Raw genomic sequence first — 72,089 nt, 5'->3', positions numbered from 1 at the left:
TAAATTAGAATTGATTACGAGGAGATAAAAAAGTTAAATAAATGTGATTGTGGTGTTGTCATTTATTCTGAATGGCAAGGGAAGTGATTGCATGTATTTTGCAGTATTAGGCTAAACACGTATTTATATCGATTTCATCAGGCTCCGAAAATTCCTCGAAAAGAACACAAAGAATGGCCTTCTCGGCTGCCATAGTTACAACTCTTGTGTCAACAGAACAGGGTGTTCAACGCAGCACCGTTTCCGTTTAAAAAACGTTTTGCAACGTTTTGTAGGGGCTGAATGCAGCCCTGGTGACAATGCATGTGTAAAGGTGGGCGTTGGCTGTGACTCTGAGACAGTTGTTTACATTAAGATGCTCGACTGATTTGCCTTTTCATAAAGGATACAGTATAAAGTCTTATATTAAAGGGAATTTCCACTTTTTGTGTAAATTATTAAATTAAATTGTCAACAGAAGCCTTCAAATAGTAATGCTGTAAAGTACAGTTTTAAATGTTAGTTTTGTTACTGAGTGATTTTAAATAACTCTTACACAAACATCAAATCTTTTGACAATGTAAATAATACTAAACGTTCTAACACAGATTTTTTCATATGATTTTAAATATAGAAAAATTATAATCCAAGAGCACTTATGGTTCTCCAGAAAAAGAAAAAAAAGATTGGTACCTTGAGTGCCTGGATGTGTAATTTTATATCTTCTGATGCAATAGGCTCCACCTACAATTGTTTGCATTTTGTTCCCCTTCTGAGGTAGATACCCATCAATTTTGTTGTCTTTATTATTTTTGTTCTTTTTTTGGAGTACCATATGTGCTCTTGGATTATATTTTTATAGTTCTGCAAATAAAGGTGTATGAAAGTTCAATGAAGATGAAGAAGGACAAGGAAGTCAGAGGTGACGAGTAAGCCATGTATTACTCATTACTGTGAGTATTCTTTTCCTTAGGATGTCCTATACCCTTAACATTCCATGGAATTAATTTTTAATGATTTATCCATAGTAGTCTTTTAAAGAAAGAAAATATTCTTGCAACTCCTCAGGCTAGCATAACAGGTAGGATTTATAAAATATAAATACTACATTTAACACATATAAATCCCACACACTCACACAAATAAGCTAACAAAAAAGTTCCATCTGCACCACCTCATTGCTGGGTGATATATTTTGGTGACCGTTGTTTAGTCTAAGAGTTAGGGTAAATGTAACCAAGTTTGTTTAGGCTACTTACCCTGAAGCAGCTTATGGAGCTTGTGCCCAAACTAAGGTGACCAGATTTCTGAAATGGAAACCGGGGACATTTCCTATTTGAGTGGTCAAAATATCATCAAAATCGAATTTGTTATTATCCTTTAATTAATAAACAGGGACAATACATTTTTAAATGTTTTTGTTGTTGCTGTTGCTATGGGCTCCCTATATTATTATTAACATTAATAATTAGTATGATTTAGTTTGATTATTGGGATGATTGGTCAGGATTTATGCCGTCTTCACGTGCTATCGGAAATTTGATAATTCCGACTTCTGAAGTCGTGATTACGAGCTCATCGTATTTAAGTTTCAAAATGTGAGGGCATTCATGTACAATTTTTACCTGGGAAACTCGTATTTATGATAATTCCGAGAGCACGTGAAGGCAGCATTAATACAATTCAACGCACCCGCAAAAAAAACAAAAAAAAACAATGAACAGTGGTAACCATTAAATAACAAGCAGTTCAAAACAATATTATAACATGACTTAACAAAAACACTTTACAAAAATAAAACAACATAAATATGATAAATAAAACTATTTAACAAATAGTTTAACATTTCATAATTGTATTTAATATTAACATTTTCACAAGTTTATACTATATAAATTATTTATTTTTTAACGTCAAATGTTTTGTTACGTTTGTGCTTGAAAATACCTCTTTCTATCCTTAATTGGTCTTGTTGTTTTGCATTTTAGGCTTTTTGATAGTTAAGATGTGTGGTAATCACTGCTTTGTGACTGCGGGACACAACAATCCTGCACCTGTTGAGTTGTTTGTTGACATACAAATAGTATTACTTTAATTTAACATGAATAGTTAGTATGTTAATACCTTGAAAGCGATAACAATATTTCTTTTGATATTTGACGATAATGGCGTTCTGCTCTTGGTTACGTTCTTTATGATGTAGTAGCGGTGCGGACCAAGTAGAGTCAGCGTATCTCACAGTGCCATCTGCTGGTGAAAATAATCACTACACGATTGCTCCTATAACCAGCAGCTGCTGTATGTCGGTTGGGCGCTTTTTTTTGCAATATATCTGCGGGTTGTTTTGAACGAGCTGTAAAACGCGGACATTTCCGGGGACAGCTCCAGTCGGGGACAGAACACCAAAAACCCGGGACTGTCACCGGAAAACGGGGACATCTGGTCACCCTAGCCCAAACCCCCTCTTGTAATACTTTCTACAATAACCAAACAATCGCTTCAGAACCAAAACAACATTATGACTGAGTATCCGAGGGAGCTATAATCAACTATTAGTCTTTTAACTCAAACAGTATCCCAATGAGCTAGTTGCTTCACTTGAAATCTTGTTTCTTGTTTTTATCCCAGATCCCAGCAGAAATAAGATTATTTTGCTCACCCGATTGGCAGATAATTTTGCACTTCAATATGCACCTTATGTATCCTCGTTTGTTTTGTCTCTTAAAAGGAGAAATATAAACAAGGAAAGTAACAAAAAATAAAGTTCAAAGGCTTCATTGGTATTCTTATGTAAATAAGTAGGCTAACTTATCAATGTCTAAGCCATTATGTTTTCTAGTCATACTTCCAGTGTGAGTTCACTGATCAGCATGGATTCTCATCATCAGCTTATGATGTATAATCCTTTTACTTCTAGTTTTTGTATTGCTGGAGTTGGGAAGATTGTTTCATCATTGAAAACGTTTAGTTTTAGCGGGAGCCAGAATGTGCGTCCTGGGTCTTTAGCTATACTCTGATGGGCTTGTACAGGGATCTTTGTTGTCTCACCATGAAGGTAGAGTCGTGATCAAAGTAAATCAGGCGTGCTGTTTGCATCTCCAACAGTTTGTTTGTTTGTTTGCAGTTTTCTTCTTTGGCTGATACTTATTAAACTCCATATGCGTTCTGGAGCGAAGGTTCATAACTCGTGCTGAAAATAGGCTGCCAGGCATATTTCCTCTTTAAATGTAGGATAGACAAAGTACAGAGTTAAAGGGTTACTTCAGTGATTTAGCATTAAGCTTTGTATCAGTAGAAACCCGGTAGTAAATTCGAATTATGGTACTTTCCCCCATCATATACCCCTGAGACAGAGAATTATGAGAATTATGCATTTTATTTCTGAAAAAATCCTCAGATGACGCAAATATCGTCATTTTGCGTCATCTGAGGATTTTTGGCCAGAGGCTAGAGACTACAGGAGCTAGTTCTGCATGTTCTACATTCTCACTCACAGAATGTGAATGCACACGCCCGCTGCCGCTCGGCTCGGACATTCATAACGGAGCGGTACGGAGCAAAGTGAGTGTTTCAACTTTTCAATGAATTCCAATGAAAGTTTAGCTTCCTTATGCAATCTGATAACGCGCCAGACTGGACACGCGCCGAGAATGACAGCCCTGCTTACCTCAGCTCTGCTCAGCTCTTCTCTCGTGATGAATGAAATCTGACTCCTGCTGTGACGTTACTTTCGTTCGGCTCACTCACACTTTATTGAAAAGACACATTCAGTGTTTAATTGTAGTGTCTATTCTCTAACTCAGTGGTTCTCAAACCTGTCCTGGGGACCCCTCACCAGTGCACATTTTGTATGTCTCCCTCATCTAACACACCCAATTCAAGTCTTGCAGTCTCTACTAATGAGCTGATTATTTGAATCAGGTGTGTTAGATGAGGAAGACATGCAAAATGTGCTCTGGTGAGGGGTCCCTAGGACAGGTTTGAGAACCACTGCTCTGCTCTAACTGAACGAAATTATTTTATTACTATGAATATCAAAACGACATTGGGGGCAGTGCCGCGGTGGGCAAGTGATAATAGCCGTGGCTTTGGGAGTGGCCTCGTAGAGCAGCGAAACAAGTGCATTCTGGGAGTTGTTGTCTTTCATCCACATGAGACAAAAATACATTTTCTGTCTAGAAGGCACCAAATTCAAAAATAATTTCACATTTCTACTACATAAATGACACAGTTTAAATACACATTCATCTTCCCAGCGCTAAAGTGCTCCTTTAATTTTCGGGGGAGGTATGAGCTAACTCAATCAAGCTGCTGGAACCCCTCAATCAAGCATAATCAAGCATAAAGGCATTTATACTATATTTATTTTATTCCCATACTTTAGAAAGCAGGGGCTGATACATATAATTTTGATCATTTTTGCCCAATTTCTAATTTACCATTTATCTCTAAGGTAGTGGAAAAGTGTATTTCAATAAAAATTCATGAACATCTGTCTAATAATAATTTGTTTGAACAATTTCAATCTGGTTTTTGTCCTCACCATAGCACTGCGACTGCTCTTGTCAGAATAACTATAATGATCCGCTGCTGGCAGCTGACTTTGGGCTTTTAACCATACTCGTCCTTCTTGACTTGAACGCTGCCTTTGATACTATTTCACACAAGATACTTCTCAACAGGTTAGCTTCTGTTGGGATTACTGGCACTGCTCTGTCTTGGTTTAGGTCTCTTCTTATTTAGAATTTTTTTCTTGTTTCCTGTCCAGATATCTAAAGTTTCTTAAATCAAGATGCATTTACTATATAAGTAAAATTATATAAGATTTTTTTTCTTTTTTTCTGGGAAAAATCTAAATGAAGTGAGTTTTTGCTTAAAACAAGCAAAATTATCTGCCAATGGGGTGAGCAAAATAATTTTATTTTTGTTGGGATAGAAACAAGAAACAAGATTTCAATCAGAAACAAAATAATTTTTCTCATCCCATTGGCAGATCATTTTGCTTGTTTTAAGCAAAAACAAGACACGCGTGTACTAGGAGCACTCTTGCCTTTGATTAGCCTAATTTTGATGTTAGTAAAGACAAGAACAGCTCAATAAAAATAAAAAAATATTGTATTCATAACTGCCAACTCTTACGCATTCACAGTGGGACACACGCAATTGACACTTTTCACGCTCTCACGCCACACATACATTTTCTCACGCACAGAAAAATCGCGAAGCAAAGAGGACACGGAGACCGACAGACTAGACAGAGCAGGTTAGGCTACTTAAGATATAAAAAAAAATCTCAGCTCTCAGATTAAAAAATAACAAATACAATAGGATTAAGTAGTCTAAACATAACTGGTGTGTGCATGTGATAAATCTTTCTGATTTTATGTTTGTTATATAGGCTACTTATTAGCTACATGGCCCTACAGTGTAATGTAATACAAGGTGTAGTAAAGGTTGTTTGTACGGGAAGAAGGAGGCGGGAACCGGCGGACATTCAAAATAACTTTTACTTAAACAAACACAAACTAAAATGGCGGCGACAGCTCCTCGCGGACGACTGTCGCCTACATACAAATAAACACAAAATGAAAATAATAAGCTGCAGCCCCTCACGGTCGACTGCAGCAACACATAACAAAACATAAATAAAATACAACATAAAATCCAGGCCTGGTCCTCTCTCGTCCCTCACTGTCGTCACTCCTCCTTTATACTCCCTCACTCCTCCGCAAGGGCCGAGATCGCTGCGGCTCGCAGCTGGCGCTCATCCTCTCTGATGAGCGCCGCCTCGTCCTGCCCTCACGGTCCCTCTGCCTCGCTGCTCGCCACATACCCCCAACGCCCTTCGCAGGCCGGGGGGCACTCCCGAGTCTGCGCTCTACTCCCCCCCCCCCCTCCCCGGGGGGGCCGATCACGGCCGCGGGACCTGGGGGTAAGAACAGCGAGGTGAGAGAACGGAGCGGGGAGCATGAGGAGCGACAGAGACGAGAGAGTGGAGAGAGGAGAAAAAAAAAAAAAAAAAAATTCTGGTCCGGTTCCCAGACACACTGCCGCTCGGTCCTCAGCCAGCCGAGAGGCTCTTCTTCGCGGTGCCATGCGGTGGCACTGGACGCTCGGTGGACGGCCCGAGCCTCCTCCGCCCCCTGGCGGCCGGCGGTGGCTCCTCCTTCTGAGGGCGGCCGGAAGCGAGTCCCCATCCCGCGCTCCCTGCTCCTCCCCTATGCCGCGGACGACAGCAGGCTCCGGCTCCAGGCAAGCGCTGGGGACTCCTTCGCCCCCTCGCGGACGGCAGCCACCCCACCTCGACCCAGGGGCGCGGCAGCGAGCTCTCCGTCCCACCGATCTTCATCCGCTCTAGCACCACCGCTTCGGGCAGCCGCTCGCGGACTTCTCTCCTCCGCGCTGCCCGAACTCCGCGGCACCGCGATCCCCCTCAGCTGCGAGGGCTCTTCGACAGCGTGTCCCTCCTTCCTCCCGGGTTTCGGCACCACTGTAGTACAGGTTGTTTGTACGGGAAGAAGGAGGCGGGAACCGGCGGACATTCAAAATAACTTTTACTTAAACAAACACAAACTAAAATGGCAGCGACAGCCCCTCGCGGACGACTGTCGCCTACATACAAATAAACACAAAATGAAAATAATAAGCTGCAGCCCCTCACGGTCGACTGCAGCAACACATAACAAAACATAAATAAAATACAACATAAAATCCAGGCCTGGTCCTCTCTCGTCCCTCACTGTCGTCACTCCTCCTTTATACTCCCTCACTACTCCGCAAGGGCCGAGATCGCTGCGGCTCGCAGCTGGCGCTCATCCTCTCTGATGAACGCCGCCTCGTCCCGCCCTCACGGTCCCTCGGCCTCGCTGCTCGCCACACAAGGATAACCAGAGGTTTTCACATAATGACTTTTGCAGGCAAGAGTAGTTGAAGAAAGTAGCTGAAGTATAGAATAGTATACTGTTTTGTTTTGTTTGAACACTGGGCTTATTCCTGTTGTGAATTAAAAACCTTTGTACTGTGTAAGGGCATGATTAACCCTTAATCGTCCCTTGGGGTCCAGCTGACCCCACTGGACTTTTCCTCCATTTTTTAAAAGTGTTCCCTTCATCTCAGGGCCATGAGACTCTGTGACTTTTCCTAAATAATCTATCTAAACATGCACAAAAAATCTGGGCTTGATTTGGTTGTTCTAAAGGTGTGTAAAAAAAATTTAGCGTTTAAGTCCCTCGGGGTCAGATTCACCCCACATTGAAAATGAATGGGAAAGTGTAAAAAATAAAAAAAATTCACATTTTTTGTCAAAAAAAAATTAACTAAATCCAGTATATATCTGAAAATGTCCACATTTATATCAAGGTCTGGTCCTAGAGCATAAACACAAAGTAGAACGAACTTTCTATCTCATACACACACACGTACACACACACACAAACACACACATGTGTGTGACTGCAACAGAGAGTATTTTTATTGAAATTGGCAAATAAAATCAACAAAACTGGCATAAATCTGAAAGATTTTCATACATAAATGAAGTACTAATACTAGAGCACAAATGCAATATGGAACAAGCATGTTCACTCACACACACACACACACACACACACACACACAAACACAAACACAAACACAAACACAGGTGTCTGGAGCATTTTTTTGGATTTTGGCAATGAATGGGAAAATGTAAAGAATGCTTTTTTTTCAATTTGTTTGTAAAAAAAATCAACTAAATCCAGTATAAATCTAAAAATGTCTACATTTATATCAAGATCTGGTCCTAGAGCATAAACACAAAGTGGAACGAACTTTCTGTCTCATACACACACGCACACACACACACACACACACACAAACACACGTGTGTGACTGCAACAGAGAACATTTTTATAGAAACTGGCAAATAAAATCAACAAAACTGGCATAAATCTGAAAAAATTCCATACATAAATGAAGGACAAATACTAGAGCAGAAATGCAACATGGAACAATCATGAGAAAGAGAGGGAAAAGGGCAAATAAAAGAAAGATGAAAGGCAGCTTAACTTTTGCATAACTTCCCTATGGACCTCTAGTGGATAATGTGGTCATTGCACTCTCTTTCTCTTTAACTATAATTCCTAAAGTTTTTCCACAAACCTACAGATGGCGGTATTCTATCCCTAACACATAGAGCAATGTCCAAAAACTATTTATATTTATTTAAGATCATCATTCAAGTGATTTTTTAATAAAAAAATAATTTTTAATGAGCCAATTTATGACATAGTTAAGTATTTGTGCAGTAAATAGGTAAAAAACTACCAAATACCCACAAAAACACAGCATAAATGTATAGTTGAGAAGTAAAGAAAAAAAATGATATATAGTTTTCCATGTAAAAAAATTATATTTCCCTATGCAATCGCTCTGTAAAAGTTTGGGGTCTATCTGACCCCGAGGGACTCAAACGTAAACCCTACTTGAGGGACGATTGAGGGTTAAACAATAAGTACTGTAGTTTAAAAGTGGTTTTTTGTTTGTTTTGTTAAAGCAATTCACATATAGGGATTTCCATACAGTCTACCCCTGCCACCCTGCCAAGACCTCTTGCCACCCCCCCCCCCTCTCCCTCCCATGTAAAATTTTCTAGATCCGCCACTGAATGTGTCTCTAGATGTTTTTTGAAAATGCCTACAGACTCAACCGCACAAATTGAGATAGGCAGGTCATTCCACCAAGTGGGGGCGGTCCAGGAAAAGGTCCGTGAGAGTGATTTCATGCCTCTCTGGTATGGCACCACAAGGCGTCGTTCACTGGCAGAACGTAAGTTCCTGGAGGGTGAGTAAGTCTGTACAAGTGAGTTTAGGTATATTGGTGCAGAGCCAGTGGTTGCTTTGAAGGCGAGCACCAGTGCCTTGAATTTGATGCGAGCGGCTATTGGTATACAGTGCAGACTGATGAAGAGAGGCATGACGTGCGCTCTTTTCAGCTCATTAAGACCACCCTCGCCACTGCATTCTGGATCAGTTGCAAGGGTTTGATAGTGCATGCCGGAAGGCCCGCTAGAAGAGCATTACAGTAGTCCAGTCTGGAGAGAACAAGAGCTTGTACCAGTAGTTGTGTGGCATGCTCTGATAGGAAGGGTCTACAGTGCAAATCTGCAGGACCGGGTTGTTGCAGTAATGTCGTCAGTGAATTTTAGCTGATCATCAATCACAACCCCAAGGTTCCTGGCTGTCCTGGACGGAGTTATGGTTGATGAACCTAGCTGAATGGAGAGATTGTGATGAAGTGCTGGGTTGACTGAGACCACAAGCAGTTCTGTCTTTGCAAGGTTGAGTTGCAGGTGATGTTCCTTCATGTTCCCCAGCTAAATGTCTAAATGTCTGTTAGGTAAGCAGCGATACGAACACCAACTGTGGGATCATCTGGTTGAAATGAGAAGTAGAGTTGAGTGTCGTCGGCATAGCAGTGATAGGAAAAGCCATGTTTCTGAATGACAGATCCCAGTGATGATATGTAGATGGAGTAGAGAACTGGTCCAAGCACTGAGCCCTGGGGAACGCCAGTGGCTAGATGATGTGACTTAGACACTTCACCACTCCATGACACCCTGAAGGACCTACCCGAGAGGTAAGATTCGAACCACTGGAGAGCAGTTCCTGAGATGCCCATTTTCATGAGAGTTGACAGGAGGATCTGGTTATTAACTGTGTCAAAAGCAGCAGACAAATCCAGTAAGATAAGTACTGTGGATTTGGAAGCTGCTCTTGCCTGTCTCAGTGCCTCCATAACCGAGAGCAGGGCAGTCTCAGTTGAGTGGCCCCTTTTGAAGCCGTATTGGTTGATGTCCAGGAGGTTGTTCTGTTCAAGAAACGTAGAGAGCTGGTTAAACACAACTCACTCAAGTGTCTTTGGGTCTGTAGTTTTCTAAAAGTGCTGGGTTTAGAGTGGATTTCTTAAGCAGTGGGGTTACCCGAGCCAGCTTAAATGCTGTGGGGAAGGTCCCAGTGTGAAGAGAGGTGTTGACAATGTGAGTGAGTGCAGGAGTAACAGAAGAATAAATGGCCTGAAGGAGGTGGGTGGGGATAGGATCAAACGGACAGGTAGTGGGATGATTGGAACGGACGAGTTTGGAGACATCTGCTTCGGAGAGCAGAGAGAAGGAGGGGAGAGTGTGTGTGATGGCTGTTGAGAGGTGTGTGTTGGTTTGTGGTGTGGAGAATTGGCTGCTGATGGAGGAGGTTTTGTTTGTGAAAAATGATGCAAAGTCATCAGCTGTAAGAGTTGACGAAGGAGGGGAGGGAGGAGGACAACGGAGCGAAGAGAATGTTTTGAAAAGTGCACGAGAGTCAGAGCAGTTGTTGATTTTGTTGTGGTAGTGTGTAGTTTTAGCAGTGGAGACATTAGTAGAGAAAGAAGCGAGAAGAGACTGATACAGGGTTAGGTCAGTAGCGTTTTTAGTTTTGCGCCACTTCCTCTCTGCCGCCGAGAGTCCAGAGCGATGTTCGCGGAGAACACCAGACAGCCAGGGGGCAGAGGGGGTGGTGCGGGCTGGCCTGGATGAAAAGGGACAGAAGTTGTCCAAGCAAGATGTTAGAGTGGAGCAAAGAGTGTCAGTAGCACTGTTAGTGCCTAGTGCTGAAAACTGAGCAGCTGGAGGGAGTGAGGATGAAACCATAGTGGATAGACGGGAGGGATGGAGCGAGCATAGATTACGCCGAAAGGTGATCTGTGGAGGAGTGCGTGTTGTGTCCGGAGTCAGTAGGAGGTTAAGAGTGATGAGAAAGTGATCTGAAGTATGCAGTGGAGTAACTAAAGTGTTGTCTGTGGAGCAGTAGCGTGTGTAGATAAGGTCCAGATGGTTACCTGATTTGTGAGTAGCTGTAGTAGATACTCGCTTAAGGTCAAATGAGGTCAGAAGAGTGGTGAAGTCTGCGGCCTGGGGTTTATCAAGGTGGATGTTGAAGTCACCAAGCAGTACCAGAGGAGTGCCATCCTCAGGGAAGTGAGAGAGTAAAATATCCAATTCCTCCAAGAAGTTACCCAGTTGACCTTGAGGGTGATATTACATGGATTTTAGCCAGGTGAGTGATAGTGATTGAGTGTGATTCAAATGAGCAGTTGCCAGATAGAGAAGGAATGGGCTCAAATTTCCAATCATTTGAGATGAGCAAACCAGTACCTCCACCCCTCCAAATCCGGCGAGGGGTGTGTGAAAAAGTGAAATTATTTGAGAGAGCTGCAGGAGTGGCAGTGTCTTCTGGTTTGATCCAGGTTTCAATTAGAGCCATGAGACTGAGATGTGAATAAGTGGAAATAGATGGAATAAAGTCTGCTTTGTTTACAGCAGACTGGCAATTCCACAGACCAATTGGAATGGACATTAAAGTAGCAGAGGAAATAGGTACACTATGCAGATTATTAGGATTACGGCGCCTAGAATGTACTGAGCGTGACTTACGGGTGTATGTGGTAATAGTAGAGATTTGGAAGCACATAGTGAATACGGGTCAGAGAAATAAACAGATGAAAACAAGCAAAACACAAAAGTGGACAAAGTAAAAGAAAAGCTATACTCAAGTGCCATGTCGGTGTCCTCGCTCGAGAGGAGTCGCGCAGAGTAGAGTCGAATGGTCTTTACACTCTTCAGGCTTCACACCATGAGGCTGAACGCTCCCGCTGACGCTTCCGCAACAGCGTTAACGAGCGTATTAAATAGATGCTAATCACTACATTCAGAACAGGTGAGGACGCTTTTGTAATTCGCCCAAACAATCAAGGGAACAGCCTGTCAATGGCTCAGCTCAAAAGCGAAACTATGATTCACTAGGAGTGCGAATATCCAGCGATAACAGTTGAGTGCGGGCGGGCGGGCGACAAAAACAGCCCTGGTTATAATTCAAATACAATTATCTTAACCACTAAAATTGTCAATAGAAAAATAACTACAGAATCGAAATGTATCCACTTGTTAGCGTGTAATACGCTGAGCAAATCCAGAAAACTGAGTAATTCGAAAAAACACTTACACACGGCTTCAATGCGCTCCTTCACTCTCTGCGCGCTTCTCCTAGCAACTAACTGACTGACCTGAGCTTATATACATGTTCTGTCCACCTTTGTAATTCGCCCAAACAATCAAGGGAACAGCCTGTCAATGTCTCAGCTTAAAAGCAAAACTATGACTCACTAGGAGTGCGAATATCCAGCAATAACAATTGAGTGCGGGCGGGCGGGCGGCAAAAACAGCCCTGGTTATAATTCAAATACAATTATCTTAACCAGTAAAATTATACATAGAAAAAAAACTACAGAATCGAAATGTATCCACTTGTTAGCGTGTAATACGCTGAGCAAATCAAGCAAACTGAGTAATTAGAAAAAACACTTACATACAGCTTCAATGCGCTCCTTCACTCTCGGCGCGCTTCTCCTGTCCTCTGTCCTCTGCCAGAGCCTCAAATGAAACACTAGGTCCCCTTGTTTTTTAAAAGGACCAGCAATCCCATCTGTAAACTACCAGCAGGCATGTGAGACACTGAACGTGGCCGTCAAACTCGACGGCACGCGGCGCGCTGAACGCTCAAGCCCTATGAAAAAGGCAAGACGAACAACGCACCGACGTGGTCATGTTCTCATGAGAGAACATGAACCATCAACAAACACCGTATCAGCATGCTTGCGATGCGATAGAGGAGTGGGGGCCCACAGAGATGTACCCGGCGGGGAAGCACCACTGTAATCCTCAGGTCACCAAGGCTTATTAGCCGAAGTAGCCCTTTTCTGGTGCAATAAAAGAAACTAGATCGGGGAATAGGCAAAGGGACTCAACCCCCTTTGAGGTTTCATAGTCTCGACTGCGTATCTAAAGCTCAGAGTGACGCGATGGGTCGCTGTGACAACCCCCGCTGTCAGCCGGCGCTCAACGACACACGGCGCGCTGAGCGCTTAAGCCCTCACGAGAAAGGTGAGACGAACAACGCACCGACGTGATCACGTTCTCCTGAGAGAACATGGATCACCCACGAACGCAATCTCACATGTTTATATGTGAGAGAGATCGTGGCCGTCAAATGAGGACAGGAAACAACCGCATCCAGAAACACACGGTTTGAATGACATCTTGAAAAAGACGCAGGGTCAAACCATGTTGCTCTTTTAGAAAAGGAAAACTGCTCTTTTAGTTGTGAAGCACTCAGGGATATGGCCGTGGCTCACGCAGCCTGAGTGAGCACTCAGAAACGGAAACGCCCAGCCAACAAACAGAACCACATCTTTTTCTCCTCTGAAGCGGCCACCCGCTGAAACCCGCCATCACACCCGCACTGGAACAGCAGTCCTTCTCACGAGACTCGAATAACACTCTTTGTAGAAACAGCGAAATGATGCACTGTTTGGCTCCGAAGTAGAAAGCAATCACTGCATGAAAAGTGGGATTTTCGACCCCGTAAACGCCTGTAGACTCCCGGAAATCTCCCTAATTTTCGGCAGTTTTCGACAATTTAGAGGCAGTGAACGTCGCGTTCGTCTGTGCCACAAATTGTCGTAAACGAACCATGACGTAGGTGGAGAGCCCCCCGCGGAGAGACCGCGCGGAGGTGCGACGCCTCTAATTAGCATATGAATAGCAGCGAAACCAGAGAGTCAACGGCCAGACTTGAATTTACTCACTCAGTATTGGCTGAGGCCACTACTTTTAAACAAGAAAAATCCCTTGTGATTGGTTGGCAGATCACTGCAAACCAATCATTATTGGTCCCCCTGGCTCATTATAAATGTAAACCCCAATAATAATAATAATAATAATAATAATAATAATAAATATAAATATATAATTTATGTTGTAATAATTTATGTTTTATATTAATGTTATTGTGCTATGAAGTACACTATTCATACCATCAAGGAATATATGGGAAAATTATACGGACCGTGCCGTTTATTCAAAGAAAGAGCTTCATTTATAAACACACAGCTGTTCATTCAAAGAAAGAGCTTTATAGTCAAACACAACTATGTACAGTGCAGCAGTAATGTATCTTATGTTGTCCTCCAAAAACGTCAAAGAGAAGCGCCCAACACATTCGGGGAACACAGGAGTATATGGTGAGTTGCCCTGTACTTCGGTGTCGCCTCTAATCTGGATTGCAAAGTGGCACAGAGTTCGGTGAGCTCCAGGCTGCGAGAGGGCAGTGGCCGCACAATCCATCCAGACACCCTGTCAACAATGCCGTCTTCCTCATCAGATATGAGTTCAATGGTCGCGGACTTCCAAATGTCCATCTCATCCTCAGCCAGCACACTTCGTCTCGCTTTCAGCAACTGTAATATAATCAATAAAGACAATAAGCAACCTGAAAAATACTCAAATTGACAAAAAACTGATCTAATATAATAAATCTTACCCTTTTTCTTCTTGATCGACTCCGAGCTAAACTTCGCAGTTTCCGCCTGCGATGTAAGTTCAGGTTGTTTGTATCTGAAGCTCCGGCATGTCGATTCATAATACGTCTTACAGGCAGCTGGAAAACAATTACATGAGACTGGTATTAATAAAAACAGTCACGGTAAAATTAAACAAGGAATGAGAAAAACATTAGAAGTTATACTTACACACAATGTCGTCATGTTCAGCGGTTAAATCTGGACTCGCGAAAATCGCTCCAAGCAGATAAGAGGTCACAGCTTCGTTATGAGGCGAGGATAGTCTGTGTAAACAAAATGTGCAGTTTTAAGCTCGGATCTATTAACGCATCCATTTCCTTAGACAGCTGAATAAAAGCATATTCTTTAAATCGTAACGTTACATTACCCATGCTCTGGTTCATAGCGCCTGCAGTTTGCCTCAGAGTTGTGAAGACGCCTGAAAGATTAGTCGAAAAAGTTGAAGGGGAGCTGAAGGCGAGATGGCGTCCTGTCATTGTTGATCACGAAAAAGCAAAGCAGCAAAAACACAGGAAATGTATAAAAAAAAGAGAGTCCAAAACACGTCTGTTTAAAACTCGTCTTCAAGTTTTGTACGCGTCATGGCCATGACCTCGCACGTGATTGGACGAGGGCGAGAAGCTCGTCGGGCTCCTCCAATCACATGCGAGGTCATTGTTATAAGGATGTTTTCCAGAATTCATGAAAAAACTCTGTATTAATAAATTTTCCTGGACAGAATGGAAAATGTATTTAGTACCACATGCATGTACAGACTACAGTTCTCGCTCACAAATTTGATGGGATTAGGATTGATTGTCTTGATATAGTCAGTTTATGACAGTTTACAAAGAAGGGAGTCTAACAACAAACTGATTTTAAGAAATGTATTAAATTAACAAGAAAATGAAACTAAAGAATGTTAAGAGGTGAATAAAATAAAAAAATGTTGATGTATTTTGGCGCTGTGTGTGTGTGTGTGTGTGTGTGTGTGTGTGTGTGTGTGTGTGTGTGTGTGTGTGTGTGTGTGTGTGTGTGTGTGTGTGTGTGTGTGTGTGTGTGTGTGTGTGTGTGTGCGTGTGTGTGTGTGTGTGTGTGAGAGAGAGATAGAGAATCACAAGAGTCCGGAAATCAGTCCACAGAGGGGCTTAATTTATCCCTATATTCTTCAACCTCATTGAGGTTTCAGACCACCAGCTCCAGAAAAACCTATTATATTTATTTTCACTTTATTTAAGTTAATGGGTGTGGCAAAAGTGCTTAAATTACATATAGGCATAACACCGTAAATGGAAGCTTTAGCATAAGTTCTGCCGGGAAGACTTAATTGTCATGTCACTTTAAATATATCTATCCAATCACATTCTAATACTGGGTATAAAAGATCGGTACTTACGCTCGTCTGAGTTCGCAGATGCTGACACTCCAATTCAGTTGACGAACCGGATGTTCCGTAGTGGTCGATCGCTGGTCTATGATAACTAATAATGTGCATACAGTGGCGTTCTAAGTCCACGTCAGCCTATCATTCTGTTCTATGGGTTACCGCGGTAACAGACGCGAGTACTTCACTAACAAGAGCAAGTCTCACGTCAGACTCAGATCAATCGCTTTCATGGAGGACTATCTGGGCAAGTTATCAAAGACACGGCTGTGGTTTTCATCACCATTCTGGCGACATCACTACATCAGCATTTATCACAGCGATATGCATATGGTTATGCATTCTGAAGCCGATTGGTTGTAGTATCTTACTCTTTTTCAACTTTGTCGAAGCATGTCTGTAGAGCACACACAGACGCGCACAGGCGTTTGCCGGTCTGCTTGTGCAACGTGATCGCTCGTTGTGACTCGCTTGTGTCCATAGTGCTCGTAAATGATTCGCATGACACCGGTTACCGTTATAGATAGTATTTTGTTAGAAAACTGAAACAGAACAGATATGCACAGCATATTTAGACTCTATCATTCTCCCTATGAATGCAAGGAAAACAAAACGGGTTTTAAAGCAACATGCACCCATTTATCGGGGCTTCATTATGAACTGAGTTAAGTTGAAATCGCGATTGGGTTCAGTGCTATCAGATCGCTAAAATTCAATTTAAAATCTGTGCTGAGCAAATTTGCATATGTAGGTACAGCACCGACATCCGTGCTTTGATCCGTTCTGATTCAATGGCGTTAGATACATCTTTCAAGTGCTGTGAGTTCGTCACATATGCAATTTAACTGACATAACATAGTTTCAAGCTTAGAAGTGTTTTTGGCTGTCATCCAGCAGAGTACATATTTTGCTCAAACATATGGGGCACCAAGTGTTGGAATGGCTTCCTTTCGTGATTCGATATGGCTTCCTTCCCTATGAGGAAGAACTGTAGTGTTCTGGCTCATATAAAGGTGCTTTGCTCATTGCATTATAAAATGCGCTACATATTAGTTAATCAAAACGTATATATATATATTAGTAATTGTGTGCTTTTGTCTTCGCTTTACTCCAGTTAATTTGACTCTTCATATTTTATTCAGCTACTGATTTCTGGATACTTCTTTTTATTTTTAGAAATTAGAATTTGGTGTTACATCTCACTTGGTCCTTCCGTGCTAGGACGCCATGGCTACATCTATGAATAAAACACATTTGTATCTCGCTTGTACTCTCAGCACCATACGTCGGGTAAGGTTTGCATACAAAACAAGGTTTGACTTGATATTCGATAGCAGCAATAATTTAATTCCGTACTCAATCCGACCCGTATACATAAAGATTGGATCGTTCAGCATCTAAATCGCAGCACGGGAATACAATTATTCAAATCTTTTATGAATACAGTGAGCAGAGTGCACTCCCTTTATAAACGCATTAAACTGTCAATGCTTCATTTCAGATAAAATCCAGTGGAAACTGCTGTGGTCAATCTGACTGCACCGGATCATGATCTATTGCATATTCTACTATTCGTTGGTCAAACGTATGCACTAGAAGGCAGAATTGGCAGTAACGCTTTTGGCAGTAGACGCTTTTGTCTAGGGCACCTTGAGTTGCATTCGGGGTGCACATTTGGCATTTTTCGGGTCTTGCTTTCCCTGGGAATCGAACCTGTGGCTTGGCGTTGCTGGTGCCACGCTCTACTGTTTGAGCTACAGAAAAGGCATGTCTGTGACCGGTTACACTCGCATTGAATTCTATCGCGACTAACACAATATACAGGGGGATAAATATAACTTTGACTGTTGACACAGTCTGCATATGCGTATTGATGCCTGGCTGCACCGCAAACTGAGAGGTCTCTCGCAGTAAGTTTTTTTTTTTTTTCTCTTCACTAAAGCTGGCACACACGGTGCGCTTAGACATTGTGATTTGTTGCTTTTCAGACTGCGATCCCGATGCCACCCTGTGGGATCTCAGGGCATTTACGGCAGGCTGTATGTTAATCAGATGCACGAGGACTTGTCTGGAGTTTTACATCAACCCATTCACTTAGCGAAATCATTCAGGCCAAAACTTTTATCATGGTGTTGGTGAACATGTCAACTAACTATTAAAGAAATCAGATTTTATTCTAGGGTCAAAGGAATTTTTAGGATTGCGATATTGTTCATACTGCCAAACGTGGCAAAAATCACAGTATTATCCTGGCTTGGGTTATCAAATTATGAATCTCGCTTTGATCTCTTTCATAGGTTCGGTAGCTGTGTCGGGTCCTATATAGCTAGTTATGGTTTTATTAGCTAGTAAAGCTAAACCATATAACACTTATTTTCCTTTTGCAAGGGCATCGTCCGGTGTTCTCAACCACATGCGCATGTTATGTATTTGTCATGCTGTTCTGGTTAATTTTCTTTTGGGGGTTCTCTCAGCAGGTTGACGGTTAGATGGTGTTCTATTAAGATGTGAGCGGGAGCCACGCCCAGGGGTTTAGAATCCTCCTAACTGCAGATGGAAAGAAATGCGAACTCCAACTCACCTGTGCATGGGCCATTCTTTCAGATTGGAGTTGCTACGAACATAGCTCAACCCGCGGAGTTGGCATCCTTTACCAAGGTCTTCCCTATCAAGAAGCATCTGAATGCGGGATTCCATAATGGTCAAGATGGTTTTCTTCAGCAATGCTCAAACCATCAGGCATGTTCAGTAAACTCTCCCATAATTCCAAAGGTAAAACGTCTCGGTTACGGATGTAACCCTCGTTCCCTGAGGAGGGAACGGAGACGTAACGTTAGTGACTAACGAATGGGGGTTTCGCTTAGAAGCCTATCAACTTCGAGTTTTGAGAAAACGCCCAACGGCGTGCCAATGCCATGGGCATGCGGAATTTGCATACGTAACTCCGCCTCACTGCGTGAGTATATAAGGAAGTACGAGGCAATATCGCATTATGTTACCTGCTTGAGGAGCCAAGACTGAACTTCTGCGTTCCAGGTAGCACAGCTGATGTGGCAAGGGGACGTTACATCTCCGTTCCCTCCTCAGGGAACGAGGGTTACATCCGTAACCGAGACGTTCCCTTTCGTTCAGTCACTACGACGTAACGTTAGTGACTAACGAATGGGGGTCCCAATATAATCCCGCCACTCAGCTGTCTTCCAGCGCCCTGCGTAAGTGTGAGTACCCTGTCGTAAGACTAGTACGGACGAAGGACTCCCACTTAACACAGGAATACCAAGGTACACTGGGAAGCATATCCCAGTGAGGGAATGACAAAAATGCCTACCCTTGGGGAGGACTTAAGAGACACATATGACCCGCTGAGGGTTGCATATGGAAGATCTCTAGGGTACCAGCCGAAGGTGGATTTTTAACCCTAGGGGTGGCGGGGACACGCCAAGGGAAGAAACCCGCTCACTGCGGAGACTTACGGTGAAATACACATGTGGGGGTCGCCGGAGGGAACCATGCACATGGGGCACCTGGCCGGACATGAGGGTCTGGGCTCGAAAGGGCAGACTGAACTGATGTCGGCGTCGACAGTGCTGGAGGAGATCAGGGCTCTCGGGGAGCTCACCTGAGGAAATATCGCACGTATCCAGTCCGTGGAGTGGAGTGGCGAGCAAGCGAAGACACCTGAGCCTGGCCCATCACCGGCCCCTCGGGGGGGCGAGTACATAGTCGGACACTGGCTCCACTCGGAGATTGTAGAATCTGGCGAATGTGTTGGGTGTCGCCCAGCCTGCAGCTCTGCAGATGTCTGCTAGCGAGGCGCCATGCGCTAGAGCCCAAGAGGAGGCCACACTCCGGGTGGAGTGTGCCTTCACACCAAGGGGACATGGTCGGCCTTGCTGCTGGTAAGCCAAAGCAATGGTGTCCACTATCCAGTGAGACAGCCTTTGCTTTGAGAGAGCACTTCCCTTCCGCTCTCCACCATAACAGATAAAGAGCTGGTCTGAGGTCCTGAAACACTGCGTCATGTCTACCTAGGCGCGGAGGGCGCGTACTGGACAGAGCAATGCCAAGGCTGGGTCTGCCTCCTCCAAAGGCAGCGCTTGCAGGTTCACCACCTGGTCCTTAAACAGAGTGGTGGGAACCTTGGGCACATATCCAAGCCGGGGTCTCAGGATCACGTGAGAGTTAGCCGGCCCGAATTCCAGGCACGCTTCGTCAACCGAAAATGCCTGCAGGTCCCCGACCCTCTTGACTGAGGCCAATGCGGTCAGCACAGCCGTCTTCATAGACAGAAACTTAATATCAACCGACCGCAAAGGCTCAAAGGGAGGTCTCTGCAGAGCAGTTAACACTACTGCGAGGTCCCAAGAGGGTACGAGAGGAGAGCGAGGAGGATTCAGTCTCCTGGCTCCCCTCAGAAACCTGATGACCAGGTCGTGCTGACTTACCTTCTTGTTCTCCAAGAGATCGTGGTGGGCAGATATTGCGGCCACATATACTTTGAGGGTGGAGGGAGACAGCCTTCGCTCCAGCCCCTCTTGGAGAAACTCAAGCACGGACCCGATCGGGCATTTCCAGGGGTCTTCTTGGCGGGAAGAGCACCAGGTGACGAAGAGGTTCCACTTCAACGCATAGGCATGCCGAGTGAACTCTGCCCTAGCGGAAGTGATGGTGGCGACCACCGTAGGTGGTAGGCCACTCAAACCTGCCGCGTCCCGTCTAGGAGCCACACGTGGAGGCTCCAGAGGTCGGGACGCGGGTGCCAAAGGGTGCCCCGTCTCTGAGTAAGGAGGTCCGGTCTCAGAGGAATAGGCCAGGGAGGGGCTGTCGCAAGGAGTATGAGTTCGGGGAACCAGGTCCGGCCGTGCCAGTACGGGGCGACCAAAAGGACCTGCTCCTTGTCCTCCCTGATCTTGCACAGGAGCTGTGCGAGTAGGCTCACTGGGGGGAACGCATATTTGCGTAGGCCCCGCGGCCAGCTGTGCGCCAGTGCATCCGTGCCGAGCGTGCCCTCGGTCAGGGAATAATACAGGCTGCAGTGGGAAGAGTCGTGGGAGGCAAACAGTTCTACCTGTACGTCGCCGAACTGTTCCCAAATCAGCTGAACCGTCCGGGGATGGAGTCTCCATTCTCCCGGGAGAGGCTGAAACCGCGAGAGCTCGTCGGCTGCGTGGTTCAGGACTCCCGGAATATGGACAGCACGAAGGGACCTCAGGCGCTTCTGACTCCATAGGATGAGATGGCGGGCGAGTTGAGACATACGGCGGGAGCGTAGACCGCCCTGGTGGTCGATGTACGCTGCTACGGCCGTGTTGTCTGTCCGGACAAGCACATGTTGACCCTTCAGCAGCGCTCGGAAGCGGTGCAGGGCGAACCGTACTGCCAGCAACTCGAGGCAATTGACATGCAGGAGGCGCTGGGGTCCTGTCCAGGAGCCCGCAGCTGCTTGTCCATTGCACATGGCACCCCAGCCCGTGGCAGAGGCATCCGTCGATACGACAACATGCCTGGAAACTCGTTCTAAGGGCACACCGGCCCGTAGAAAACTGAGGTTCGACCACGGGGTGAGCGTCTGTAAGCAGGCCCGAGTCACTTGGACCCCGAGCGTGCCAGACTGCCATGCCCATCTCGGGACTCGATCGCGAAGCCAGTGCTGAAGCGGTCTCATATGAAGCAATCCGAGCGGCGTTACCGCGGCTGCAGATGCCATATGCCCCAGGAGCCTCTGAAATAGTTTCAGTGGAACCGCACTCTTGCTCTCGATTTGTCGGAGGCAAGTCAGCAGAGACTGCGCGCGCTCGCTCGAAAGCTGCGCGTACATGGCGACCGAGTCGATCTCCATACCGAGAAAAGAGATCCTCTGCACGGGGCAAAGTTTGCTCTTCTCCCAGTTGACCCGAAGGCCCAGACGGGCTAAGTGGTGGAGAACCAGATCTCTGTGTCCGCAAACCTGCTCTCGAGAGTGGCCTAGTATGAGCCAGTCGTCGAGGTAGTTCAGGATGCGGACCCCGTGCTGCCGAAGGGGCGCAAGGGCTGCCTCGGCGATCTTCGTTAAGACGCGAGGGGACAGAGATAACCCGAATGGGAGAACCGCGTACTGGTATGCCCGCCCCTCGAAAGCAAACCGTAGGAACGGTCTGTGTCGAGGAAGGATGGAGACATGGAAGTAGGCGTCCTTCAGGTCGATCGCTGCAAACCAATCGTACGGACGAACGCATTCGAAAAGGCGTTTCGCAGTCAACATCTTAAACGGAAGCCGGTGAAGGGATCGGTTCAAGATGCGAAGGTCCAGGATTGGTCGTAACCCACCGGTTTTCTTGGGTACAATGAAGTAGGGGCTGTAGAACCCCGACCTCATTTCGGGTGGAGGGATAGGCTCGATCGCACCCTTCGCCAGTAGAGTGGCAATCTCCGCACGCATGATGGGGGCATGGGCCCCGGTCACAGTATAGCGGACTCCCCTGTAACGGGGAGGAGCCTGCGCGAACTGAATCGCGTAGCCGAGCCTGACGGTCCGGGCAACCCAGCGGGACAGCCCCGGAAGCTGAAGCCAGGCTTCCAGAGACTGCACCAACGGGGTCATACGGACGACAGACGTACCCTGGGTGGGGCAGTGAGGCAGCGTTACCGGCGCGGACAAGGGAGGCTGTTGGGCGTCCCGGGGTCGGAGCACGGTTAACGGCTGCGCCCTGACAGAGGAGACCAGGGAAGGACTCGCGTTCCACTGGGGTCTGCTCTGCCAGGGGGCTGGCGACAGAGAGGGACGAGAGTGGCGAGACCCGAGGGTGGCGCGCACTGCCGTCACCGATCTCTGGGGGCTCAGGGATGGGGTTGTCAGTTCTTTCTTTAACCACATTAGGGTGCTGCTGACCCGGGGGCCAGCAGCTGAAATAAAGATTCTCCCCCGGCCCTCCACCGGGGGAAGGAGCGGCCCTGCCGCCGTCTCCTGGAAAGAACTGCCCATCCCTGAGCCGTCCGCATCAGGTGCGCCGCTTAGCCTGGCGTTTCTTCGCGGGCTGCGGGGCTGGAGCGGACTGGGACGCCTTCCTGCGGCTGCCTCTGCGCGGCCCGGGTGGAGGCTGCTGCTTGGGTGGCGCAGAGGTAGAGGGGGCCGCAGGAGGGCGTCCTCGGCGGCGAGCAGGCTGAGGCACCTGCGCGGGCGGTGGGGTGGAGGCAGCAGCTGACCGCCGGGGCAGGATGTTTTTTATCGCCTCAGTCTGCTTCTGAGCGGCCGAGAACTGTTGGGCGAAGCTCTCGACCGCTCCGCCGAATAGCCCATCCTGTGATATGGGGGCGTTGAGGAAACGGGTTCGCTCAGCGTCACGCATATCAGACAGGTTGAGCCATAGGTGTCTCTCCTGGACCACATTTGTGGACATCACCTGACCCAGGGAGCGTGCGGTCACCTTCGTCGCCCGGAGAGCGAGGTCGGTGGCGGCACGCAACTCATTGCTGAGTCCTGGATCAGCCCCTCTCTCGTGCATATCACACAGCAACTTGGCTTGGTAAGCCTGAAGAGTTGCCATGGTATGCAAAGAAGCGGCGGCCTGCCCCGCAGCTCTATAGGACTTCGCCACCAGGGATGACGAAAACCTACAGGCCTTGGAGGGGTTCTTTGGGTCACCACGCCAGGACGAAGCGCTCTGTGGACACAGTTGCATCGCAACAGAACGTTCGACTGGGGGGACCCCAGTGTACCCATGAGCCGCGGCTCCATCGAGGGAGGTGAAGGCGGAAGAGGTCGCCAAACGTTCACGGGAAGACAACGGGGACTTCCAGGAACGTGCGACCTCTTCATGTACCTCGGGGAAGAAAGGTATTGGAGGAGCGAAAACCCCCAAAAACCAATCATCCAACCGCGAACGCTCGGGCTGAGGCGGAGGGTTCCACTCCAGTCCAAGCGCTGCGGCGGCCCGAGACAGCATGGCTGTCAATTCTGGGTCCGACTCGGGCAATGCTGGCGCACCCGAAGGTGGCAGCACAGCCGAATCATCATCCCCAGATGACTCCAGCCCACCTTGTGATGTGGCGATAGACATCACTTCCTCTTCCGCCGCGCCAAACGCCACAGTCGGGACAGCAGGAGCCGGCCCCGATGTAGACGCCTGAGCGCGGACCGGGTCAAGTGCATGAGAGGGGGTTGTGGGCCGAGGAACTAGCGTCGGAGCTTTGTTCCACACCGTCACCCTCAGATCACCCTGGTCACCAGCCAAAGTGCCGCCTCCAGAGGAGACCGCAGATTGGGGGGTGGCGGAGGGGACTCTCGTTCCGGCATCAGCACGGAATTCACGGAGTCTCGATCGAAGCACTGAGATGGCCAGGTTCCCGCAGAGGGAACATGAGTCATCCACAAGCGCTGCCTGAGCGTGCTGAAAGCCCAAACACGTCACGCAGCGCTCGTGCCCGTCAAAAGAAAAAAGCGATCTACCGCACCCAGAAGTGCACGGACGAAACATCCTGAAAAGGACGTGTCACGTGCAAGCTCTTTTATGAGAGGAAACTTTGCAGTCGATGCCGAAGCGCCCAGGGAAACACACACCAGCTGTCAGGCGGACCACTGCACAGATCAGCAGGCAGGAAGTATGCGATCACTGGAATGCGCCGTCACACCCACACCGACTGGAAAGCTGCTCGTCTCGAAGAAGCTGACAGAGTCTCAGAAGGCTGTAGGAGTGAAGAGGTAGGTACTCTTGGCTCCGAAAGCAGAAACATAATGCGATATTGCCTCGTACTTCCTTATATACTCACGCAGTGAGGCGGAGTTACGTATGCAAATTCCGCATGCCCATGGCATTGGCACGCCATTGGGCGTTTTCTCAAAACTCGAAGTTGATAGGCTTCTAAGCGAAACCCCCATTCGTTAGTCACTAACGTTACGTCGTAGTGACTGAACGAAAGGGAACTAAGATTACCTACTTGTCTTAACAAACATCTGGAAAGTTCAAAGCTTTTAATTTAACTCCTAACACTTAAATCGTAAAGGTCGCTCTTCCACTTACACCGATATTTTATCTAATGGAGCACCTCTCTCTAAGGCCTGGTTTCCGACCCACTTTTACACTGACCTTAAAAGCTGCAGTTTACCTCCTTCTCTTCGTATCAGACTTTCCTACAGCTACGACCGCAGAAATTCCAGGCCAGCATTTAGCTACTGGGGAGATGGTGTTTTTCTGCATTCAAGTCTTATACAAGACCGATTCTAAAATCATCTTGAAGCTCAGCAAGCTCTCCAGTAATGGTTCAGGTAAATCCCTATGCAACTACTGGTGGTGGTGTTCCGGCCAATTCGGCTCGGTACGTTATGATTGCATGGTCTTTCTACTATATCAAAAGATGGCTGTGGCCCATATATCTGTACGTCATGGTAGCTGTGAATCTCGCGTCAGGAACTACGATGGCCGGTGGGTTCGCATCTTAACCCAAATCGTACATGGTCTAAAATCTAAGTAAATCCCTATGCAACTACTGGTGGTGGTGTATGTGGCCCTGCGGCCTTGTCTATGTGGTCTAACAGACCGTGTGGCCCTGCGGCCTTGTCTATGTGGTCTAACAGACCGTGTGGCCATGCGGCCTTGTCTATGTGGTCTAACAGACCGTGTGGCCCTGCGGCCTTGTCTATGTGGTCTAACAGACCGTGTGGCCCTGCGGCCTTGTATATGTGGTTTAGCAGACCGTGTGGCCCTGCGGCCTTGTCTTGTCTCTGTGGTCTAGCAGACCGCGCGGCCCTGCGGCCTTGTCTCTGTGGTCTAGCAGACCGCGCGGCCCTGCGGCCTTGTCTCTGTGGTCTAGCAGTCCGTGCGGCCCTGCGGCCTTGTCTTGTCTCTGTGGTCTAGCAGACCGTGTGGCCCTGCGGCCTTGTCTTGTCTCTGTGGTCTAGCAGACCGCGCGGCCCTGCGGCCTTGTCTCTGTGGTCTAGCAGACCGTGTGGCCCTGCGGCCTTGTCTTGTCTCTGTGGTCTAGCAGACCGCGCGGCCCTGCGGCCTTGTCTCTGTGGTCTAGCAGTCCGTGCGGCCCTGCGGCCTTGTCTCTGTGGTCTAGCAGACCGTGTGGCCCTGCGGCCTTGTCTTTTCTCTGTGGTCTAGCAGACCGCGCGGCCCTGCGGCCTTGTCTCTGTGGTCTAGCAGACCGCGCGGCCCTGCGGCCTTGTCTCTGTGGTCTAGCAATCTTTGTGGCCCTGCGGCCTTGTCTCCGTTGTCTAGCAGTCCGTGCAGCCCTGCGGCCTTGTCTCCGTGGTCTAGCAGTCCGTGCGGCCCTGCGGCCTTGTCTCTGTGGTCTAGCAGACCGTGTGGCCCTGCGGCCTTGTCTCTGTGGTCTAGCAGACCGTGTGGCCCTGCGGCCTCATCTTTGTGGCCCTGCGGCCTTGTCTCCGTGGTCTAGCAGACCGTGTGGCCCTGCGGCCTTGTCTCCGTGGTCTAGCAGACCGTGTGGCCCTGCGGCCTGTCTGTATGGTTTATACATGCGTTTTATATATATTTAAAAAAAAAAAAAAAAAAAAAAAAACAACAACAGCCAAATGTTTACATTTATGCAGCAGCAGATATGATTTGCTCATGCGTAGTACTCTCTACAAATGATAACTTCAAGTTCTGTTAATCATGAAGTGGCCTTTTTAGCCATCAGCAGGCGGCGTTCCATGTTCACGCTTAACATGTTAACTCTTGCTCTTCTTCTTTGTAGGAACTCCAGGATACAAGACCGGTGGGTCTATTTTATTTACCATTTTTGGGGGATAGGATAGGCTCCGTCCAGGTGGAAGAATTCTTCCACCTAATTTTTGGGGGTCGGCTGCGCCTCTGCCTTCGTCTTCAGGCAGGATATGCAGAGTCCGGACCCTCAGATTGCGAGCTACGGACGGGGCCTATGCCAATATACTTTATTGCTTGCTGGGTTGCTAATAAATGGATAATTGTCACAGTATTTATTCTCCCGAGTCTTTCTGGCAGAACTTTTTATTTTGTGTGTAACATTTTTATTGGTTATTGCTAATGACATACAGAGTAATTAATCTACTCTGTTTTAAGTTGAATCTACTTAAAAAATTGGAGCAAACTGGTTGCCCTAAAAATTTAGTAATGTGAACTAAAACGAGTACATTTAACTTAAAATGTTTTAGTTAAAAGAATTCAGAACCTAGATAAAACTCCACCTGCTGCTACTCTGATTTGCATTTGTGTAGCTCACAGCATGTTCATTTACATGTTAAAGCCTCCCCTAGAATTAAGGGGGGGGGGGGGGTCATGGGGGGATAGCTGCCAAGCAAGGCCCACGTCAATTTCAGACCATTTACGGCAGTTTTCGGTGTTGCCTGCAAATTGCCGTGCACAGTCGTAAACCTGAAGTTTCACGGCAATCTACAGTGCCACATACTGACGAAAATCCCACTTTTCATGCAGTGAATGATGCGGCATTCCATTTCCTTATTTATACCCACGCTGCGGTGAGGTGCGTGGAATGCGTGAATTGCAAGCCAATCTTCATTGGCTCGTTTTTAAACACTCAAAGTAGATTGGTCTCTGAAAACAGATCCCAATTCGTCTGTCAGTTCCGACGTACGTCGAACGTGACCGACTGAAAGGGAACATGCTTTTAATCTCATAAATTGTTGTGTTTTAATAAATTGGTTTAATAAATCATAAATTATGGTTTAATAAATCATAAATTGTTGTGGCAGATAATTTAGCTTGTTTTAAACAACCCCCCCCCCCCCCCCCCCCTAAATAAGAAGAGCATTTTTTGCAGTGTAGTCAAATCTTTTGATAATTTAAAATATAATAGGCCTTTTTTTAATACATTCTAAGTAAACTTAAAAAAATATACATTTATTTTGCTCCTGTTGCTCTCTCAGTCACATACCTGAAGCTTATTCATTATGCTGCTCATTATGCAGGTCATTATGCATTCTTTTGTTCTCTCAGGTGTGATACCCATCATTATTCATGATTGTTTACGCCTCCTCGCATACTGGCTTTGTAAAGAAAAAGTGTCTTGCAAATTTTATATCAGTGTATTGTTTTATGTGAATGAGTAGCAGTGCCGCCGCTCCCACCATGCGCATCACGCTCTGCGTGTAGGGCACCAAGTGCTCAGGGGGGCACCGCAAGAAAATGCATTCTCTGTGCATAAACATTATTCTCTCAAAAATACAAGCATTTACATACATGTTGCTTAGATATTATGGTAGCCCAGTTTGTGTTGAATACAGTGTAATTACACTTTTGCCATTGATGTGTTTATAAGCAACTGAAAAAAGCACAAATGTCAGAGCATATCAAAACTTCTAAAGAGCCCCAAAAGAGTTCAGACTCCTAGGGGTTAAAGATTGGCTTTCAGCGAACTTCCTGAAGCTAAATGGCAACAAAACTGAGGCCATACTTGTTGGTACTAGATCTGTTTTGTCTAAATCTAATTGTTTTTCTTTGTACATTGACAATAATGCAATCTGTCCTTCCTTAAAAGAGTTAAAAGTTTGGGTGTTATCATGGATAGCACACTATCCTTAGAAACTCACCTTAATAATATCACGCGGACTGCATCCTTCCACTTGCATAATATTAACCGCCTCCGTCCCTTTCTCTCAACCAATAATACAGCAGTTCTTATTCATGCATTAGTCACTTCAAGTATAGACTACTGTAATGCTCTTCTCACAGGTGTTCCCTCTAAATTATAAGCTTCAGTTGCTGCAGCACATGTTCTTTCTATATCACCTTCTACTGAGCACTTTTCTCCAGTTCTTCAGGAATTGCACTGGCTTCCAGTAAAGTATCGAGTTGAATTCAAGATCTTGCTTCTTACTTACAAGGCACTTCATAATCTTGCACCACAAAACCTTACTCAACTTCTTCATGTTTACACTCCTTCACACAATTTATCTTGTGGTACCTCGGATCCGACTTAGGCTGCGTTCACACTGCAGGCTGAAACGACCCAATTCCGATTTTTTTGCCCTTATGCGACCTGTATCTGATCTTTTCATGACAGTCTGAACGACACAGATCCGATCTTTTCAAATGCGACCCAGGCCACTTGGGTATGTGGTCCAAATCCGATACATATCCAATCTTTTGAAATGCGTCTTCAGTCTGAACTGCCAGGTCACATGTATCCGACCCGCACGTCGTTGATACGCGACAAACGTTCCTTACTCCAGTCCAGTGGTGGCGGTAATGCACAAGAAATAGTTGCTAACCGCCAATAAAAGAAGAAGTACGCACCTGTTGCTAGCCAATACACTCCAACTCCAACGCGTTTCTGCACTGTTATGGGCCACCGCAGATGTGTCTCTTCCCGTGACAAAGTTAGTTGAAGGCGCTCACAAACATAATTGAAGGTGGATCTGGTCATTCTGAAGTTACTGACGAATTCGGTATCAGTAAAGCCACTCACATCAGTATCCCACCACTCCTGGCTGCGACTCCGCACACACACGTTTCTCTGGACCGACGTTAATACCACTGCTCCACAAAACGCCATGGCCAAAAACCTTGCTCTCCTCCTCTTTTTTAATTTTCTTCTTAACATGAGAAGGTTGTAATGGTGCTGGCTCCATTGCGAAAATAACTTTAATAAAGCTAAACGAACTCCAATGCTGACACCCATATTTGGCTACTTCCGTAAACAACAAGTGACGTCGTTGACCGTTGAGTACTCTTCTGCGCATGCGGGTCACTTCTGGGTCATTTCACGTTCACACAGGAGATCACAAAAGGTCGCATTTAATTGGAAATGTGAACGGCCTTGCAAAAAAATCGCATTTTTAAAAAAAATCGGAATTGAGCATTAAGCCCTGCAGTGTGAACGCAGCCTAACTACCATGGGTGCCAGATCTTTTAGTTATGCTGCCCCCCGCCTATGGAACTCCCTTCACCTTGATGTTTGCACTAGGGATTGTTTGTTGACTTTTAAAATGCGTCTTAAGACATATCTTTTTATACAGGCTTTTTTATTATATGTTTTATTGAGTCTTTACTTCACTTTATATGTATATGCGGAGTGTTTGTTGTGCATTTTGTCTTGTGTAGTGATCTGTATTTTTGCTTGTGAGGTGATCTTGGCTGTTATGAAAGGTACCATTAAATAAAATGCATTATTATTATTTAATCACTGATAAGGAGATTATGAAAAATCTGTCAGTTCTTTGTAAAATGATAACAATTTTGGTGTAAGTGAAAAGGCTAGTGAGTATTTAATGATAAGTATTACTGCCAAACAGTGTTGGGGGTAATGTATTACAAGTGATTTGAGTTACGTAATCAGATTACTTTTTTCAAGTAACCAGTAAAGTAACGCATTACTTTTAAGATTTACAACAAAATATCTGAGTTACTTTTTCAATAAAGTAACGCAAGTTACTTTTTCACATTTAATTGACTGACAGCTCGTCTGTCCCCCTGTTGAGAAAAACAAGAGTAAGTGCAGAGGCGTTATGTGTGAAGATGTTTTGTATTTCTAGACTAAATGTGAGCAGTACTTCTCAAAATGAATAAAATCAGTCAAATGCAAAATCAGAATACTATGCAAAACTACAATAATTAAATGTCAAATAAAACAAATATTTTTATGCATTAAAATCTACCTTTATTGACCAATGTCTTGCTGCTGACCTTCAATGGTTCAGTTAAACCATGAGCAAAAATGACTAGATTTTTTGTTTTTATTGGTAAAAAAAAATTATCCTGCTGTCATTTTCTTACATTAACCAGAATAGCAGCACAGCTGAAAGGTTTGTTTGAGCTACGCCCCACATGCGCATTTTTAATGTAATGATATAATAATGAGTGTAAGACAATAACTGAACAAGCCATTGTTGAATTATTATATATGTTTTGATAATTAATGTCATTTTGATTACATTTTTTTAACATTAACAAGTTTAGATTTATGTTAATTTAATTAAGGTGGTACATGATATACAGTATGTCTGTAGACTGTAAACTGAAGGATGTTTTATGTCAGGAATGCAGCAACAGTGTTTTCTCATTTAGCACGGCTTCCAGAGAATAAATATGTACTTGTTTTGTAATCAATAGAGTCGCTGATACAACCAAATTACCCAAGATTAGTAATAGACAACTATGAGGTTCTGAAGGTCAATAATGCACTATGTGCTTTGTAGGATATTCTGTTAAAGTTAAAAAAGATATTTTCTGTTTTATCCAAATTATAACCTGCCAGGGGAGAGGAAATGATGGAGCAGCCTAAATCGGTAGACCAAATGTGATGTTTATGACCCTAAATTGGCCTAAGGGGGACTATGTATACTAATTAAAATGTATAATCAAAGCCTTAATCAAGATTTTTTTAATCAATAGAACCACTGATTGTTTATTGTTTCTTTATACAGGGGTCAGTAACAGTGCCAGGAGTGCAGTAACAGTCTTTTACTAAACACTAAAGTATGAAGATGAATATTGTCTGTACCTCTTACTGAGAGAAAGAACATGATATCAGTATGTTTTGGGAAAGTTTCTGGTCAGAGCTGGAGCTCGACCAACTCCAACCTTGGAGAAGCTGTGTATCTGTGTATGTGCGCTAGTGTTCTGTATTGCAGATCAGTATTTGAGGTGTACATCCTAGGGAAAGTGTTGTTCTGGACAAGCTGGGGCCTTTTCCCGACCTGGAAGGTCACTATGTGCCTAATTCCGGGGTGAAAGCCTCAACAAGTGATCTATGGAGACGTGCATCTGATTAACTGACAATGTTTGGAAATTTACTATGACTATCTATTTTCTCCTAGCCAATCAGAATCATTCAACCTGAAGTAATGACCTAGACCTTGAAAAGATAATTTTGATGAGAAATCGTATGTACGAAAAGAGAGAGTGAGCGTGTGGCCTACGAACTCCTTGAGAGACTTGAAGTTGGCTTCTGCTGATAAAACTGCAAACTATTCTTCAGTAAGAAATGTTCATTAATTAATCGCACTCCTGGCTCATGGTCTTGGTTCACATCTGGTATTGGGTCCTAAACTGTTCTTCCCTAACAGTAGTTTGGGTAAACCGTCTCGTTATCCATGTACTTTTCATGGTCGCTGCCGTTGTATCTGTCCCATTGAGCCTCTCATCCTCCCCGCCTCTCAGGACACTCTGGGGTATTGCTCATTAATAAGTTCCGTAGCTTGTGCTGGTGTCCTCTTGCAAGTGCTGTGAATGAGGTTGCTAGCCTCAATCACCCACACCAGTTTTTCCTGGAGGTCATCTGTCTTTCCAGCATCACTAATCTTCCTTGGTTGCCATCCAGCCTTTAAAAGACACAAGTCAGTCTTTTACAATCATAAAATATCTCGCCTGTCAGACAATTAAGTTTCATCCCCTCATAGCCTGACCACAGCTGCGACGCTAACACACTAGATCATGTCAGGGCTCGAGTTTGATCTTCCTTCTGTTTTCTTCCTCCTTTGTGTTTGTTTCTGTCTTTTACACATGTTTTTTTGCATGGCTGTTTTCTTAACTTGTTCCATTTTTGTATATTTTTTTTATGCGTTTGGTGAAAAGGCACTTACGGTAATGTTTGCTGGTTTTTATTAAAATTTTGTATTTAAAAAGATTTTATGCACAGAAATTGTTCAAGGAAAATCCTTAATTCGCATCAAATTCACTTCACAGTATATCAATAAACTTTTTAGATATCTCTCAGATGTATTAAATTTGTACTTTGTACTGCACTTTGATAATGGAAAAATATTATTTGTGTTTGTTTTCAAGTTCCTCAATAGAAGGTTCCTCAAAATAAAAGGCCCCTTTGATGGGATTTTTTTTAAAAAGGGTTCAATAAATAAATCCCTGATGCTTATAAATCATACCCGACACAGCAGTAATTCTATGTTTAAAGTTTATGGCACGGCCATCTCGAGAATTTGTGTTTCAAAATTATTTCCGAACTTCCCAGTGGTAAAACACCACATCAGAGGACATTCATGTGCAATTTTGTACCTAGGAAACTCAAATTTATGAGAATTCAGATAGCACGTGAAGGCAGCATTAAACTTTTATACCTCCTTCATCAGGCTCCTAAAATTATTCAAAAAGGACACAAGCCTCAGCCTCCATTGTTTTAACTCTTGTGTCATCAGAACAAGGTGTTCAACGCACCACCGTTTCAATTTAAAAAACGTTTGGCAATGTTTTGTCGGGGCTGAACGCAGCCCAGATAAAAACATCCCGCCCCCAACTCATGCCATTGGTTTAGCGCTCACTCAAATTTGAGAGATTTTCCAGCAGAGCTCATTGTGCGATCGCAGGTCGACAGGATGACAGCTCAAGTGTTCTGCGCGGTGTTATTGTGTCTGTCTGGATGCTTGGGGTCAACAGAAGCTACTACACGACTAAACACAGGTGAGAAGATCCATGCTCTTTTATCTTCATTACAAACTGAAGAACTGCATAAACAATATATGACATCAGCACATTACAACTTACAAACATACAGTAGCATACAGACGTCCAGTGAAAGATGAACTTTGTACATAGTTTAAATAATTAATATAAAGTTATATATAAATGGTCATATAGGCTACGCAAGTTATCTTTTAAGTTGTATCACTTTTTAAATATATTTTTCCAACATACAAGGAAAATACATCTAGCCTAGATTTTCTTTCTTTCTTTCTTTCTTTCTTTCTTTCTTTCTTTCTTTCTTTCTTTCTTTCTTTCTTTCTTTCTTTCTTTCTTTCTTTCTTTCTTTCTTTCTTTCTTTCTTTCTTTCGTTCTTTCGTTCTTTCTTTCTTTCTTTCTTTCTTTCTTTCTTTCTTTCTTTCCTTCTTTCTTTCTTTCTTTTTACAGTAAAACAAGAACATTAATATTATGGTTACAAAATCATTACCAGATATGTTTTCCATTCCATCTGTATTTTTTTTTAACAACATAACATTGGCTAACTTACAACTTGTTCAGTAAAAGTCTGAGGTGTTTAGGTTTTTGTCATGATTAAAATGCTTAAAATTAATTTTGACTGATACGTAAGCAAAGGTAGGAGACGTGCTGTACTGAAATATGCTGCATTCACGTGCTGTCAGAATTGTCACAAATACTTGTTTCCTAGTTTAAAGAAAGTGGACATGAAGTAAAATTTTTATTACCACACAATGCAGGTATTAAAACTATATATATAAGTTGGCTACTTTTTAAAGTAAATTCATAAAACGCTATTATTCCTAGATGCTAAAAAAAAAAATGTTTCCTGAATGGCAAGTAAATGTAGTCTAGTGTAGCCTAATATGCCTCATCTTGTGAACTCAAATAATGCCATTAATTTTTATTTTCATTTTAAACACCATATAGCCTATGATATTTTCTCACGCGTACATCTGCTTATCTCTCAGAGAAAACATGTCCGTCTTTTATTTCAAAACAGACGGATTTGTGGCACAGCGCGAGTTTGTAAGCATCATTACTGTGTAAATTGATGGACATGCACCATAAACAAAACTATTAAATACAGTAATATTCCTGTTAGGGGAGGAGCTTTCAAATATTTGCAGCAGAGGCCCCTTGGCCCCATCCAATTGTCTCAAGTAATCTCTGAAATGAAATTGTAAAGAATAATACGAAATATTATTAATAATAATAAATAATAAAAAAGTCAGTTTTATTGGGCCCTTAATTTTTGTGTCCATTAGATTTAGAGGTGAGAACAGACAGGAAGTTAGGATCATTAATCTATTTTCCAAGTAGCACAAATAGAAATTATGCCGCTAGTTGACTGAAGTGCCTGTTCTTTTTACATGCCTGTTCAAATCTGTCACACCTTGATGGGCACGAGTTCTCCTGTCTGCAGTAGTAAGAGCTGGTGCCTATGGTAATGCATAGCCAGCTTCCAAGCTTTATAATGGCAGGAGGGGTCGTTTCTCTCTGTGTCTGTTTTTGAAGTCCATAAAAGTGCATCCATTCATTATAAAAGTAATCCAAACGGCTCTCCAGGGGGTTAATAAAGGCCAACTGAACTGACGCATGCACAGAGGTTTTGCTCCATCCTAAAAGTTAGTTCAGTTGTTATTCTTTCACTATCTACCGGAAGCTAGTTATTTTACTTAATAAATATATAAATATGATATATATATATATATATATATATATATATATATATATATATATATATATATATATATATATATATATATATATATATATATATATATATATATATATATATATATATATATATATATATATATATATATATAAATAAATCTTCAATTTTTTTACCGTGAAAAATTCATTCAGCATTCAGTGATATGTTGTCTCTGTCATGTGTCTGTATAACAGTAAAGCCAGGAGTGTGTCCAAGCAGATGTTATGGAGCAGCAATGTGTGCCCGGATACGTTTTGTGTCGTGTGCAGATGACAGTGACTGTCCCAAGAATGAGAAATGCTGCCACAATGGATGTGGACTTCAGTGTATGGCTCCAATTACAGGTATTATATTATATTATATTATATTATATTATATTATATTATATTATATTATATTATATTATATTATATTATATTATATTATATTATATTATATTATATTATATTATATTATATTATATTATATTAATTATATTATGGATCTGTTTAATGTTTGAATCAGATTGGTTGATGAATGTTCTGAGGTGTGCTGTTATTTTCAGCGAAATGCACGGCTAAAGTAGGTCCAGGCAGGTCTTGACCGCATTATTTACATGTCCATCTCACTTCACCAAATGATTTCAGTTCATTCAAAGGTCCTTACAGCCTACAACAGCAAAATAACCAAAACCCACAACAAATAAAACATGAAATTTTAAAGTAGAAAGACTGAAATGGTTATTTCTTGTAAAATATATATTTGTAATAATTGTATTATATTATATTATATTGCTGTGGAATGCTTGAATCTGATTGGTCAAAACCCATGAAAAATAAAACATGACATTTTAAAGTAGAAAGGCTGAAAGTTATTTCTTGTAAAACGTATTCCAATAACATATAGGTACAACTTCCAAAAAACTCTTTCAGCAACTCATTCAGCATTCAGTGATATGTTTTCTCTGTCATGTGTCTGTACAACAGTAAATCCAGGAGTGTGTCCAAGCAGACATCATACAGCAGAAGAGTGTACCCGGATACATTTTGTGTCGTGTGCCGATGACAGTGACTGTGCCATTAATGAGAAATGCTGCAGTAATGGATGTGGACTTCAGTGTATGGCTCCAGTTACAGGTATTATGTTATTATATTATATTATATTATATTATATTATATTATATTATATTATATTATATTATATTATATTATATTATATTATATTATATTATATTATATTATATTATATTATATTATATTATATTATATTAATTATATTATATTATATTATTATATTATATTATATTATATTATATTATATTACTTAGTGCTATCAATCGATTAAAAAAATCCGGTAATTAATCGCAAATAATCATACCTAACATTAAAGTTCTTTATATATTATTATATTGGAATGATTTCACATTTAATCTCCAAATGAATGTAGAAACACCATAAAGACAGTAGCTGATATTTTAAATATTTGTTTAATGGCATTTTTTATGAAAGAAGGCCAGTCTCACGATAATATTTATAATTACACCTATTATATATATTTTTTTCTTTAAGAGGTCATGAACTGGATTTTTTACATTATTTTGTAATGTTTCCACGGGTGCACTTATATATAAGTATGGTTTTTACATCAAAAACGGTCATAATTTAAAAAAAAAAGGCATTTTTCCTACCCTGATTTTAGCGTCTGATTAGAACGCTCTGTTTGAAGGGGCATGTTTGCTGTGAGACGTCAGTGTAAACGCCCACTGCTGTGATTGGATAACATCTTTGCATATGTAATAAGTATTACATATGGAACACTCTTGAAAATCTTTAGCAAATTTTTACTATTACAGCTGTCGAGATTAACGAATTATGATAAGTGTTGATTATAGCGTTATATTTAGATCTACTCCTGTCACATGAAAGCTGCAGCAATGACGATTGTAGCCGATCACAGAATGCAGTGATCTCATCATTGCAACTCTCTGCTTGTACACATTTTTGCACACTTACAAATGCTTTCATCCAGTGCCGCCGCTCCCATGAACAAATTGTGTCGGTCCTTAAAGATTGCAATCGGTACCGTTCAGTACCCATGTGCACCATACCGGAAAGTTCTGTACCGAAGCGGTTTGGTACGAATACATGTACCGTTACGCCCCTAATACATATTAAAGATCTGTAACAAAGCAATAATGACACTGTAAAAAACTTTTGTACTCACATAAGTGTGTTGCACCGTTCCTGTCAGATCCAATATAGAAGGAACATCATCGTTTTTAAATTTCAGGCTTTCTGCAAATCCAATGCAGTGTCCTGTGTTTTTCCACAATCTGGCAATGCACAACATTTTGCACTCTTCAAAGGCATGTTTATCGCTTAGTTGCTCAATCCACTGTTAGCATCACGTATGTTATTTACCTACTATTTGTCATACGCAAATCAGTGGGTGGGGTAACAGTGGTAAAGATGTAGAAGTAGGCGTTGATCTTATTTCCGTTAATTTTTTACTTCATTTAACTCATTTAAAACTGTGCTTGCAAGGATACTCGATAAAACAGACATTTTGGCATAATTGTGTGTGTTTTTTTGTCTGTTCAAGCGCTGTCTGAAGTGGCTTTCTGTGCACACTAGTGTGTGTGTGTCACAGACATGAGATTCACAGACGTGCACCAGTACAGCACTGCGTTCTCTTTGCGTTCTGTCTCATCGCGCTTGAATAGTTTAAAAGCATTTGCATGAATAAGAGTGTGATCATTATTATATTATATTACATTATATTATTTATATTATTTTATATTATATTACATTATATTACATTATATTATATTATATTATATTATATTATATTATATTATATTATATTATATTATATTATATTATATTATATTATATTATATTATATTATATTATATTATATTATATTATTTCTGTTGAATGCTTAAATCTGATTGGTCAAAAACCCATGACGAATAAAACATGTCATTTTAAAGGGGTGGTAAAACACGATTTCACTTTTCTAACTTTAGCTAGTGTGTAATGTTGCTGTTTGAGCATAAACAACATCTGCAAAGTTACAACGTTCAAAGTTTAAAGCAAAGGGAGATATTTGCTTTTAAAGAAATACATTTCTAAGGACTACAGCAAACGGCCAGTAGGGACTACAGACATTCCTCCAGGGTTGCTGAGATCACCAGTCCCAATATTTACATAAACCCCTCCTCCGAGAATTTTAAATAAGGGGGGGTGAGGCCATTTTCTATTGCTGTGGGCAATAGTTGTTGTGGTATAGTTAGTAGACTGGAATGTTGTTGCCGCAATGCCGACGAAACGCTGCTACTTTGTTCAGCCTTCCTAGGGCCGGGGGAGTTAGGGATCAATGGTTAAAATGTATTTTTAACTCGGTCCGGCAGAATTATTACCCAAATCTCGCTCTCTGTGCTGCACATTTCACGGAGGAAAGCTTCCACAATCTTTGCGAGTTCAATGCAGGATTCGCACAACGGCTTGTCCTGAAAGATGGATTTAAAAACAGAAGCTGTTTACGGGCCACAACCTGTAAGTATGATTTATTTTTCCTGTAATAGTTTGTATTGTTAATTGTACGTTGTAGCAAGTAAGTAAACAAATGACAATGCTGTTTGGCTCTGCAAACCAGTTTGTTAAATGCTCATTCATACTTAACGTTATTTGACAAACACCTAACGTTACAAACTTTTTTTAAATCTCAACAGCGAACTTGGAATTAGTGTATATTATTCTTTGATTAGAGCTTTTATGTATTGTTTGTCTACATGCTTGTTTATCTACAGGCATGCTAAACATGGTTCTGTGTTTGATTTGGATACTATAGTAAAGCCAATGTTTAGTGTTCGTTTTGGGTTAATAGTTCTTGCAACAGATATGTGGCTATAATCGTTCTAAAAATACAAAAGTAACAGTGCCATTCAGTAGCGATCACTATAGATCCGCAGTCTTTACTCTTGAGGACTGAACAGGTTGAACAGGTTCTGCTCGATCATCTTCACTAAAATTGTCTGGGTCCGATTCGGGCTCCAATGTGTATGGTTTTATTGACGCCATTGTTTCTAATACTACCAAAGCACAGTCTACCAGTAAAGGTAAGGGGCGTGACATTTCCGACAAAAGTGCACTAGGTGGTTAGCGAATCACAACACACTGGGCCAGCTAACCAATCTGGGCCCATTGCGTAATTTTGAGGGACCGGCTTCATAGAACCCGGAAACCATCAGACCTTTTACAAGGAGGGACAGAGCAGTGTAGAATAAAGGTAAAATATATGAAAAATAATGCAATTTTTTAAAAAGAAAGCATGAACACATGTTACAGTGCACCCCACAAACACAATCAAGCCTTCGAAAGAATGTGTTTTACCACCCCTTTAAAGTAGAAAGACTAAAATAGTTATTTCTTGTAAAACATATTCCAATAACATATTAGTACAACTTACAATTAATTGTTTGTTTTTTTTACACTGAAAAGGACATTCAGCATTCAATGATTTGTTTTCTCTGTCATGTGTCTGTACAGCAGTAAAGCCAGGAGTGTGTCCAAGCAGACATTATGAAGCAGCAATGTGTGCCCAAATACATTTTGTGTCTTGTGCTGATGACAGTGACTGTCCCAAGAATGAGAAATGCTGCAGCACTAGATGTGGACGTGAATGTATGCCTCCAGTTACAGGTATTATATTATATTATATTATATTATATTATATTATATTATATTATATTATATTATATTATATTATATTATATTATATTATATTATATTATATTATATTATATTATATTATAATGTTATATTATATTAATTATATTTATTATATTATATTTATTATATTATATTATATTATGCTGAATGCTTGAATCTGATTGGTTGATGAATGCTCAAAGGTGTGCAGTTATTTTTTATGGAAATGCATGGCTAAAGTAGTTTCAGGCAGATCTTGACCGCATTATTTACATGTCCATATTACTTCACCAAATGATTTCAATTATTACAAAGGTCCTTACAGCCTACAACAGCAAAAGAACCAAAACCCACAACAAATAAAAAAAAAAAAATTTAAGTAGAAAGACTGAAAGTTTTTTTTTTTTTTACAGTGATAAAGACATTCAGCATTCAGTGATATGTTTTCTCTGTCATGTGTCTGTATAGCAGCACATCCAGGAGTGTGTCCACACAGACGTTATACAGCAGAAGAGTGTACCCGGATACGTTTTGTGTCGTGTGCCGATGACAGTGACTGTGCCAGCAATGAGAAATGCTGCAGCAATGGATGTGGACTTCAGTGTATGGCTCCAGTTCCAGGTATTATATTATATTATATTATATTATATTATATTATATTATATTATATTATATTATATTATATTATATTATATTATATCATATTATATTATGTTCAAAAACCCCTTATGATGACAAAAAGAAGGAGGACCGTGACGTCGCCCGGTATGGCGCAGCCGGGGCCCCACCCTGGAGCCAGGCCTGGGGTTGGGGCTCGTATGCGAGCGCCTGGTGGCCGGGCCTTCCCCCACGGGGTCCGGCCGGGCTCAGCCCGAAGGAGCGACATGGGGACACCTTCCCGTGGGCCCACCACTCACGGGAGGGACCGTAAGGGGCCGGTGCAAAGCGAATCGGGCAGCAGTCGAAGGCGGGGGCCTAGACGACCCAATCCCTGGACACGGAAACTGGCTCTTGGGACATGGAATGTCACCTCGCTGGCGGGGAAAGAGCCTGAGCTTGTGCGTGAGGTTGAGAGGTTCCGACTAGAGATAGTCGGAATCACCTCCACGCATGGCTTGGGCTCTGAAACCACACTCCTCGAGAGGGGATGGACTCTTTACCACTCTGGAGTTGCCCATGGTGAGAGGCGGCGGGCTGGTGTGGGTTTGCTTATAGCCCCCCAGCTCTGCTGCCATGTGTTGGAGTTTACCCCGGTGAACGAGAGGGTCGTTTCCCTGCGGCTTCGGCTCGGGGATAGGTCTCTCACTGTTGTGTGTGCCTACGGGCCGAACGGCAGTGCAGAGTACCCGACATTCTTGGGGTCTCTGGGAGGGGTGCTGGAGAGTGCTCCGACTGGGGACTCCGTCGTTCTACTGGGGGACTTCAACGCCCACGTGGGCAATGACAGTGAAACCTGGAGGGGCGTGATTGGGAGGAACGGCCCCCCTGATCTGAACCCGAGTGGTGTTCAGTTATTGGACTTCTGTGCTAGTTACAGTTTGTCCATAACGAACACCATGTTCAAGCATAAGGGTGTCCATCAGTGCACATGGCACCAGGACACCCTAGGTCGTAGGTCTATGATCGACTTTGTGGTCGTCTCATCTGATCTGCGGCCGTATGTCTTGGACACTCGGGTGAAGAGAGGGGCGGAGCTGTCAACTGATCACCACCTGGTGGTGAGTTGGATCCGATGGCGGGGGAGGAAGCTGGATAGACTCGGTAGACCCAAACGTACTGTGAGGGTCTGCTGGGAACGTTTGGCCGAGTCTCCTGTCAGAGAGATCTTCAACTCCTGCCTCCGGCAGAGCTTCGACCGGATCCCGAGGGAGGCTGGAGATATTGAGTCCGAGTGGACCATGTTCTCCACCTCCATTGTCAAAGCGGCTGCTCGGAGCTGTGGACGCAAGGTCTCCGGTGCCTGTCGAGGCGGCAATCCCCGAACCCGGTGGTGGACACCGGAAGTAAGGGATGCCGTCAAGCTGAAGAAGGAGTCCTATCGGGCCTGGCTGGCTTGTGGGACTCCTGAGGCAGCTGACAGGTACCGACAGGCTAAACGGACTGCAGCCCGGGTGGTCGTGGAGGCAAAAACTCGGGCCTGGGAGGAGTTCGGTGAGGCCATGGAAAAAGACTATCGGCTGGCCTCGAAGAGATTCTGGCAAACCGTCCGGCGCCTCAGGAGGGGGAAGCAGTGCCCTACCAACGCTGTTTACAGTGGCGATGGGCGGCTGTTGACCTCGACTGGGGATGTTGTCGGACGGTGGAAGGAATACTTCGAGGATCTCCTCAATCCCGCCGTCACGTCTTCCATTGAGGAAGCAGAGGCTGGGGGCTCAGAGGAGGACTCGTCCATCACCCGGGCTGAAGTCACCGAGGTGGTCAAGAAACTCCTCGGTGGCAAGGCACCGGGGGTGGATGAGATCCGCCCTGAGTACCTCAAGTCTCTGGATGTTGTGGGGCTGTCTTGGCTGACACGCCTCTGCAGCATCGCGTGGCGGTCGGGGACAGTGCCTCTGGGATGGCAGACCGGGGTGGTGGTCCCTCTTTTTAAGAAGGGGGACCGGAGGGTGTGTTCCAACTATAGGGGGATCACACTTCTCAGCCTCCCCGGGAAAGTCTATGCCAGGGTACTGGAGAGGAGAATCCGGCCGATAGTGGAACCTCGGATTCAGGAGGAACAGTGTGGTTTTCGTCCTGGTCGCGGAACACTGGACCAGCTCTATACCCTCTACAGGGTGCTGGAGGGTTCATGGGAGTTTGCCCAACCAGTCCACATTTGTTTTGTGGATTTGGAGAAGGCATTCGACTGTGTCCCTCGCGGCGTCCTGTGGAGGGTGCTGGGGGAATATGGGGTCCGGGGTCCTTTACTGAGGGCTGTCCGGTCCCTGTATGACCGAAGCAGGAGTTTGGTCCGCATTGCCGGCAGTAAGTCAGACTTGTTTCCGGTGCATGTTGGACTCCGGCAGGGCTGCCCTTTGTCGCCGGTTCTGTTCATAATTTTTATGGACAGAATTTCTAGGCGCAGCCAAGGGCCGGAGGGTATCAGGTTTGGGGACCACACGGTTTCGTCTCTGCTCTTTGCGGATGACGTTGTCGTGTTGGCCCCTTCTAACCAGGACCTTCAGCATGCACTGGGACGGTTTGCAGCTGAGTGTGAAGCGGCTGGGATGGGGATCAGCACCTCCAAATCCGAGGCCATGGTCCTCAGTCGGAAAAGGGTGGCTTGCCCACTCCAGGTTGGTGGAGAGTTCCTGCCCCAAGTGGAGGAGTTTAAGTATCTAGGGGTCTTGTTCACGAGTGAGGGGAGGATGGAACGGGAGATTGACAGACGGATCGGTGCAGCTTCTGCAGTAATGCGGTCGATGTACCGGTCTGTCGTGGTGAAGAAAGAGCTAAGCCGTAAGGCGAAGCTCTCGATTTACCGGTCAATCTACGTTCCTACTCTCACCTATGGTCATGAGCTTTGGGTCATGACCGAAAGGACAAGATCCCGGATACAGGCGGCCGAAATGAGCTTTCTCCGCAGGGTGGCTGGGCGCTCCCTTAGAGATAGGGTGAGAAGCTCAGTCACTCGGGAGGAACTCGGAGTAGAGCCGCTGCTCCTCCACATCGAGAGGGGACAGCTGAGGTGGCTCGGGCATCTGTTCCGGATGCCTCCTGAACGCCTTCCCGGGAAGGTGTTTCGGGCATGTCCAACCGGGAGGAGGCCCCGGGGAAGACCAAGGACACGCTGGAGGGACTATGTCTCCCGGCTGGCCTTGGAACGCCTCGGTGTCCCCCCGGAAGAGCTAGAGGAAGTGTCTAGGGAGAGGGAAGTCTGGGCATCTCTGCTTAGACTGCTGCCCCCGCGACCCGGCCCCGGATAAGCGGAAGAAGATGGATGGATGGATGGATGGATATTATATTATATTAATTATATTATATTAATTATATTATATTATATTATATTATATTATATTATATTATATTATATTATATTATATTATATTATATTATATTATATTATATTATATTATAATATATTATATTATATTATATTTCTGTTGAATGCTTAAATCTGATTGGTCGAAAACCTATGTCAAATAAAACATGACATTTTAAAGTAGAAATACTGTAATAGTTCTTTCTTGTAAAACGTATTCCAATAACATATAGGTACAACTTCCAAAAAAACATTTTTTTTTACAGTGAAAAAGACATTCAGCCTTCAGTGATATGTTTTCTCTGTCATGTGTCTGTATAGCAGCACATCCAGGAGTGTGTCCACACAGACGTTATACAGCAGAAGAGTGTACCCGGATACGTTTTGTGTCATGTGCCGATGACAGTGACTGTGCCAGCAATGAGAAATGCTGCAGCAATGGATGTGGACTTCAGTGTATGGCTCCCGTTACAGGTATTATATTATATTATATTATATTATATTATATTATATTATATTATATTATATTATATTATATTAATTATATTATATTATATTATATTATATTATATTATATTATATTAATTATTATATTAATTATATTATATTATATTATATTATATTATTAATTATAATATATTATATTATATTTTATTTCTGTTGAATGCTTAAATCTGATTGGTAGAAAACCCATGACAAATAAAACATGACATAGAAAAGTAGAAAGTAGAAAGACTGAAATAGTTATTTCTTGTAAAATGTATTCCAATAACATTTGGTACAACTTACAATTTTATTTAATTTTTTACAGTGAAAAAGACATTCAGCATTCATTGATATGTTTTCTCTGTCATGTGTCTGTACAGCAGTAAAGCCAGGAGTGTGTCCAAGCAGACGTTATGAAGCATCAATGTGTGCCCGGATAAATTTTGTGTCGTGTGCAGATGACAGTGACTGTCCCAAGAATGAGAAATGCTGTAGCACTGCATGTGGGCATGAATGTATGCCTCCAGTTACAGGTATTCTATTCTATTCTATTCTATTCTATTCTATTCTATTCTATTCTATTCTATTCTATTCTATTCTATTCTATTCTATTCTATTCTATTCTATTCTATTCTATTATGTTGAATGCTTGAATCTGATTGGTTGATGAATGTTCTAAGGTGGGCAGTTATTTTTATGGAAACGCATGTCTAAATTAGTTCCAGGCAGGTCTTGACAACATTACGTACATGTCCATATCACTTCACCAAATTATTTCAGTTATTTCAAAGGTCCTTACAGCCTACAACAGCAAAAGAACCAAAACCCACGTCAAATAAAATATAGTGCTTTAAAGTAGAAAGACTGAAAGTTATTTCTTGTAAAAAATATTTCAATTACGTCTCAGGTTACGTATGCAACCTCTGTTCCCTGAGAACAGGGAACGAACGCTGCGTCTAGCTAACGCTATGGGGAACGCCCTCGGCGTGACTGGTGTCTGAAGCTACTATCGAATCACGGCAAAGTCTTTGACCGACGTCAGCCCATGACGTCATCATCATGCGACCCGGAAGTATATAAGGGCGCTGTGCCAACACAGATACATCTTTCGTCTGAAGGGACTGTATGGCAGATAGGCCCTGAAGCATGGCAACGAGACGCAGCGTTCGTTCCCTGTTCTCAGAGAACAGAGGTTACATACGTAACCTGAGACGTTCCCTTTCGAAAGGGAACTCTCGCTGCGTCTAGCTGACGCTATGGGGAACGATATACCAACGCCGCCATGCTGAGGGGAGTGTCTGCCTATTGGCAGTGACAACTGTCAACACAAGTAATTTCAACTGAAAAACCTGAGCGACTCCCCCTCAGGTCACACTGGGCTGACAGCGACAGCACTCCCTACGGTCATAGCCCAAGCTATACACCTAAACGGAATCCTAACGCAACTGCGTGAGGTTCTATCTAGACTGCTCAAAGGCCCGGGACCACTACTTCGACAGAAGGGGTCCTTTTAAGGGAATGTGGCTAGGGGACCCGAAGGAGCCCCAGCCAGTCACTGCTCGGGAAATAAGTTATCCCGAGTGCCACCAGGGAGGCCTGACCTTGTGCCCTAAGTGTTATGGACACTTCGGTTTAGCCAACCCTGTCTGTTCAAAAACAGAGCCTCTGGATGGTGCCCAGGGGGCATCCAAACTAAGGGACTGAAAAACTGGCAGTCCTACTCAGCCCGGAACTCAGAGACGGGTTATCCTAGAGAGCAATACTCAGCGTAGCGCTTTACAATCCTTGCTAGCGAGGGGAGTCTGCCTGCTCAAATCAAGGATCTACCAGATGCTTGTGTTCTAAAGCAGTAGGGAGGCCGGAAAGGCCTAGGGACTGATCTAACAGGGAGGCCTCACGAGAGGCCTACGACCGTCTGACCAGGCTTAGGCGGCCGAGTGCTCATAGACGGGGCCTAGAGAGGCCTACCACCTGCCAGCGAAGCCTGCTAACTGCTGAGGTTACGTCTAGGGAGGTCCCGTGGGCCACCGGATAACAGTTGAAGCTGTCTGTCAAGGTAACTGGAAAACTGAACTTGTTTTCTCAAGGAGGCCTAATGGAGGCCTACTACCTGACAGTCAAGCTACGCAGGCTAGCCGAGCATCCTGACTCAGGAACTCGCCTTCAAGGGAGGCCTATTGAGGCCTACTACCTGATAGCCAGCCTTTAGGGAGGCCTGGAGAGGCCTGCTACCTGCCTCTGGGTAAACCCGGTGCGGGCCTACTGTCAGATAGCAATTTATGCTACTGATCTAGTGACCACAACCTGGGAACTTCACCTTCAGGGAGGCCTAGTAAGGCCTTCCACCTGATAACCTGCTAGGCAGCATACCAGGACGCCGTGCGCCGGCGCTCGCCTTTGGAGAGGCCTGGTTAAGGCTTTCCAACTACCAACAGGCCTTCAGGGAGGCCTGATGAGGCCTGCAACCTGCTAGTTGGTAGGCTAGTTGTCCCGATGTGACCATCGGTACTTACCTCCAGTGAGGCCTGGTTCGAGGCCTTCCAACTGATAATGCGCCTTGTTCAAGAGGCCTACTGAGGCCTTCCAATTGACAGCCGACCCTCAGGAGAGCGTAATGGCCCTTTTATAACCTGATAGCCAGCTAGGCTAGCACTACCATGATGCCAAAGCATCGGCATCTGCCTTCAGGGAGGCCTGATAAGGCCTACCACCTGACAGCCGACCGTTAGGGAGGCTTAGTTTGTTGCCTATACCCTGATAGCCAGCCGGGCTATTTTTTCCCGATGCCCCGCATCGAAACTTGTCCTCCCAGGAGGCCTGGTGAGGCCTACCTGATAGCAAGTCATGCTAGCTGCCCGGGAAACCTACTCCGGAAGCTCATCCTCAAAAAGAAGCCTGATGAGGCCTTCTATCTGATCGCAAGCCTACTAGGGAGGCCTAGTGAGGCCTACCACCTGCTAGCACTAACTCAACCGTGCTAACCTTCAAGCGACTGAGACTCAGAGCACTCCTCCAGGGAGGCCTAGCTTTAGAGGCCTGCCAACTGGTAACAAACATCTGCAAAATGTGAGAGTAACAAGGAAGACCCTAGGGGCTCGTCTCCACGGAGGCCTGCTGAGGCCTGCCACCTGATAGCCCGTCAGGCTAGCCATACCGATGCCACCCATCGGCCCTGGGCCTCAAGGAGGCCTGATGAGGCCTACTACCTGATAGCAAGCCCCGCTAGCTCCCCGAGTACCTGACTCAGTTTCCAGGGAGGCCTGGTGAGGCCTACCACCTGGTAGCAAGCTCACCCTGACTGCTACGAAAACCTTGACAGTTAGACCACTGGATGACTAATAGCTACCCATTGCACTGCTATGGGGACCCGTTCCCAGGGAGGCTTGTAAAGCCTACAAGCTGTACGAGTCTTACAATAGACGAGAAGTAACTGCCAGAAGACAAGCTGGCTGCTACTTAAACCAACAACTCTCAATGAGAGGAGGCTAACATATGCAGGGATGGTACAACAGGCTCAGACTCACGTAGTGAAAAGCCAAAGGTGACAGTGCATCAGCAATGCACCTCAGTCATCCACATCCCAACTGACGCAACAGCGCTCAGTCTCTATAAACACACTCTAACAGAGACAAACTACTCCAACCTGCAGTGGCTTAGGGACACCGAAGACACATAGTAACCCTAAGCGGTAGACAAACACTCCATTCTCCCAGAAGGATGTGCTACCGCTTAGTACTCCGCAAATATTTCAAAGAAAAGAGCGGCGGCCTACAAATCACTCTCAATATGAGAGGAGGCCCTCCTCTGATAACCATGTGCGGTGGCCTGCCTCGCGCCATCTTGACCGCCCAGGGAAAGCCAACACACGCTCACCTACACAGCCTAGAGCCTGGCGCTGTGCTAAGCCACTTACTACAGTGGAACTTCAGTTTTCTCTGGCATAAATTCCCATACTCTATACAGGAACCTGGGGTCTGTAAGAAATACATCTTTTAGTGTTATACACAAAAATGACCACTCTCACCTGCGGCACGTCGAGCGAAGACTCACTGCGCAGTTCTCACCGCCATGTTCTACCGCCCTTGCATGCCTGAAAGCGGCGTTCTCACTGAGCAAGTCCGGGCGGGCCGTCAGAACATAGTTCTACTCATCATGGGCCCGCCTCAGGCCTGATGTAAGAAGCGCCTGGGAAAAAGTCATTAAAAGACATTAAAAAGGAAAAAGGAGAGGGCTAGGATGTAACCGCCCTCAAGGGAAGTGATCCATCACCAACGCCGAGCGTGTTTGTCCTGGATCACCTCCCTCAGGTCCTTTTTCCTGCGGGACTCCTGTCTCCTCTGTGCCCTACTCCTCCATGGAGGGGGGCCACGAGAGGAGACGCTAACCCTCTGGTCCTGCCTACGGCCCTCAGGCCGTGAAGGACCAGGTCCCGCCTGCCTGGGTGGGGGCGCTGATCTCAGCGGTATGCACGTTCTAAATGCCGCTGAGCGTGCCTTTGCCTCCCTGAACTTTCCAACCACCGCCTCCACGGAGGTGCCGAAAAGTTCAGTCGGCAAAACCGGCGAATCGAGGAGAAAGCCCTTTTCTTTCTCCCCGATATCGGCCAGGCTCAGCCACAGGTGCCTCTCCGTAACCACCATAGCCGCCATTGAGCGGCCGATAGCAGCAGCAGTCTGCTTGGTGGCCCGGAGAGCCAGGTCTGTGGTGCGGCGCAGCTCAGAAACCGCCTCAGGGGACAGCCCGGCCCCCTGGTCGAGATCCTCCAGCTGGTCCGCCTGGTACGCCTGCAGCACCGCCATCATGTGCAGGGTCGCACCAGCCTGACCTGCTGCCGCGAACGCCCTGCCATTTAACCGCGAGGTCGTTTTCAGCGGTTTGGATGGCAGAGATGGAGCTCTCAGCGTCTATGCCTGCCCAGAAACGAGATCACGAACGTGATCGTTCGCGAACGTCTCGTCTATGGGAGGCATCGACTCATACCCGTGCCTACCCACTCCCTTGACATCAGCGAAGCTTGCCCACTGATGTCGGTGGATGCGGGCAGACAACGGGTTCTTGCATGCCGCCGGGACCTCAGTATGCAGGTCTGGGAGGAATGGAAGGCTCATCTGGGGTGCTGGCCTATGACCGGGGAGAAATCGATCGTCGAGCCTTCCACGAGCGACTTCTCCCCCAATGGCCGCCAGGGCAGCCTCAGCCTGTCCGCGGCGCGCTCCATTGCGTCCAGCAGCTCGGCGTACGTGGGACAGGGTGGCTGAGAGGGTCCAGGCTGATCCTGGTCGCTGTTACCACCCTCCTCAGCCATCTCCTGCCCGTCCCGAAGAGCACCCACTGCAGAGCTCGGCGGAGAACTCTCGTTCTCCACGTCGACCTGCAGCTCACTCTCGTCAGCCGCCAGATCGTCTGAGAGAACCACACCTCTCTCCACACGATCAGCGAGCTCCATCTGGGAGCCCCACGATGTGCGCCGCCGCTCCGCCTCAGTGCGAGCGGGATTCACATCGGCAGCCCCAGATGTTGTACCCTCTTCCCTCAGGAAAAGGGCCAGACCAGAACGGAGCGTTCTCACGGGAAAACGCTCACAGTTTGCACAGGCAGCTCCCTCAAGAACTGCCCGTGCATGTGCTTCGCCCAAGCAGAAAACGCACAGAGTGGGTGTCTTCCGGTGTCAGAAACCTCTGACACAGGTCGGCACACTTCCTAAAGCATTGCTTTGTCTTCTCTGTGCGTTTTATTCTCTATTCCTTACCAGATCCGCAGATACCGCTTCAAACAGACAGTCCCTGAAGACGAAAAAGATGTATCTGTGTTGGCACAGCGCCCTTATATATTTCCCTGGTCGCATGATGATGACGTCATGGGCTGACGTCGGTCAAAGACTTTGCCGTGATTCGATAGTAGCTTCAGACACCAGTCACGCCGAGGGCGTTCCCCATAGCGTCAGCTAGACGCAGCGAGAGTTCCGAGACATTCGGACTTCAGTGATATGTTTTCTCTGTCATGTGTCTGTATAGCAGCACATCCAGGAGTGTGTCCACACAGACGTTATACAGCAGAAGAGTGTATCCGGATACGTTTTGTGTCGTGTGCCGATGACAGTGACTGTGCCAGCAATGAGAAATGCTGCAGCAATGGATGTGGACTTCAGTGTATGGCTCCCGTTACAGGTATTATATTATATTATATTTTTATATTAATTATAATATATTATATTATATTTTATTTCTGTTGAATGCTTAAATCTGATTGGTAGAAAACCCATGACAAATAAAACATGACATTTTAAAGTAGAAAGACTGAAACAGTTATTGTAAAACGTATTCCAAGAACATTTGGTACAACTTACAATTTTATTGAATTTTTTTACAGTGAAAAAGACATTCAGCATTCATTGATATGTTTTCTCTGTCATGTGTCTGTACAGCAGTAAAGCCAGGAGTGTGTCCAAGCAGACGTTATGAAGCATCAATGTGTGCCCGGATAAATTTTGTGTCGTGTGCAGATGACAGTGACTGTCCCAAGAATGAGAAATGCTGTAGCACTGCATGTGGGCATGAATGTATGCCTCCAGTTACAGGTATTCTATTCTATTCTATTCTATTCTATTCTATTCTATTCTATTCTATTCTATTCTATTCTATTCTATTCTATTCTATTCTATTCTATTCTATTCTATTATGTTGAATGCTTGAATCTGATTGGTTGATGAATGTTCTAAGGTGGGCAGTTATTTTTATGGAAACGCATGGCTAAAGTAGTTCCAGGCAGGTCTTGACCACATTACGTACATGTCCATATCACTTCACCAAATTATTTCAGTTATTTCAAAGGTCCTTACAGCCTACAACAGCAAAAGAACCAAAACCCACGACAAATAAAATATAGTACTTTAAAGTAGAAAGACTGAAAGTTATTTCTTGTAAAAAATATTCCAATAACCTATAATTACAACTTCCAAAACATTTTCTTTTACAGTAATAAAGACATTCGGACTTCAGTGATATGTTTTCTCTGTCATGTGTCTGTATAGCAGCACATCCAGGAGTGTGTCCACACAGACGTTATACAGCAGAAGAGTGTACCCGGATACGTTTTGTGTCGTGTGCCGATGACAGTGACTGTGCCAGCAATGAGAAATGCTGCAGCAATGGATGTGGACTTCAGTGTATGGCTCCCGTTACAGGTATTATATTATATTATATTATATTATTATATTAATTATAATATATTATATTATATTTCATTTCCGTTGAATGCTTAAATCTGATTGGTAGAAAACCCATGACAAATAAAACATGACATTTTAAAGTAGAAAGACTGAAATAGTTATTTCTTGTAAAACGTATTCCAATAACATATAGGTAAAACTTACAATTTTATTGAATTTTTTTACAGTGAAAAAGACATTCAGCATTCATTGATATGTTTTCTCTGTCATGTGTCTGTACAGCAGTAAAGCCAGGAGTGTGTCCAAGCAGACGTTATGAAGCATCAATGTGTGCCGGGATAAATTTTGTGTCGTGTGCAGATGACAGTGACTGTCCCAAGAATGAGAAATGCTGTAGCACTGCATGTGGGCATGAATGTATGCCTCCAGTTACAGGTATTCTATTCTATTCTATTCTATTCTATTCTATTCTATTCTATTCTATTCTATTCTATTCTATTCTATTCTATTCTATTCTATTCTATTCTATTCTATTCTATTTTATTCTATTCTATTCTATTCTATTCTATTATGTTGAATGCTTGAATCTGATTGGTTGATGAATGTTCTAAGGTGGGCAGTTATTTTTATGGAAACGCATGGCTAAATTAGTTCCAGGCAGGTCTTGACCACATAATGTACATGTCCATATCACTTCACCAAATTATTTCAGTTATTTCAAAGGTCCTTATAGCCTACAACAGCAAAAGAACCAAAACCCACGACAAATAAAATATAGTACTTTAAAGTAGAAAGACTGAAAGTTATTTCTTGTAAAAAATATTCCAATAACCTATAAGTATAACTTCCAAAACATTTTCTTTTACAGTAATAAAGACATTCGGACTTCAGTGATATGTTTTCTCTGTCATGTGTCTGTATAGCAGCACATCCAGGAGTGTGTCCACACAGACGTTATACAGCAGAAGAGTGTACCCGGATACGTTTTGTGTCGTGTGCCGATGACAGTGACTGTGCCAGCAATGAGAAATGCTGCAGCAATGGATGTGGACTTCAGTGTATGGCTCCCGTTACAGGTATTATATTATATTATATTATTATATTAATTATAATATATTATATTATATTTCATTTCTGTTGAATGCTTAAATCTGATTGGTAGAAAACCCATGACAAATAAAACATGACATTTTAAAGTAGAAAGACTGAAATAGTTATTTCTTGTAAAACGTATTCCAATAACATATAGGTAAAACTTACAATTTTATTGAATTTTTTTACAGTGAAAAAGACGTTCAGCATTCATTGATATGTTTTCTCTGTCATGTGTCTGTACAGCAGTAAAGCCAGGAGTGTGTCCAAGCAGACGTTATGAAGCATCAATGTGTGCCGGGATAAATTTTGTGTCGTGTGCAGATGACAGTGACTGTCCCAAGAATGAGAAATGCTGTAGCACTGCATGTGGGCATGAATGTATGCCTCCAGTTACAGGTATTCTATTCAATTAAATTCAATTAAATTCTATTCTATTCTATTCTATTCTATTCTATTCTATTCTATTCTATTCTATTCTATTCTATTCTATTCTATTCTATTCTATTCTATTCTATTCTATTCTATTATGTTGAATGCTTGAATCTGATTGGTTGATGAATGTTCTAAGGTGGGCAGTTATTTTTATAGAAACGCATGGCTAAATTAGTTCCAGGCAGGTCTTGACCACATTACGTACATGTCCATATCACTTCACCAAATTATTTCAGTTATTTCAAAGGTCCTTACAGCCTACAACAGCAAAAGAACCAAAACCCACGACAAATAAAAAATAGTACTTTAAAGTAGAAAGACTGAAAGTTATTTCATGTAAAAAATATTCCAATAGCCTATAAGTACAACTTCCAAACAATTTTTTTTTACAGTAATGAAGAAATTCTGACTTCAGTTATATGTTTTCTCTGTCATATGTCTGTATAAAAGCACATCCAGGAGAGTGTCCACACAGACGTTATACAGCAGAAGAGTGTACCCGGATACGTTTTGTGTCATGTGCCAATGACAGTGACTGTGCCAGCAATGAGAAATGCTGCAGCAATGGATGTGGACTTCAGTGTATGGCTCCCGTTACAGGTATTATTATATTATATTATATTATATTATATTATATTATATTATATTATATTATATTATATTATATTATATTATATTATATTATATTATATTATATTATATTATATTATATTATATATTATATTATATTATTAATTATAATATATTATATTATATTATTAATTATAATATATTATATTATATTTTATTTCTGTTGAATGCTTAAATCTGATTGGTAGAAAACCCATGACAAATAAAACATGACATTTTAAAGTAGAAAGACTGAAATAGTTATTTCTTGTAAAACATATTCCAATAACATTTGGTACAACTTACAATTTTATAATTTTTTTTTAGTGAAAAAGACATTCAGCATTCATTGATATGTTGTTCTCTGTCATGTGTCTGTACAGCAGTAAAGCAAGGAGTGTGTCCAAGCAGACGTTATGAAGCATCAATGTGTGCCTGGATAAATTTTGTGTCGTGTGCAGATGACAGTGACTGTCCCAATAATGAGAAATGCTGTAGCACTGCATGTGGGCATGAATGTATGCCTCCAGTTACAGGTATTCTATTCTATTCTATTCTATTCTATTCTATTCTATTCTATTCTATTCTATTCTATTCTATTCTATTATATTCTATTCTATTCTATTCTATTCTATTCTATTCTATTCTATTCTATTATGTTGAATGCTTGAATCTGATTGGTTGATGAATGTTCTAAGGTGGGCAGTTATTTTTATGGAAACGCATGGCTAAATTATTTCCAGGCAGGTCTTGACCACATTACGTACATGTCCATATCACTTCACCAAATTATTTCAGTTATTTCAAAGGTCCTTACAGCCTTCAACAGCAAAAGAACCAAAACCCACGACAAATAAAATATAGTACTTTAAAGTAGAAAGACTGAAAGTTATTTCTTGTTAAATATATTCCAATAACCTATAAGTACAACTTCCAAAACTTTTTCTTTTACAGTAATAAAGACATTCAGGACTTCAATGATATGTTTTCTCTGTCATGTGTCTGTATAGCAGCACATCCAGGAGTGTGTCCACACAGACGTTATACAGCAGAAGAGTGTACCCGGATACGTTTTGTGTCGTGTGCCGATGACAGTGACTGTGCCAGCAATGAGAAATGCTGCAGCAATGGATGTGGACTTCAGTGTATGGCTCCCGTTACAGGTATTTATTATATTATATTATATTATATTATATTATATTATATTATATTATATTATATTATATTATATTATATTATATTATATTATATTATATTATATTATTAATTATAATATATTATATTATATTATATTTCTGTTGAATGCTTAAATCTGATTGGTAGAAAGCCAACAACAAATAAAACATGACATTTTATAGTAGAAAGACTGAAATAGTTATTTCACTTTCAGTCGGTCACGTTCGACTTACGTCGGAGCTGACCGACGAATTGGGATCTGTTTTCAGAGACCAATCTACTTCGAGTGTATAAAAACGAGTCAATAAACATTGGCATGCGGTTCACGCATTCCACGCACCGCCCCGCGTTGCGGGTATAAATACGGAAGTGGAAGTGCCGCATACCGCTTTCAACTTCGGAGCCGAGCATTATTGCATGTATGTTGCTACGAAGAGTGTTTACTACGAGTCAGAGAGAGAAGAAATCCTACCTGCTTCCGGTATCCAGTGTCGGCGTTACGGTGCCTTGCACAACAGCTGTTATCACAGCTTGCTGGGTGTTTTTGCTTTGAGTGCTCACAGCGGGCTTGCACCTTTGAACCGCTGTGAACCACTGATCGGAGTGGTTTCTTCTTACTAAAAGAGCAACACTGGATGCCGTCGGTATCTGTCCCCAGTTGACGGGCACGATCGCTGTCTTTCGTGTTTGGGCGTTCAGCATGCTGAGTCAGCTTTCGTGGATGACTCATGTTCGCACTGCGCGAACATGACCATCGCAGTTCTAAGGTCTAGGCTCCAATACCTCAAAAGGGGTCGGAGTCCCATTGCGTATCCCATGATCTAGTGGTCCTCTCGCTGCAAAGCAGAGGGCTGCTACTTTGGCTGATGCCTTTGGTGGAGACCTGAGGGTTACAGTGAGGGCACTCCTGCCGGGTCACCAGGCTCCTTGGGCCCCTCCCCCCTCCGCTGCGCTGGTAGAGCTTCTGGAAGAGCGTGGTGGTCCTTCCCATGTGAGGCCACCTGTTACTTTCGGGGCTCCGACTGAGGATGTGGTGTCGATAGCTGCATCGGGGGACGAGCTAATGGACTCTGGAGATGAGGATTCGGCTGCGTTGCCCCCTTCGGGTGTGCTTTCCCGGGCTGCCGCGAGTGTCGGGCTCGAGTGGAACCCTCCACCGTGTCCCGAACCCTCGCGGCTGGACGATTGGTATCTCGGGACGGACTGTGCTGGTTCTCAGCGCCCCGTCCCAGTACCATTCTATCCGGAAGTGCATCAGGAGCTCACGAAGTCGTGGACAGCGCCCTATAGCGCTCGTGGCCAATCGACTGACTCCTCCATCCTCACTACCCTCGATGGAGGCGCGGCTAAGGGTTACGTGGAGGTCCCCCCCGTGGAGCGGTCGTAGCGATGCAACTGTGTCCTAAGACCGCTTCCGACTGGCGGGGTCACCCGCGTCTCCCCTCCCGGCATGTAGGTTCTCGCCCAGTCTAACGGGCAAGGCCTACACAGCCTGCGGAGAAGCCGTGTTTTCCTTGCATGCCATGGCGCTCCTGCAGGTCTACCAGGCCAAAGCGCTCAAGGAATTGCACAAGGGTAGTTCCGACCCAGGGGTTATGCAGGGACTGCGTACCTTGACGGACCTCGCACTCCGGGCGACGAAAGTTGCCGCACACACCCTGGGTCGGGCGATGTCCACAATTGTGGTCCAGGAACGCCACCTGTGGCTGTACCTGGCGGATATGCGTGAGATCAACAAGGTGCGGTTCCTCAACACCCCTGTCTGCCAGGCCGGACTCTTCGACGACGCCATCGAGAACTTCACCCAGCAGTTCTCAGTGGCCCAGATGCAGACGGAGGCCATCAAAAACATCCTGCCCCGGCGAACCACTGCTGCCTCCACCCAGTCGCCGGCCGCAGCACCTCCGCCTGCTCGTCGCCGAGGGCGTCCCCCATGGCCGCCTCCGCCCCTGCTAAACCCAAGCAGCAGCCTCCACAATTGGGGAAGCGGGGCGCCGGTTGTAAGAGTCCCTTCCAACCTGTGTCAGGGCCTGCTAAGTCGGCAGGCAAGCGCAAAGGCAAGCTGCCCTGATGCGGGGAGCCCAGGGAGAAGAGGAGCTGCTCCAGGGGAGGTGGAGGTCCGGGGGGAGAATGTCATCCAGACTGGTACCATGAACGACATCCTGCCGCTGGCATTCCGGGGTCCAGCGGTACCCACATTCTCACAAAAAGAGCAGTTTCCTCCCTCCCTGAGCCCCAAGAGGGACAGGTTGATAGTGTGCGATGCCCCAGGGCCTTGCCACTCCTTTCCTCCCCTCCCACCCCTCGCCAGGGGGCAGCAGAGTGGGCACTGAGGACGCCCCCGGGCCTTCTCACCCACTCTCTGCCCCACCTGGAGTATTCAGGCAACACTCCGGGCTGCCTCCGGGCCTCCCGAGTCAGGTCTGAGTACGCCACTTCGCTGCATCACCCCGGGTACGTCTGTGGTGCCATTGGTCCCGCTTGTTCGGTCTCTGGGGGCCTGGTTAGGTCTCCCCAGGCCGTCTCGCTGGCTCATCCGTTCCATCAGACTCGGCTATGCGATTCAATTCGCATGCCGGCCTCCCAAGTACAGGGGCATCCTCTTCATCTTCGTGCGGAGCAGCAATGCCCATGTCTTGCGGTCCGAGATCGATGTCCTGCTGGCGATATGAGGTCGGGGTTCTACAGCCCCTACTTCATTGTACCCAAGAAAGGGGGTGGGTGAAGACCAATTTTGGACCTGCGCATTCTGAATTGGGCCCTGCACAAGCTCCCGTTCAAAATGTTAACGCAGAAACGCATTTTATAATGCATCCGTCCCCGTGATTGGTTTGCAGCGATCGACCTGAAGGACGCGTACTTTCATGTCTCTATCCTTCCTTGACACAGACCGTTCCTACGCTTTGCGTTCGAGGGGAAGGCATACCAGTACAAAGTCTTGCCAAGAAAAGAGCCACGCGTACAACGGGCACGCGGTTTCGGGTCTGTGGACGGGGCCCCAACTGCGTTGGTATATATATTGGCGGTACGTCTTGCCCTGGCCGGGTTCAAGAAAGCGTTCTGGGACAAGCACGTACTGGTTCGTTCGGACAGCACTGTGGCCGTTGCGTACATCAACCGTCAGGGTGGTCTACCCTCCCGTTGCATGCTCCGGCTCGCCCGCCATCTCCTCCTGTGGAATCAGAAGTTTGTGAGGTCACTTCGTGCCATACACATCCCAGGTGCGCTGAACCAGACAGCCGATGAGCTCTCTCATCAGTCGACACCTCCGGGCGAATGGTGACTCCACCCCCGGAGTGTCCAGCTAATATGGGACCACTTCGGAGTTGCACAGGTAGACCTGTTCGTTTCTCCGGAGTCGACCCATTGCCAGTGGTACTATTCCCTGACCGGGGGTACCTTAGGCAGAGATGCACTGGCGCACAGCTGGCCCCGGGACCTGCGCAAGTATGCGTTTCTCCCAGTGAGCCTTCTTGCACAGACTCTGTGCAAGGTCAGGGAGGACAAGGAGCAGGTCTTGTTAGTTGCGCCCTACTGGCCCAACCGGACCTGGTTCCCCGAACTCACACTCCTCGCGCCAGCCCCTCCCTGGCCGATCCCCCTGAGGAAGGACCTGCTTTCTCAGAGGCTTGGCACTCTATGGCACCCACGTCCAGACCTCTGGAATCTCCATGTCTGGTCCCAGGACGGACGGGACGCGGAGGTTCTAGGTGGCCTGCCACAAGCTGTGGTAGACACCATCGCTTCAGCTAGAGCTGGAGCAGCTAGAGCTCTACGAGGCGCCTCTACTCTCTGAAGTGCAACATGTTCGTTGACTTGTGTTCTTCCCGCCGGGAAGACCCCGAAAGTGTTCGATTAACGTTGTGCTTTCCTTCCTGCAGGATGGGTTGGAGCGAAGGCTGTCTCCCTCAACCCTCAAAGTGTACGTCGCAGCAATAGCGGCGTATCACGATGCAGTAGACGGTAAATCCTTAGGTAAGCACGACTTAATCGTCAGGTTCCTTAGAGGTGCGAGGAGACTGAATCCTCCTCGTTCTACCTCGGCACCCTCTTGGGACTTAGCCTTGGTGCTCAGAGCACTCCAGGGTCCTCCATTTGAGCCTTTGCAGTCTGTTGAGCTAAAAATCCTGTCTATGAAGACAGTTCTCATGACGACATTGGCCTCAATCAAGAGGGTAGGGGACCTGCACGCACTTCCGGTCTACGAATCGTGCCTAGAATTCGGGCTGGCTAACTCTCACGTTGTCCTGAGACCCCGGCCTGGATACAAGCCCAAGGTTCCTACCACTCCCTTTCGGGACCAGGTGGTGAACCTGCAAGCGCTGCCTTCGGAGGAGGCAGACCCAGCCCTAGCTTTGTTATGTCCCGTCGGCGCTCTTCGCGCTTATGTTGACCGGACTCAGAGATTCAGAACCTCACAGCAGCTCTTCTTCTGTTATGGAGGCCAGCAGAAGGGAAAGGCTGTCTCCGAGCAGAGGTTGGTCCACTGGATAGTGGATGACATCGTCTTGGCTAACCAGTCCCAAGACATGCCTTGCCCGTTCGGGTTGCAAGCGCACTCAACAAGGAGTGTTGCTTCCTCCTGGGTGCTGGCTCAAGGCGCCTCGCTGACAGATATATGTACAGCTGCGGGCTGGGCGACACCTAACACGTTCACTAGATTTTATAGCCTCCGTGTAGAGCCGGTATCTTCTCGCATCCTTGCCCCCAGTGGCCAGTAGCGCTAAGTGCCCGTTCTAGTGTCGGCTTGCATACGCCACTCCTGCCTTCTGGGCCGGATACGTGCGTCTATTCCGCTCCAGTTGAGTTCCCCTTGAAATGGCTAACCCTGTGAGTTCCTCCGTCACCCCTTCGGTGTCAGACGTTGCGGCCGTCTGACGCCAGGCTTGCACCCGTATGCTTGTGGAACGTGTGTGTAGGCTGGGTTCCATATGTTGCGGTCCCCTCACGGCTACCCCATATGCGTATTCTCCACGGTACCAGCTACCCTACTCGGCTAGCCCCGTGTCTTTCCCTTGACAGAGTTCGCTCTGTCGTCTCTGGGCGTTTTCTTTCCCCCTGGAACCAGGCTGGAACCACCCCAGAGACTGCCATATGTTGTACTACCCTGCCAGGTTAGTCCTTATGTGTATTCCGCCACCAATCCTTCTACTGAAGGACGTGGCTCCGCAGCGTACCATCTCCCGAGACGGGCACGCTTTCTCAGCATTATCCAATAGTCACGCTGAGTGGGTCTTGCAGGAACAGCAGTGACTGTCCTTCCCTGCCGGGAGCCCTGACTCCCACTCCAACATAGGAGCGGTCCAGCGAGCTCAGGTACGGCGTTGGAAGGGCCAGCATCCCTGGCGTGTTGGTAGGGATCCCAATTCGTCGGTCAGCTCCGACGTACGTCAAATGTGACCGACTGAAAGGGAACGTCTCGGTTACGTAATGTAACCCTCGTTCCCTGAAGGAGGGAACGGAGACGTACGTCCCGTCGCCAGGTGCTGTGCTTCAGCTGAAGGCCCGAGCCACTTATCTCGGCTCCTCAGTTGAAAGCGGTATGCGGCACTTCCACTTCCGTATTTATACCTGCGACGCGAGGCGGTGCGTGGAATGCTTGAACCGCATGCCAATGATTATTGGCTTGTTTTTATACACTCGAAGTAGATTGGTCTCTGAAAACAGATCCCAATTCGTCGGTCAGTTCCGACGTACGTCTCCGTTCCCTCCTTCAGGGAACGAGGGTTACATACGTAACCGAGACGTTCTTGCAAAATGTATTCCAATAACATCTAGGTACAACTTACAATTTAAAAAAAAAAAATACAGTGAAAAAGACATTCAGCATTCAGTGATATGTTTTCTCTGTCATGTGTCTGTACAACAGTGAAGCCAGGAGTGTGCCCAAGCAGACGTTATGAAGCATCAATGTGTGCCCGGATAAATTTTGTGTCGTGTGCAGATGACAGTGACTGTCCCAAGAATGAGAAATGCTGCAGCACTGCATGTGGGCATGAATGTATGCCTCCAGTTACAGGTATTATATTTTATTCTATTATGTCGAATGCTTGAATCTGATTAGTTGATGAATGCTCTAAGGTGGGCAGTTATTTTATGGAAACGCATGGCTAAAGTAGTTCCAGGCAGGTCTTGACCAAATTACGTACATGTCCATATCACTTCACCAAATGATTTCAGTTATTTCAAAGGTCCTTACAGCCTACAACAGCAAAAGAACCAAAACCCACGACAAATAAAAAATAGTATTTTAAAGTAGAAAGACTGAAAGTTATTTCTTGTAAAACGTATTCCAATAACATATAGGTACAACTTACAATTTTATTTTGTTTTTTTACAGTGAAAAAGACATTCAGCATTCAGTGATATGTTGTTCTCTGTCATGTGTCTGTACAGCAGTAAAGCCAGGAGTGTGTCCAAGCAGACATTATGAAGCATCAATGTGTGCCCGGATAAATTTTGTGTCGTGTGCAGATGACAGTGACTGTCCCAAGAATGAGAAATGCTGCAGCACTGCATGTGGGCATGAATGTATGCCTCCAGTTACAGGTATTCTATTCTATTCTATTCTATTCTATTCTATTCTATTCTATTCTATTCTATTCTATTCTATTCTATTCTATTCTATTCTATTCTATTCTATTCTATTCTATTCTATTCTATTCTATTCTATTCTATTCTATTATGTTGAATGCTTGACCACATTCAACATAATAGAATACATGTCCATATCGCTTCACCAAATGATTTCAGTTATTTCAAAGGACTTTACAGCCTACAACAGCAAAAGAACCAAAACCCACGACAAATAAAAAGTAGTATTTTAAAGTAGAATGACTGAAAGTTATTTCATGTAAAAAAATATTCCAATAACCTATAGGTACAACTTCCAAAAAAAGTTTTTTTACAGTAATAAAGACATTCGGCCTTCAGTGATATGTTTTCTATGTCATGTGTCTGTATAGCAGCACATCCAGGAGTGTGTCCACATAAACGTTATACAGCAGAAGAGTGTACCCGGATACGTTTTGTGTCATGTGCCAATGACAGTGACTGTGCCAGCAATGAGAAATGCTGCAGCAATGGATGTGGACTTCAGTGTATGGCTCCCATTACAGGTATTATATTATATTATATTATATTATATTATTATATTATATTATATTATATTATATTATATTATATTATATTATATTATATTATATTATATTATATTATATTATATTATATTATATTATATTAATTATATTAATTATATTATATTAATTATATTTTATTTTATTTCTGTTGAATGCTTAAATCTGATTGGTCGAAAACCCATGACAAATAAAACATGACATTTTAAAGTAGAAAGACTGAAATAGTTATTTCTTGTAAAACATATTCCAATAACATATAGGTATAACTTACAATTTTTTTTTTTTTTTACACTGAAAAACATTCAGCATTCAATGATATGTTTTTTCTGTCATGTGTCTATACAGCAGTGAAGCCAGGAGTGTGTCCAAGCAGACATTATGAAGCAGCAATGTGTGCCCAAATACATTTTGTGTCATGTGCCGATGACAGTGACTGTCCCAAGAATGAGAAATGCTGCAGCACTAGATGTGGACGTGAATGTATGCCTCCAGTTACAGGTATTATATTTTATTCTATTATGTTGAATGCTTGAATCTGATTGGTTGATGAATGCTCTAAGGTGGGCAGTTATTTTTATGGAAACGCATGGCTAAAGTAGTTCCAGGCAGGTCTTGACCAAATTACGTACATGTCCATATCACTTCACCAAATGATTTCAGTTAATTCAAAGGTCCTTACAGCCTACAACAGCAAAAGAACCAAAACCCACGACAAATAAAAAATAGTATTTTAAAGTAGAAAGACTGAAAGTTATTTCTTGTAAAACGTATTCCAATAACATATAGGTACAACTTACAATTTTATTTTGTTTTTTTACGGTGAAAAAGACATTCAGCATTCAGTGATATGTTGTTCTCTGTCATGTGTCTGTACAGCAGTAAAGCCAGGAGTGTGTCCAAGCAGACATTATGAAGCATCAGTGTGTGCCCGGATAAATTTTGTGTCGTGTGCAGATGACAGTGACTGTCCCAAGAATGAGAAATGCTGCAGCACTGCATGTGGGCATGAATGTATGCCTCCAGTTACAGGTATTCTATTCTATTCTATTCTATTCTATTCTATTCTATTCTATTCTATTCTATTCTATTCTATTCTATTCTATTCTATTCTATTCTATTCTATTCTATTCTATTCTATTCTATTATGTTGAATGCTTGACCACATTACGTACATGTCCATATCGCTTCACCAAATGATTTCAGTTATTTCAAAGGACTTTACAGCCTACAACAGCAAAAGAACCAAAACCCACGACAAATAAAAAGTAGTATTTTAAAGTAGAATGACTGAAAGTTATTTCTTGTAAAAAAATATTCCAATAACCTATAGGTACAACTTCCAAAAAAAGTTTTTTTACAGTAATAAAGACATTCGGCCTTCAGTGATATGTTTTCTATGTCATGTGTCTGTATAGCAGCACATCCAGGAGTGTGTCCACATAAACGTTATACAGCAGAAGAGTGTACCCGGATACGTTTTGTGTCATGTGCCAATGACAGTGACTGTGCCAGCAATGAGAAATGCTGCAGCAATGGATGTGGACTTCAGTGTATGGCTCCCGTTACAGGTATTATATTATATTATATTATATTATATTATATTATATTATATTATATTATATTATATTATATTATATTATATTATATTATATTATTATATTATATTATATTATATTATATTAATTATATTTTATTTTATTTCTGTTGAATGCTTAAATCTGATTGGTCGAAAACCCATGACAAATAAAACATGACATTTTAAAGTGGAAAGACTGAAATAGTTATTTCTTGTAAAACATATTCCAATAACATATAGGTATAACTTACAATTTTTTTTTTTTTTTTACACTGAAAAACATTCAGCATTCAATGATATGTTTTTTCTGTCATGTGTCTATACAGCAGTGAAGCCAGGAGTGTGTCCAAGCAGACATTATGAAGCAGCAATGTGTGCCCAAATACATTTTGTGTCATGTGCCGATGACAGTGACTGTCCCAAGAATGAGAAATGCTGCAGCACTAGATGTGGACGTGAATGTATGCCTCCAGTTACAGGTATTATATTTTATTCTATTATGTTGAATGCTTGAATCTGATTGGTTGATGAATGCTCTAAGGTGGGCAGTTATTTTTATGGAAACGCATGGCTAAAGTAGTTCCAGGCAGGTCTTGACCAAATTACGTACATGTCCATATCACTTCACCAAATGATTTTAGTTATTTCAAAGGTCCTTACAGCCTACAACAGCAAAAGAACCAAAACCCACGACAAATAAAAAATAGTATTTTAAAGTAGAAAGACTGAAAGTTATTTCTTGTAAAACGTATTCCAATAACATGTAGGTACAACTTACAATTTTATTTTGTTTTTTTACAGTGAAAAAGACATTCAGCATTCAGTGATATGTTGTTCTCTGTCATGTGTCTTACAGCAGTAAAGCCAGGAGTGTGTCCAAGCAGACATTATGAAGCATCAATGTGTGCCCGGATAAATTTTGTGTCGTGTGCAGATGACAGTGACTGTCCCAAGAATGAGAAATGCTGCAGCACTAGATGTGGACGTGAATGTATGCCTCCAGTTACAGGTATTCTATTCTATTCTATTCTATTCTATTCTATTCTATTCTATTCTATTCTATTCTATTCTATTCTATTCTATTCTATTCTATTCTATTCTATTCTATTCTATTCTATTCTATTCTATTATAATATATTATATTATATATATTATATTATATTTCTGTTAAATACTTAAATCTGATTGGCCAAAACCCGTGACATATAACATTGACATTTTAAAGTAGAAAGACTGAAACATTTATTTCTTGTAAAACGTATTCCAACAGAATATATAGGTTCAACTTCCAAAAAATAAAAAATACAAATTACGGTGAAAAAGACATTCAGCATTCAGTGATATGTTTTCTCTGTCATGTGTCTGTACAGCAGTAAAGCCAGGAGTGTGTCCAAGCAGACATCATAAAACATCAATGTGTGCCTGGATACGTTTTTTGTCATGTGCCGATGACAGTGACTGTGCCAGCAATGAGAAATGCTGCAGCAATGGATGTGGACTTCAGTGTATGGCTCCAGTTCCAGGTATTGTATTATATTTATTATAGTAACTCTAAGGTTCCAAAGAAGAAGATTAATATAATATACAGGGCTTATTAGACTGATTCAAAGCCAACATGCGTAACAGCGTGCAACATAACACAAACACTGCTGGACACTGAAGTGAGCACAATTAGAAACTTAGGCCCTGTCCCAAATGGCACACATCATGTGCACTTTCGGTGTTGTGGACTTGGCCACTGCGTGCGCATGTCCGTTAAGTCTACGAGACCGCAGGGTGTCCCATTTGTCTCAGAAGGGTGCTCGTGAGCGCTACCTTTGAGGTCAATATGCGCCCTCGATGCGCACTTCTGCCGAGCCCTCACTGGTGTGGGTTATGCAGCGGACTATTGGGTTATTTTCCGGCAGTCAAAGCGGCATTATGTTGTGAAAGTGCGGACTCAGAGGAAGACCGCAAGGGTTTAGGGTGCCATTTGGGACATGGCCATAAATGCACATTGATGAGAAAATGACAAACAGCTGCTATGATTAATGAGTGTCCGTGATAACAGATTAATGGCGGGAAACTCGAACAAAGGATCCCACTGGTCAAAGTTATGTCCAAAAGACGTCTTTTCAACGTCTTTGTCACAAAAGGCGTATGTTGAAAAGACGTCCACTGAGGAGCCAGAATTAAAGTTTTATGACATCTGTTTTTGACATGTTCTGCACTTCCAATATAGACGTTCATGGAACATCCGTAAAAAGGTTTAAAACTAGTTCAAATGTGGTCATTTTGGACATATTTTCACCGTAATTTAAGGCCCTTTGTTTCTGGACCAAAGAAACACTCTCAGGATACATTAAATTAAAACTCATGTTTATTTCAATGTAGTTTCCATTTTTAATTGCAAAGCAACTTACAGACAGTATGTGTTTGACCAAAATTAAAAGAAAATAAGAGAAACTTCAGATTCAACTGGGATTCAATCTAGGGACCTTCTTGCTGTGAAGAGACAGTGTTTCCCAGTGAGACACTTGTGCTGCCCTTAAAGGGATCCCCTGGTGTTAAAACTTGTATGGCTTAATATAACATAAATTATGTTTGCTGCAATTTCTCGCTGGATCTGTTCAAGGCAAGTTTATGGATCGAACTAATGTTGTCAGATTGATATGTAAAAATCGTCTGATACGTCACTTGAATGCAATAAACACAGTGAAACGTGCTGAGAAGATTTAACTTTTTTCTGTTATCAGATATCTTGTGCATAACAGCACACGCAAGCTTTGAGGCACTCTGTCTCAATCGAGATGTGTTATAGGCTTCCCTCGTCACTAAAACACACGTGCACACAAACTCACACACAAACACACGCATAATCAGCCGTAATGTTATACGTGAGGGATTCCTTGCCTATTTGCAGTGATGCCAGTAACGCGTTACTAATCTGACTACTTTTTTCCAGTAACAAGTAATCTAACGCGTTACTATTTCCAAACCAGTAATCAGATTAAAGTAATTTATCCAAGTCACTGCGAGTTACTATTTTAGTCATTTTCCTTAGTAAAAATATATATTTTTGCTTGCTTCTTGAAATATTTTTTTAATTTCAACTTAAAATGTCAGGAGATACATTGTTGACGTTACTGTTAAAAATGCACTTCCAATAAAGTGTGTGTTGGCAAAAACGGTTGTCATTTCTTTGTTGAAGCGGCAGGGGTGTTGTTGGCAACTGCTGAATGTAACTAATAAAGTAAATTGTAATCTAACTTAGTTACTTTCAAAATCAAGTAATCTGTAAAGTAACTAAATTACTTTTTAAAGGAGTAATCAGTAATCAGATTACTTCTTCAAAGTAACTGTGGCAACACTGCCTATTTGGTTCCGATTCGGCAGACCAGCGCTCTCCCTGTCATGGAGACTGACGAGGGCAGTCCATTTTACGCACATTTCACTGTGTTTATTGCATTCAGGTGACGTATCAGACGATTTTTACATATCAATCGTACAACATTAGTTTGATCCATAAACTTACCTTGAACAGATCCAGTGAGAAATTGCATCTCCTTACAGCAAACACACTCTCTCTCGGTTCACATCGGCAAGCAATTGCCACAGAGACACCATCTATTTTGCCTCACTCAATTCATATTCAGCCTCTTTGCCTCCTCGAGCGCTCTGGCTCAAATTGAAAAGGCTGAACAGATGACATTGTTGCGACAGTGGGATGAAGTTAAGGTTGCCGCGATTGGTGCAACCATTCTACGTCATTGACATAGATCACAAACAAACTGGCGCCGCCCATTGTCCAAGTATGTAATGGATTTTTTAAATAACGTAGATCTTTCATTGGTTTTCAACTACATATTTCAGTAAGAGACATAATTTATGTTATATTAAGCCATACAAGTCTTAATACCAGGGGATACCTTTAAAGGGGTGATAAATTGAGAAAGTCCATTGTGATATAAGAATATCCTGTAAGTTTCAGAGCTGAAAACATCCTTGTTAGTCAAAGAAAAGCTTTTATTCATACCAGGCCCAGAAAACTCGTGGAGCTAAACGGGTCGCTACCGAGCAATAAACATGCCGGTTCCAGCTCACGTGCGTAAGACATTGTGCATTTGTTTGCTTCATTTCACCGCAGAATCGATTGTAAACTAGATACAGGTCGAGACTGGATTTGCAGACATATTAAGATTAAAACACAATGCTGTGCCTTCTATATTGGATCTGAAAGGAACGGTGCTTCACACTTATGTGAGTAAAACGTGTTTTTTTTATATGTGTTAGTATTGCATTGTTACAGAACGTTTGATATCTTGACATACCTTAGCACGCTGTCACAGGCTGGAGAAGGTGTTATTGGTTCATTTGTGATCAGACTTGTAACGCCGGTGCTCTCAAAGCCCAATGTCCACTGGCCTGCAGATGGGCTATCTTAAATAGTGAAATAACATTCCTTTCTTGCGTGCGTGTGTGTGCGGTTTGCGGTTATATTCACTGATCGGGCGGCCAAGTAATACAAAAATAACATTCCAATCAATCGCGGGTGGATGAGAGATTAATCATTGTGTTTATTTGATACAGATATTTTTCGAGGCCTGTGAGCATTTCTCCAGACACTTTCAAAACAATTTCCACGTGTACTGAGGGGAGCTGAATCTCATTAAATATGCTAATCTTATTCTAGCCAATCCTAGCCGTGGGTTTTTACTTCCTAGTCTTCAGTGCAGCACGCCCATCAAAACCGAACGTTTTTCAGAGAGCCTCAAAACCAAGGCAGAAAATAGCCTATTACTTATTCATTATGATGTTTTTGAATGTAAAAACCACTCAAACGTCATAAGTTGACCTCAGACAACAGTATAAAAAATGTTAAAAGCCAGTTCATGACCCTTTTAATCACAGACATAAGAGACAGACACTCTGACTATTTCTGTCAGATGTCTACAGAAGTTCTTATTGAGAATTAACAGAGGTTTAGATGTTGATATTTATGTTTCATTTGAAGTCACCATTGTTATGGGCAGTGTTTGCTTTAGTTGGGCTCTTGTCCCCATACTTCTTGTGTTAGCTTTTTTTTGGCAGCTGTAATGGTGTGCTTGTGAAACAATAGTTGTGAGGAAGCCAAGATAAAGTGAGATCTGGGGCCTCTACCATGATGGTAGCTGGACAAACTCAGGATTACAGCATTAGTTTTGAGTTGACAAAACCACTCCAAACCAGTCTGGCTTTGTTGGTACCATGATGCTGATCTTCAGCTTTCTCTGTCAAATCAGGCTTTTATCCTGAGTATGTTGAGCATGTGCACATGAAAGTGTGACGTCTGTAGTGAACAGCCAATCACATGCCTTTCAACACAGAGAACGTTGTTTCTCTTAGGAGCATAAAACAAATACATTTTGATTAAACTACAGAGAACGATCAAAGAACACTATCTTTATAATGGCTGAAGCTGTCAATCACACGTCGCAAGTATATCTGTACCAGAGTCCTGCACGGGTTCGGGTACCTGACGGGTGACCTGCAAATTTTGCTGAAACGGGTGAAAAACAAACGAATTTCGTGATAAATGGACAGAATACTTAATATGTTCCTGTGGGAACTCGGATTGAAGTATGTTCCGCGCGTAAAACAAGCCTACTGTTAAACGGTTAGTTCACCCACAAAGGAAAATTCTGTCATTAATTACTTACCCTCATGTCGTTTGACACCTGTAAGACCTTTGTTCATCTTTGGAACACAAATTAAGATATTTTTGTAGAGATCCAATGACTCAGAAAGGCCTCCATTGGCAGCAATGTATTTTGCCCTCACAAGACCCATAAAAGGTAGTAAAGACGTTGTTACAAAGTCCATCTCACTACATGATGTTTTATTAACAAGGTTCGGGAGAAGCACGTTCAAATAATTGACACAGGTGGAGAGCACTCAGCCAATCAACAATAGAGGTGTATATAGATACGCAGTAGTCCTACCTCAGCTTATTGACAGTTCTCAGCATGGATGGCATTTCCGGCAGTTTGCCCCGCCCACCCACGCACGCTGTATAGCCTACATGGCTCCACACGCTGCTCAGAGCAGGTCTACAATGCTAAAATCTTTTCCATACACATTTATAAACTATCTAAAACTCCCATTTCGGCCGCTTCCATCAGCATTTACGGTAAAAGAATTTCTGCTTTTCCCGAGATGTAATTGTGTCTTTGCCACGATTCGCAATCGCGATTTTGTCTTCTAACAATCCAATCGATTCACAAACTTCAATAATCAATGTCCTAAACTAAAGGAATGTTAATAACTGTTGTCATTGTTCCAAAACACCACAAGTCAGCTGCGAGAGCAGCGCTCGGACAGTGTAAAGAGTGCACATCGCACAGACTTGCAAGTTGCAACAAGGAAAACTACAACAGTTCCTGTCTTTAGATAATGTATTGTTACCGGCACACATCAAGCTTTTCTTGCGATCGTGTCACCTCTCTGTGTACTACAGACAGATATCACACACGAAAAGTGCATTTCATTATGAACATGCGTGCGGTTGCCGTGGCGATGAACAATAAATATAATTGCTGATAAAGTGAGTGAACGTATTGTGAGGCTAAATCACTAAAATGCTGGCAATACAACAGCGCATATTACGCCAAATAATCAGCCAGTAGTTGGAACCAGCTGATAATCACTACCTTTTAATTAAATACTTCTCAACCTGACGCTCACATAAGCTCGGTCACACAGGGCTCTACAGTGCGACCATACTCGCATTTGCGTCTATAAATAGATGTGTATACAACGTGCAACGTTGTTTGGCGCACTCGTTTTCTTAAATGTAACATCAATACCTTACAGTAGGGCAGGTTATATTGTACAAACAAGCGTATCAATGATTATTTTAAGCCAACTTATATTTTGGTGATGGAAAAACATATATCACGATACTGCAAACTTCAAAGGCTATGATTTAATTAAATAAACGTGAGCGCTCACGCTTCAAAATCTGAATGTGGAGTTGTTGTGCGTTCTACGGGCTTGCAAAACAATGCTTCAGAATGCTTCAGTTCAGAGCAGTTCTGAGTCAATGAATAGTGCACTTTTATGCCAAGCGAATTCTTATGAACAATGACATTTTCTTTTTCTGTGATTATATCGTAATATGTTGTATACAGTCGTAACGGTAATACTGTATATTTTATCTCCCTCATGTGAATTTGAATGAGCATCCCGTAATAATAAGGCATAGCAAATTCAAAATAAGAGTTCCATTTGGTTACAAATATGTTCCTCCATTTGTCCGTCTAACATTTTCTCCACCACAGCAGTGTTGTTCCCTATGCTCCTGAAAGAGCTCAATTTTCTCTGGCTAATTTTCTCCAGTATCACAGCAGTGCTGTTCCCTCTGTTCCCATAGGAGCTCCGTTTCTCTGGTTAGTTTTCTCCACTGCCAATGCAGTGCAGTTCCTTCTGCTTCCACAGGAGCTCAGTTTCTCTGGCTAATTTCTCCACTGCCACAGCAGTGCTGTTCCTTCTGTTCCCACAGAAGCTCAGTTTCTCTGGCTAATTTTCTCCACACAGCAGTGCTGTTCCTTCTGTTCCCGCAGGAGCTGAGTTTCTCTGGCTTATTTTCTCCACTGCCAATGCAGTAATGTTCCCTCCAAGGAACCTTCAATCCTACGTGACCTTCTCTTCTCTCCATGCTCCGAACCGGACCGCCAAATAGACTGTTGGGATTTCGTTTTTCATTTTCAGAGTTTTCAATAGCTTTTTCACGTTTTACCAGAATCATCTGATCAGCTTTCCCCCACAGGTGGCGCAAACTAAATGATTACTTGGCAATCAAAGCTGAGCTCGTGCTGTCTCATGGGAGGGCATTTCTACAAGTACCATAAACTTTTTCAGCCAAAAGTGCCGTGCGAGTCGCACAGTGGAACCAGAGCACATACTGGGGTGCACTCAACCCGGATCTCCACCGCAGGGTGTTTTTTAGGCTGTAAAAAACATTTACTGCAGGTCAGTGACTTCACGCAGTAAGAAGTGGATAGTTTTCCACGCAGTGAGAAAGCAGATAGTTTTTCCAAGCAGCGAGAAAGCAGAAAGTTTCCACGCAACGAGGAAGTGAGTAGTTTCAACGCAGCGAGGAAGTGGAAAGTTTCCACGCAGCGAGAAAGTGGAAAGTTTCCACACAGCGAGAAAGCGGTAAATTTCCACACAACGAGAAAGCGGTAAGTTTCCACACAGCAAGGAAGTGAATAGTGTCAATGCAGCGAGAAAGTGGAAAGTTTCCACGCAAAGAGAAAGCGGCAAGTTTCCACGCAGCGAGGAAGTGGTAAGATTCCCCACAGTGAGATAGTGGATCATTTACACGAGTGAATACTGTCAACGCAAAGAGGAAACGGAAGATTCCACACAGCAGGAAGTGGATAGATTTCCACAGCAAGAAGTAGACAGTTTTCACACAGCAATACGCAAATAGTTTCTCACACTGCAAGAAAGTGGATACGTTTTCTTGCAGACCCTCTAGATGGATCGTCTCCACAAGTGGAAAGTTTCCACATAGTAAAGACATGGTTAGGTTCACTGCAGCAAGGAAGAGGTAAGTCCCACAAATCTCTCAATCAAGGTCTCGTTTATCTTTCAGGCAGTCTCCCATGTACAAGGCTGCACACTGCTCTCATCAAGAACCGCGTGATCCCTCCTGACTGGTTGCTTCAAATTTAAGTAGCTCCCCGTTCGGGAGCCAACAGGGCCCGCCTGCCGGCGCCACAAGCCGCGCACGGGCCCTCCGGTCAAACAACCAGGCCCCTTCTCAAATGCCAGCCCGCCAAGCTCAGCACTTCCTTGGGGGGTATTTAGCCAGGCGGCTGTCCTATGCTCTTTAGCCTTTTGGAAGGTACTCAGAGTTCGGGCCTAAATCAGAGCTTGAAGCCCTCCCCCCAGACA

Source organism: Gobio gobio (assembly GCF_949357685.1).
Source record: "Gobio gobio genome assembly, chromosome: 22".
NCBI lineage: Eukaryota > Metazoa > Chordata > Actinopteri > Cypriniformes > Gobionidae > Gobio > Gobio gobio.
This window is presented reverse-complemented; position numbering follows the sequence as displayed.